The following is a 72,089-nucleotide window of genomic DNA, read 5'->3' on the forward strand; positions in this document are numbered from 1 at the left end:
TAAATGGGAGGTTGTTCCAAGTTTCGGATGTATAATAGGAGAAGAGTGATTCTCCAGCTGAATTATTGGGTTTTGTGGCATCTAGGAGAAGTTTGCAATTTGAGTGAGGGGCTCTAGAGGAGGTATATGGTCTTATCAGATTTTGGAGAGCTATGTAAATTAGAAAAGAATGCTGATTGGACACATATGTTTTACGACTGTAAGGAATTAAAATATTATTGGGAAAAAGTAAATAATCTTTTACAATCCATTTTTACAGACAACTTTACTATAACTAAATCTATAGTCCTCTTTAACACACCTATGCATAGTATTAGAAAAATCAGATTTCCTTTGTTATGTTGAGTTTTGGCAGTGGCCAGGAAAACTGTAACTAGAAACTGAATTTCAGATACTCCACCAACATTTTATGAATTTAGAAATAACATTACAGATGTATGCCAAATGGAACTTTGCACAATTAAGTCAAGAACATCAAGGAAAACATATTCATATAATATGTGGGTTAGTCTGCAAGAATTATTAAAAAAAGAAAATATTACAACATGAAACCTTGGTTGTAACATAGGTTTTTGAAATGCATATAAGTGGATGTCTTTTGTAAATAATTTAGTTAAGTTGTATTATTTATACTCTTATGTACTAAATCAAGGTTTAAAGTTATGTAAAAATTATATGTTTATTTTATGTATTTGTAAAATTCAATAAAACAGCTTTCAAAAAAAGATTTTGGAGAGCTGGGGTATTGTCAGGTTTCTGTAGTAGTTTGAAAGCAAATGTTAGTTGGTTGAAGTGAAGTAGCTGTGGAAGTTCTAATCAACTGAGCTGTTTAAGTGATATACAGTGGTAAGATTTGTATGGGGCATCTGTGGCAAATCTGGCTTTCTTATTGTAACAGGAATTCAATTTGGACAAGTCAGTTTTGCGGAGGTTGGTTAGTATAGGGGAGACATATAGGAGGGTTGAGAGAAGATGTGTATGGGCAATAGTAGCTTTTGTGTTAGCTGTTAAAAATGCCTTATTCCTGTATAATAGACCTATTTTTGTGTACCCTTTTATGACTTGAGTGATGTGGATATCAAATTTTAGGTTATTGTCGATTTCATCTCCCAACAGTTTGGTATGAGTGGTTGGGAGGATGGAAATTTGGTTTTTGGAATGGATCATGAAGGATTGGGGTGGAGAGGGATTTCTAGTTGGGTAGAAGAGAAAGGGTTTTGTTTTGTTGGTATTTAGTACAAGCTGGGAATCAATGAGCCAGTTTTAGCCAGTTTTAGCATTCCTTTAGAAGTTACTCTTTCATGTGGTACTGGTGAAAACTGCATGCATATATCACTAAATATATATTTATTGCAGTAAAGACTATTATTAACCTTATGACAAAATGTATCTGAAATATTTTATTAAACATCTATTATTTCTCTAGTGCCTCAGAACATTCTTCACAGTTAATAATCTGAACACATTGAATAAAACAAAGTGTTTATACATCACACTTAAAACACTAACCAAATAAATAAAAACTTCTGATTAATAAACAGCCTGTGCAAATCAAATAATAATTTATCAAACATTTCCAAGTAATTTCATTATTTAAACCTTTTGAATACAAAATATTGAATTTTAAAATATTATACCAGTAACATGAACTTTTCAAAGGTAAACTGAAGGCTCCACCCAGCTCCATGACCAGAGCTACCTATGCAGAATTATTCACAGAGTCACTATACAAACATGCGAATGGTTGCATAGAGGCTGCTGTACCTACCAGAATTAACCCCAAAACAAACACTAAAAACAAACCTCACTGGTGGAATCATCAACTAAACAGGGTATATAATAAAGGGAAAAAAAATCTCATGGTCAGAATCAAGAAAGGCAACTCCCTTAAAGACAAGTGCTGTCTTATACAACTAAAGAAAGAAGCTAAGAGCTCTAAGTCCAGTAAGGCTAATATGATGTCAGGATAGCCTTACAAAAGACAGTCATTAGGCCTTCTTCAGCTGTATCCAAAATCGTAGAGGTAATACAAAACAGTGGGCTGAACTTGTGATGAATGGTACCACCTATACTAATCAGGGTGACATAGCAAATCTACTGGCTGATAAATGCAGCTCAAACATTACTACCCTACTCCCCTCCAGCTACACCAGGTAAAATACCCTCCGACATATTTCTCTCAGCTATCAGCAGGGACCAGGTGCTGGTAGTACTCGCTAAAGGTAAGAACACCACCACCACTATTGCTGACAACATCTCCAGTTGCCTTCTGAACAGTCTAAAACATGACCTATCAGGGCCACTTGAGGAACTCTTCAACTACAACACTGAAACAGGCTACATTACAAGTGAATGGAGGACCAAAGCAGTCATACTCCTCAACAAGGGTGGACCAACAAATTACCCAAGGAACTATAAACCCATCAGTCTAACAAGCCTAATATGAAAACCATGGAATGAATTATCATGGAAATAATAAACAAGGACATAGGCAACTTAAAACATTGGACCCATCCAAATCTGTTTTTGTTAGGGGAAGGTCATGCTTATTTAACCTGGTAGACATCTTTGGGTAGGTCACCAAGGCAATAGACAAGAGTAAAACAGTGCATAGTGTATGTCTTGTCCTGGCTAAGGCATTTGGTAGAATACCTAAATCAGGCATTGTTGACAAGCTCTCTGAGCTAGGTATAAACCCTTACATAACTCAATGGAGTGCTAGATGGCTCACAGACAAGACCCAAGATGTCAGGATCAGTGAGGCCACCTTCACCAAGTGACTAGTCACCCCATGGCTCCATGCTCAGCTTGTTCCTGATTGGCGTCTATGTCTTGGAAGTCAAGGCTAACATTAAAGACCTCTGACTCACCAAGTTCACAGACAACTGTAAACTGGGAGCTATTATAGATTTTCCACAAGGCAAAAACATATTGCAAGTGGGTCTAACACAGACAAATGACTGGTGCCAAAGCCATGGCCTAAGACCTAATGCCAAAAATGCAATATGTTGTCTTTGGGAAACTGTTAATGCAAATTAATTACTCCATCAATAAAAATCCCCTAAGAGTCGACCTGGTTGTAAGGGATCTGGGAACAACACGTAGCTAAGATAATAAGAAAATCATTCCTTGTCATTAAACTTATAGGTAAGGGTATAGCATCCACATCCAAGGAAATTATATTACCACTCTCCTCAGTCCATATCAGACCAATCATTGAATACAATGCCCTCTTCTGCAGTTGGAGCAACCACAAAGGTTTCTCACAAGGGAAATTCAGGGCATGAATACTCTGTCCTACACTGATTGTCTAAAAGCTCTGTCTTTGTGTATTCAGTCTCATACAGGCTGTTGAGAGGGGAGCTTTGCCTGGCTTACAGGGTTTCCTCAGACTCAGCCCTGATGGATGTGTTGCACATGTTCAAAATAAACAAAACCAGAAACTCTAGATCAGGGATCTGAACTTTGTTTGTGACATAAGCAAAACATGTTGGAGAGACAGATGTGCATCCCAAAGGATCTCTGCACTATGGAATAGGTTCCCCATCCATGTAAAACAGAGTTCATCCTTGACCCTATTCAATAAAACCTTGACAGCTGGATGGGAAATTGTAAATTTACCCCTGGTCTGGCCCCAGTATCCCTTATGAACAGAGGTCGTCAATAAGAAAAGTAGTATCCTAAGACCTCCTACAAATCCTTAGCTACCTGCCTACTAACATGAACCCCTTGTATGATACTTGGGGCACAAATGGTATGGGGTACAAGGCTAGGCTAGTAAGGCCCAAGTGATCATTAGCCTAGTGACAACCTGTGAACCTATAAACCTATGTAATTTATTTTTGCAACAATGTATCACCATTACTTCCTCTTTATCTATCAGTTTACATAGGATTTTCAAAAACTGTAACATTAAAACTCTAAAAAAAAAAAACACAAAAAGAGTCATGTAGTGTCCTAAAAGTAGGGAAAATCCACCAATAGTCTGTGAAGTAACAAAACTGAGTAGGTAAAATAGAGAGTACACAACACCTTCAGGATAAAAAACACTGTTTTATTGATTAAGTAATTTCGTTCAAGGAACTTCTAAAGAGCCAGCATGCTTCTGACAAATGTTTAAAACTACATTATTTTCATGATGTTTACTTTTTACCTGTTTAACGTGTTCTTGCTGCCTGACCTTAAATTATTTCCTCTTAGTCTGTTCAATATACACCAGGATACAAAAATATTAGTCCATAAAGTACTCCCACAGTATTGTAACTAAATCTACACGTTGAAGGAAAAGATAATTCATACATCTTATTCAAACTTCTGAGTATAGCCACATACTGAAGAAAAATACAGGGGTAAGCACCCCATGAATATCTAAAGTTCTACTAACATTCAATTTAGGTCTTAAAAAGTGGATAAAAACTAGCATGTCATAAATGCTGCTAACTCTGTCATAAGAAATGTAAGGAGAATGTATAAAATTAACATAAAAATAAGTCTTCCCATCATATTTTCTAGCATTTCTTTAACACATTAAAATTATTTTTCAGGTAACATAATGCTGCCTAACATGATAAAATTATTATTGTTCAAAATTGCCTTCCTCTTAACTCTTTGCAGATATTTATTACCCAACTCTAAAATTCTTTCCATACTAACTACCTTCCAGTGTGTGGCCATTGTATTATCTTTACCATATCCCTGTTCACAAACATACTCATAGTTTCCTTAGTTTCACACAGAAGAATCTTCATATCTGCTACAGATCATTTAAATTCTTAGTAGTTCTCCATAATGTAAACATGTTATGAGATGTGAGGGATGAAAACTAATACCAAACAAAAAACTATAGTGGCAGTATATTTTTATGTACCTTGATATTAATATATTTTCCAGCTTTAACTTTCAAATGTATTTACAAATAATTTGCCTCTTTCTCACATATTTCATTTATAAATGGTAAAATATATATGGTTTTATAATCTGCTAACAAAATATAAAGCATTGTGGGTGCCCACAATGAAAGAAAGTTGAGGTCAACCCTTATTCTTAAAATATTGACCCTTATAGGTAATAACCAGGTGATCATTTAATTTCTTATTGTATATAGCTAGATTTGATTAATTTCTGATTTTAGCAGAGAAGCTATTCCAGTCATCTTGTGCAATGTGATACAATCTTCTTGATGGATTTCTTTATTTTAGGTAGATGGTACAAGGTTTGGAAATCCCTGTGAACAAATCTAAATTTAAGGACTTCAAGAGAGCAAATTTAGGGGGTGTGGCCAAGATGGGCTCTGAGTAGCAGCAGATTTCAACAGTTGCACTAAAGAAATATTATTCTGACAGGAATTCTGCCTTCAAACTAAAAACTGAAAATACCTTTATATATGATTTGAAAGAACTTAACAAAAAAGGCAGATTTTCTTGTCAAATTATTCCTGCATAATTTCTCCTCATCTGAAAGAATTCATCATGAGCTTCACTAAATCCAGCAACCAAGATTCCAGCCTCAAAAGAGAGATTCAGACTTTGATAACAAATATACAAGATCTTACTACAAAAATTGATAAGCTGGATATGAAAATAGATAATTTCAAGGAAAAAACTACCAAACAAATGGATTTACTTCACCAAGACTTGTTACAACAAAAATCACAGATAAGTACTGAAGAAGCTCTGACTGATATGGATGGGAGAATTATTGAAAATGAAAACAATGTGGAATTCCTACTCAAACAAAATACTTCTCTACAAAATAAGTTAGATGATCTAGAAAACAGATCCAGACGCAACAACCTAAGAATATTTGGACTACCAGAAGGCACAGAAGAGAACAACATGACTATCTTTCTGAATACTTGGTTACCTAAGACTCTTGATCTTACTGAAGTTATGTCCTTTGGTATTGAGAGGGCACATCGTTCCCTTGCCACAGTGAATACTGCTAACAAAAAGCAACCTAGATCTATCATTGTCAAATTCCTCTCATCCTCAGACAAGGAATTAGTGTTAAAAACTGCCTGGTCCAAGTCACCAATTAAATTAAATGAAGCTATGATACATTTTGACAATGATTATTCATCAGCAGTTATAGCAAAAAGAAAAATATTCTTACCTTTTATAAAAGAATTGAAGAAAGCACAGATGAAAACACACCTTTTGTTCCCTGCGAAACTGAAGATATTCTCATCGGAATGTCCCAAAATGTTTGAAGACTTAGAATCAGCTCTGAACTATGTAAACATCCATAAGATCTTGGAAAAAATAGAAGAGATGGAATGGGCTAATCCCACGCTTAAGAGAATGGCTTCTAATCCCACTTGGAAGACTTCGGAGAAACAAAAAAGACTAAGAAATAAGTGACTTAAATATGTATGTTTGCAGTTTGTTATGTTTCTGGAAACACTGTCACTGTGTTAATTATATGTTGATTTTTTTCACTTACAAGGTAAGCCTGCTTTTTCCTTTTTTCATGCCATTCACAGATGACCTTAAGTATACACATAATTTCATAATTTCATTTTTACTTATACTGAGGTAAAAGTGTATACTAATGGTAAATATATAGTTATGGGTATTGTTATAAAGATATCTTAAGAGTGAAGGGTAAACAAATGATGCCATTGTGACAGTAAAATAAGTACTTCCCATATGTAAACATCATAGATTCCCTTTATAATCTCTCTATTTTTTTTTAACTATTTACAGTCAGATCAATTAAATCTACATGTTGTTGTCTTGTTGTTGTCTTTTGGCTTTTCCCGGTTAGGGGTCACCACAGCGGAACTCCGGTCCGCTAATCATTGGCAGTAGATTTTGATGAACGCCGAGGTGCCAGCTCGATGTTCAACCTTTAACGAAGGCACGCCCATTTACGCATGTCTTTCGAATGCCCACCCAACCACAGGGAGGACATGCAGACTCCACACAGAAGGCACTCTCCGCACTCCAGCCGAGAATCGAACGGGAGAACCTCTTGCTGTGAGGCAACAACGCTATCGCTTCACCACCGTGGCATATCTATTAAACCTACATAGTTAGTAGTAAATAAGAGCTCACCACACATTCAATTATCATTCTCTGTAATTCATACTGAACACTGTTTTTTTTTTATAGTTTATGCCCTGGGGGTTAATTTATAACTTGTATATATGTTGAATTAATGTGGGGATAATATGATTTGACAGTCTCTTAACATTTTTATACAGTTCATAAGTGAACTCCTTTACAGTTTTAAATACACTTTTAAATACACCTTTTATTCTGTCTTATGAATATAAAATAGATTAATAAGGCTATGTGATTTATTTAAAATACTTTCTGCTACATTTGGAGTTCTGTGGTGCTGTTTATTTGTAAAGGACAGTTCAAACTAGCTGTGCATGTGTGAGCAGGCTATGGGAAGCATGCAGATGTTACTCATATGATCTTTCCCTATACATTTTAAATACAGGTACATAATTATTATTTTTGGTGTTTTTTCACGCAAAATGATGAAAAACATCTTCCAGAGATTTTGTGAAGCTCGAGCTTGATGTCCACGAGGTTATTTCTTCATGAACTACCTTATTTTCACTAAAAATCTTCTCTACATTCTCAAATTAACTCCACAACATCACCATGCATTTTGATGACGTCAGAGCTAGTCGACTTGCTCAACCAGGAAGTCAGTACATGTAATTTCTTTGTAAAAGCATCAGAAATGCTGGGAAAGGTTGTATTTACTTTAAAAATATATTTTAAACTAGCTGACTACACCATTTGGACTCAATTTGATTCTCAAGAAAGAAATCTTCAATTATCTTATTTTTATTTATATTTATGGTAAACTGAAGGGGAAGGAAAAAAAGGGAAATGTAAGTGTGCATTTTTTTTTCCTTTTAAATTAATGTATCCCATGTTATTTATATTGTTGTGCCTTACTTAACAGGATAAACTAATCTTATTACAAATTACAATTGATTTTCCATTCAGAGGCTGATAGCTAGATAGAAAATAATATGGGTTAAAATAAGCTCACTTAATGCATGATGGCATTTTCTATCACAAGTGCTTAAGGTGCCACCTGACCTTTCACTCTAATGATACTCATATTGATTTGTTTTAAATATTACACCAACATATAGCATATGTGTTAAATGGCTAGTAGTAACTTCAGTTGTCAGGCTTCTATATCAGAATGCTGCTTTCATAGATTTCAGACCAGTTTTAAGGTACATATAATCACATATGAAGTTATTATTTAATCTGTTTAATTTTTATATACAAAGAAGATATGTTCTGTTGCTGTTGTTTAAAGGTCAGCTCTGAATGATGAAATGGTTTAAGCAATACTTGATGAGTTACACTGTTTATAACTATGCTTTACCTGTGTTAATGAATATGCAATAATATATAGAGTTAATATTTTGTATGTTTGACATTCATATATAGTGAAGGTTATGTTTAGTTGCTACAGTTAGAGGTTTATTCCGAATGGCATTTTGTTACAAGTAATATCAGATGAGTTACACTGATTGCAGATCTGTTTGACTTGTTTTAATGCATATGTAAATCTATAGAGAGTTATTATTTTACCTGTTTCACATTTATATACAGTGGAGACTGTTTTTTGCTGCTGCTGGGTAGGGGGTTGATGCGAGTGACAGATGTCACTGGGACAAGGAGTTTATAACTCCAGACAGGTAGCTAGCCCATTTTTTATCACATTTACACTATATTCAATTTTCTTAATAAGTTCTTCCTGGCATCCATCTTAATTCAAATGTATATAATTATAAGCTGCAAGAATTGTATAACACATACAGTATATCATTTGGTAACAGACAAAGACTATAATTTACATAAATATTTTGGAGAGGATTATATAAAACATAATCAAGATAACACACAGATCACAAGAATTTCTTACTCATTTATAGAGATATTATGACTTCACTAAAAGGTTTATCAATCAACATAAATGGCCTGAATAACCCTATTAAAAGATGAAGTTTACTTAAATACTTAAATATACACAAACCAAACATAGTATTTCTACAAGAAACACATCTTTTAAAAGAAAATATCAACTTTTTAAATATTAATAAATATATAGTCATTGCCAGTTCTGAACATTCTAAAAAGAAAAGAGGAGTAACAATTCTCTGGAATAAAACTCTCCCGTTACCTAGAATTATTAAATCTTATCAAGATGATAAAGGGATGTTGTGCTTGTGTCAATTAAAATAAATACAACAATTTTCACTTTAGTAAACAATTATTGGTTACCAGGTATTGGAACCAGCACTATTAAACAACAACTGAACCAAATTGTATTTCATTCTGAGGGTAATATTATTATGGCAGGGGATTTTAACTGTGCTTTAAATGAAAAGGACTCTAGCACTTCAGGAATAAGGAAAATATCCTCACAAGCTAAACAACTAATACAATTCATGGATACATATCATCTAAAAGATATTCATGACTACACAGACCTGAGCTTACCTCAATTTACATTCTATTCTAATAGATTCAAATCATACTCTAGAATAGATGGGATAATCATATCCACACAAATAATAAATGATTTAAAAAACACCAAGATTGTGTCTTGCCCTATTTCAGATCATAATACAATTATATTTGAGCTTTATTTAAATGACACCCCAATGACTCATATAATAAGAATACCTGCATATATAACTCAATTAAAAGAATTTCAAACATTTTTTGAAGAAGAAACACAAAATTTTATAAAATTCAATCAAACATCCAACTCTCATGACATTTATGTATGGGATGCATTAAAAGCTTACTTATATGGACAAATAAATAAATGGTTTTATAACAAAAGGAAGTCCTGGGACGAAGACTTAAAAAAAATACAAGACAAATTAGATAGATTACATCTTAAAATTAATGACAAGTCCGTATCTAAGAATATTAGAGATGAAATAAATAAAACTAAGGAAGAATATAGTGCAGTCTTACATCATAAGACTATGATTTCCTTAGAGAAATTTAAATTCCTAGCCTATTCAATAAACCCGAAACATTTAACTAATCTTGCAAATAAAACAAAAAGAATCAACAAACATAATCATATTAAAGAAATATATTTGTCTAGAAAAAAGAAAAAGGTTTATAATATACATGCAATAATTGATGAATTTAGACATCATTTTCACACGATAAATCATATATCTCAGATAATTCAACCATTAGATAAGATAAAACAATACATTAAAAAAAAACTGTATGTTACACTCAACAAACAACAGTCAGAAATCATAGATAAACAGATATCTTTACTGGACATACAAACTCAAATTAACAAATTTAAACAGAACAAAGCACCAGGCAATGATGGTATCATACCTGAATTGTATAAAATCATGCCTAAAACAGCTATTTCTTTACTACATAATGAATTCCATAAAGCCCAGAATGACATTATTTTGCCCCCATCCTGGAAATATACTTTTATTTCGCCCATTCTTAAATCTAGTAAGGACACTAAATTATGTACGTCATATAGGCCCATAACTCTTTTAAATATTGATTACAAAATGTTTATGAACATCTATGTTGATAGACTAAAAAAATTCTTACCCCAGTTAATTAATGATGACCAAACAGGTTTTGTAACTAATTAGAAGTACACCTTGTTTGCTGTAGCATAGACTAGATCCAGGTCTGCTGAATCTAGCTTTGTTTGTATAACTTGAGCACTAATCCAGGCATTCTTTAAAGTATTCAATTGTATTTATTACTGCTTGGTAGTAACTTGATTAAAGTGTAGCTATCATTCTAAGTCTTTTGGATTAAGCACTTGGGCTTCAGACCAGTTATTTTACATTAGGAAGGTTTGTGGCCTGCACTGTGGTGGCATGACAGGTAGCTTACATCCTTCTAAGTTGGGAAATGCTGATTGAGGGCTCAGTGTCTGTTATTCTAAAAGTGTATTAATTCTGGTTTAAGCACTTGGGCTTTAAGCCAGTTGTTTTACATTAAGAAGGTTTGTGGTCTGCACTGTAGTGGCAGAACAGGTAGCTTACATCCTTCTAAGTTGGGAACTGTTGATTGAGGGCTCAGTGTCTGTTATTCTAAAAGTGTATTAATTCTGGTTTAAGCACTTGGGCTTCAGGCCAGTTATTTTACATTAAAAGGGTTTGTGGTCTGCACTCTTGTGGGAGGAGAGGCTGGAATTTCTGGTTAAAGGCTTATAGTGCCTGCATATTTGAACTGCTTCTTACTGAAATTGGTACACCTTGTTTGCTGTAGCATAGACTAGATCCAGGCCTGCTGAATCTAGCTTTGTTTGTATAACTTGAACACTAATCCAGGCATTCTTTAAAGTATTCAATTGTATCTATTACTGCTTGGTAGTAACTTGATTAAAGTGTAGCTATCATTCTAAGTCTTTTGGATTAAGCACTTGGGCTTCAGATCAGTTGTTTTACATTAGGAAGGTTTGTGGCCTGCACTGTGGTGGCAGGGCAGGTAGCTTACATCCTTCTAAGTTGTGAACTGCTGATTGAGGGCTCAGCGTCTGTTATTCTAAAAGTGTATTAGTTCTGGTTTAAGCACTTGGGCTTCAGGCCAGTTATTTTACAATAAGAAGGTTCGTGGTCTGCACTCTTGTGGGAGGAGAGGCTGGACTCTGCCCTTCTGAGCTGGGAATTTCTGGTTAAAGGCTTATAGTGCCTGCATATTTGAACTGTTTCTTACTGAAATTGGTACACCTTGTTTGCTGTAGCATAGACTAGATCCAGGCCTGCTGAATCTAGCTTTATTTGTATGCTTGTTGTTTGTTTGCTTGTTATTTCCCTGAAACGCTAATTCCACCTAAAACATGGCTTTTCAGTGCTTCTGTGGATCCCTAGTGATATCTGCATTGCTTACTGTACTTATTTCCTTGTTTCACTTGAAAGAAAGTTACTGTTTGTCTTTTTTGCATTTAAGTTACCTGTAACACATTGCATTTAAGTTACCTGACACTTGCTCACTAAAGCAATTATATAAGTCAGCACTAAAATATTAAAAGCACTACACCCTCACAAACTCCCCTTGAGTACCTTGTTCCCCATTGGCCCTTTTTTTCAATTATAAAGGAATTCCCAATACTATTCTAGCATGTCCAAAGGTCAGTTGTCAATCTCCTCTCCGGTCCAGCTGGTGAATCTGGGAATCTTGAGGCAATGTTACAACTGCCTCATGCACACAGACAACCTTCTTCTCCTCCCAACAAATTCCAACACATGTGAAAGATGCAACCATATAGCCATACTGGAGGCTAAACTCTCTCAACTCAGTACTGGCGAAACCAGTCAGGAGGAGAAGGAAACAACACTCACTACAATTCCAGTTTCACATAGACCTACCATGACAGCAAACCAAACACATAAACACACAAAAACATACTCAGAGGCTCTAAATAAAAATCTGCCTAAGCAGCAGAGACCTCCAAAGCAGACACCCAAGAAACCACTACCCCAAAACAAAACACGTGCAACACATAGCTCACAAAGCCAGTGTGCCGAACAGTCACAGCCCTTAAGGCTAAACAACACACCTGATACACTTGTAATATGTGACTCTATCATCAGACACACTGACGTCCTGCTCACCAGGCTGAACAAGGAGAAGGTCATGGTGAGCTGCCTGTCAGGCGCTAGGATCCATCACATAACACAAGCACTCAGGTCACTCCAAGGCAAGTACAAATATGACTCAGTCATTGTCCATGCTGGTGTGAATGACCTGAAACGTACCTCCCTGGACTACATGAAAAGAGACATAGAGGAGCTCTCTGAGCATGTAGCCCAGGCTGGTATGACCCTGACCTTGAGTAGCATCTTACCCTCACCAAGAATGATGCCACAATATGAAGACAAGATGATCAATTTCAACAATTGGCTTAAGTATTGGTGTCATTCAAAGGGGATCCAATGCCTGTCAGCCTGGGATGACATGCTCGACAAGCCACGATGCTTCGCTAGGGACGGCTTGCACCTGTCACCCCTGGGCTTTCGGATATTGGCAAAGGCTCTTGCTACCCCATAGTGCCTTTTTAAGGCAAGGCTCAAAAGACAAACCCACCTCCATAGGTATCACAAGGGATAAGAAACTAAGAGTAATGCTACTCAATGCCAGAAGTCTAAACCTCAAGATGCATGCATTCGAAACTCTCCTTAGCATGGAGAACATTGATATCTGTGCAGTAACAGAAACCTGGTTCAAGGCTCCCGAGAGCACCCCAGCACTACCAGGTTATACCTCATACCATGCTTTTCGGCCCCAAAACTTGGACCGAACCACAAAAGGAGGGGGAGTATCAATATTCGTCAAAGATACCCACACCTCCAGGTTGGTGGCACAGCACGAAGCTTCAGAGACTATCCATGTGCAACTAACAGTGGGTAAAACTGCCTTCCAGTTTATAGCCTGCCACCCTCCCAAACCCAGGAACCCCACTCGGCCTTCCTGAGAACACTGGAAAATATGAAGGTCTCTCCAAACACCATTATATTGGGCCACTTCAACTACCCAAACATAGACTGGGAGCATTACTCTAGCTCCAACACCCTAGCCAAAAGGTTCCTAGAATTTATAAACTCAAATGCTATGGAACAACTTGTTACCACTCCCACAAGAGGGAGAAACATTCTGGACCTGATCATCACCAACATGGGGACTCTATGCTCCAGACCAGAAGTGTATCCCTCACTGCCCTGAAAACCACAGTGAAAAACTTCTCTAAAGCAAATTTCACACTCCTCAAAACTGAGGTGGAATCCTTCAAAGCCCCCGGGTCTGTGGAAAATATGGCCCAGATCGCAGAATCCTTTATAAACGCATTCTATGAACACCTTCAGGAATGCATGGATCATGCAATCCCAAATAAAACCAAGACCCAGTCCTCCAAAGGCAGACGTCCTGTCTGGTGGACCCCAGCCATAAACAAACTATACAATAGAAGGAGGAAGCTACTACATGATATAGCAAAATCCCAAAAAGGGAAGGCATCTCTGATCAGTATTAGCAAAAAACAAGGGGCAATCATAAAATCGTCTAAGGCCAGCTTCGAGAGAAAGATTGCACAGGACACTAAGGATAATCACAAGGCTTTCTTTAGTTATGTTAGGAACCTGGGTGGGAATTCCCAGATATGCTCAGAATTAGTCCAAAATGACAAAAAATACATCGAACCCACAGACATTGCCAACATCCTAGCTGACAGGTTCAGTGCAAACCCCCCCTTCCCCACCAAAAGGGCAAATATCTATCCCAGCAGAGTGCTGCCCCCCCTGACATCTCAGATGCTCAGGTAAGAGATGCCCTCTCCAAAGCAAAAAACATAGCATCAATGGGACCAGACAGTGTCCCAGGCTGCGTCCTACATGAACTCCAAGAAGAGCTAAACCCAAACATAAAACTACTGTTCAATCTCAGCCTTACTACAGGATATGTACCCAAAGAGTGGCGTACAGCAACAGTGGTCCCTTTCCACAAAGGTGGTGCCTCAACGGATCCTGGAAACTATCGCCCTATAAGCCTGACTAGCTTGGTCTGCAAAGCTATGGAAAGGATCATCATGGACCTCATAAATAAAGATATTGGGGACCTACAGACACTGGATCCTACCCAGTTTGGCTTTGTTAAGGGCAGATCCTGCCTCTTAAACCTGGTTGATTTCTTTGAAACAGTCACCAAGGCCATTGACAAGGGGAAGGTAGTCCACACAGCCTACCTGGACCTTGCAAAAGCCTTCAATACAATACCCCACTCGGGCATTATAGATAAGCTCACCAGCTTAAATATAAACCCCTATGTCACTAGATGGGTTGCAAACTGGCTCAAGGACAGAACCCACATGGTTAGAATTGCTGGAGCCATGTCAGACTCCAAACCAGTTACAAGTGACGTCCCACAAGGCTCAGTCCTGGGACCTCTCTTGTTCGGTATACATTTCTCAGAGGTACAGGCAAACACGGAAGGACTGTGGCTGACCAAGTTCGCAGATGACTGCAAACTGGGCGCCATAATCGACTCTCCAGCCAACACAAGCATCCTCCAAAAGGGCCTCATAGAAACAGACAACTGGTGCCAGAGCCATGGCCTCAAGCTAAATGCCAAAAAGTGTATAGTCATCCCCTTTGGCAAAAACAAAGTGCCCACAAATTACCACATAGGTGGTAATCCATTAAGTACAGAAGAAGTAATTAGGGACCTGGGGACCCAAGTTGATAGCAATCTCTCATTTGACAACCACGTGGCCAAAGTGGTTAGAAAAACATTTTATATAGCCCACCGAATTGTGAAGGGATTCACATCTAGATCAGGGGAGGTCATCGTGCCTCTTTACTCATCCCTCATCAGGCCCATAATTGAGTACAATGCCCCTTTTGGGATGTACCTTACCAGACACCTGCAGCAACTGGAAAGACCCCAAAAGTACCTCACCAAGAGGATCAAAGGGCTCAAACAGATGCCATATGCTACCCGGTTAAAGAAACTCCAGCTCTACTCAGTGGCATACCGCCTGCTCAGAGGCGAACTGTACCACAGCTAGGAAGTTTATTATAAAACAGGTAAGTGCTTTCAGGGATGTGCCCCATCATCAGACATGTCTGAAAATGCTTAAAAACACACCAACAGTCAAGTTCCACTAATGTTCTTTATTCCATCAACGATCTGGTACCTCGGCTATTCGCCTTCAAAGGATCACATTACAGGTTTCAAAATGAACTCCTTTTATACTTCATAACTAATTGATTAATTGACAATTAAATTCAATTATTCATCAAAATTTAAAGTGATCTCTGTATGTAAGATATAGAAAAGTGGCATTTACTTATTTAATTTATTTTAAACATTTTAAACCAATTATATTATGAACCAATTATACTTATATAATATAACCCTTCAACACATACAAAATTCATTGGATATATAGATAAATAATTATATGTGGAAAAAACACTATTCCAAGACATAAAATAAATGTATATATAACAAAATTAATTTCATTATGTACAAATATTATTACAGCTAAATTCATATTACTAAATGTAAATAATTTACTGTCCTTATACTATTTTTGTATCATCCACTAAATTATGAACAAATTAAATAAATGAAAATTAAAAATTATGTATAATAAGTAATAAATAATATATGTGTGCAAAATTTAATCTGTGTACATTTTATAAGCCCAGCTCCTGATTTAAACCAAATGGTTTCAGTGTTTTATATTTAAGTATCATTCTTGTTTCCAATTCTAGCAGTACTATATCATCTCCCTTGCAGACAAAAGGTTTCCCCAATACACAATATCTCAAATTATCACTACAACCATCATGAGTATCCATGAAATGCTTAGCAACCGGACTAATGGAATTTAGATTTCTTATGTCCTTTAGATGTTCTAAAATTCTAATTTTTATCATTCTTTTCGTTTGTCCTATGTACCAAATGTCCTTACATGAGCAACCTAATATGTATACTACACTGGTAGACTTGCAATTAGAGGAATACTTTGAAATATGAGATATATTATTAATAACTTCAAAATTACTCACCCTATTGCATATGCTACATGAACCACATGCAAAAGTGCCCACTCTAGTTTTTGTAGGTTCAATATGCTGTAATAGATTGTTATTTAGAATTTCTCTCAAGTTTTTTCCCCTTTTAAAAGAGAAATTAACATAATTAGGGAATAGCTCACCAATATTATCATCTTTACAAATTATGTACCAAAATTTTCTGACTACTGAGACTAATATATCCGAAAAGGGAGAGAATTTGGTTATAAAAAATATTTGTTCAGCATTTTTCTTTACACCAATTTCCCTCTTATCATGGTAAGTTATGATATTATCCCTATTACTTTTTAATCTTATGTTATTTTTCACTCTATCCCTACATTCTAATAATTGATTATATTCATAGCCCCTTTCCAATAGTCTCATAAATGCTGTATGTAGTTCTTCATCTATATCTTCTTTAATACTTGTGTGAGCCCAAATTCTTTTAAATTCCCCATATGGTAGGGTATTTATAAGATGCAAGGGGTGCATACTTGTAGCATGTAGGAACAAATTAACTGAAGTCTCCTTCCTAAATGGCCTAAATTCAATTTTTCTATCCTTCTCAAATAAAGTCAAATCTAAGAAGTTGATCTTATTCCTATTAATCTCATATGAGAATTGTAAATTATGTTCATTGTTATTAAGAATTTCAAAAAAATCCAAAAAATCAGATATGTCCCCTTTACAGATAAAAATAAGATCATCTATAAAACGCTTATATAGAACTACTTTCTTCTTAAAAAAATCTGTTGAATAAATGAATTTTTTCTCAAAGTAGTCCATGTAGATAATAGCATATGATGGTGCATATGCTGCACCCATTGCAGTACCCTTAACCTGCAAGTAGTATGCATTACTAAACCAAAAGTAACTATGAGTTAAACAGAACTCCAATAGAGTAATAATATAGTTTGTTCTTGGTCCCTCACCCATCATATTTAGTATAGATTCCAAGCCCCACTTGGTACTAATATTGGTGTATAAGGACTTAACGTCGACAGTGACCCAATAATAGTCATAATTCCAGTTCACATTCAAAATATTATTGATTAAATCCTGTGTATTCCTAATGTGAGCTGTTACCTTATGTAAATACATCTTTAACTGAGAGTCCAAAAACAAGTTGACACTTTCCAAAAAGGAACCAATTCCCGAGATTATCGGTCTACCTGGAGGTTCTTCCAAATTTTTATGAATTTTAGGTAGTGCATATATAATAGGTGTTCTAGGTTTTTGGATATATAACTTCTTAACATCGGTGTGCATAAAAAAACCCAAGCGCTCACCTTTTTCCAATAAGAATAACAGTTCACTATTAAATGACAAAATAGGGTCACTGTCCAATTTCTTATACTCTTCAGAGTTCAATAACAATCCATTTACCATATTGTAATACTTATTTCTGTTCATTATAACCCAATTTCCACCTTTATCAGCAGGCTTGAAAATGCTTACCTGTTTTATAATAAACTTCCTAGCTGTGGTACAGTTGGTGTTTGTTTGCTACTTCAGCTATATTTATTTTACACCAGCTGTTTTATTAGTTGGTAGAGAATTTCTGTGTTTCGCATGCCCTTAAAAATGTTTGGAAGATGAGGGGCAGGCATTCAAGCATTAGAAGCTTCATATATTAATAAATGCATTTTCACATGAGTAGCTACAGTAGGTAAAGACTTTATTTTTCATTGCTATAAATACAGTTAAAGTACTCTGGCAAACTGGGGCACTTCTACTGTACCCATGATGAGAACGTGCTGAGACAGACAGTGTATCTAAGAATGACTACAATAGCACTGTTTTAGGGAGGGAAATACAGAGGGGGTAGGTGCAAAAAAGTTGATACCTCAGGTTTCATGCCCACTGAGTGGTGCACAACTACAGTTATCCCACTCCACAAGGGGAGATCCACCTTGGATCCCGGAAACTACTGCCCCATCAGTCTGACGAGCATGATCTGCAAGGCCATGGAACGTATTATCATGGAACTTATAAGCACAGACATTGGCAGTCTTCAAACACTTGGGTTGGGAACAGTTTGGGTTCGTGAAGGGCCGATCTTGTCTCCTGAACCTGATTGACTTCTTTGAATCAGTCTCCAGAGCCGTGGACAAGGGTAAGGCAGTCCACACAGCCTATCTGGACCTTGCCAAGTCTTTTGACACCATCCCCCACTCTGGAATCATAGATAAACTTACTAAGCTGGGCATTAATCCCTTACATCACTCGATGGGTTGCCAACTGGCTTACTGACAGAATCCACACTGCAAAAGTAGCTGACTCCAAATCCAGCTCCAGACAAGTGACAAGTGGAGTACCTCAGGGTTCAGTCCTGGGACCTCTCTTGTTTGGCATTTACTTCTCTGAAGTACAGGCCAACACTAAGGGACTCTGGCTTACAAAGTTCGAGAGATGACTGCAAACTAGGAACCATTATTGAATCCCCATATGATGTGGATAGTCTACAAAAGGACCTTACAGAGACAGATGCTTGGTGCCAGAGCCATGGGCTCAAGCTCAATGCCAAGAAATGTATAGTTATCCCCTTTGGGAAAAAACATGTACCCATGAATTACCACATAGGTGGCAGTACACTAAACACCAAAAATGTGTTAAGGGACTTAGGGACACAGGTGGACAGTGGTCTCACCTTCAATAACCACATCGCCACAACAGTCAGGAAATCCTTCTATGTGGCACACCTCATCAATAAGGGCTTTTCATCCAGAAAAAAGGAGGTCATTGTCCCACTGTACTCATCCCTCATTAGACCCATTGTAGAATACAACACCCCATTTGGTATGCACCTCTCAAGACATCTGCAACAACTGGAAAGGCTGCAGAAGTACCTCACTTAAAGAATCACAGGCCTAAAGCAGATGCCTTATGCTGTCCGCCTTAAAAAACTCCAGCTATATTCTGTTGCATATTGTCTACTCCGAGGTAATCTCTGCTTAACATACAAGGCCATGTCAAACCCATCGCTGTTGGACATGCTACACTTAAAGAAATCCCAAACCCTCAGAGCCACATGCTCCAGGGATCTAAACCTTGTTGTTGCAATAAACCAAACATGCTGGAGGGATAGGTTCCTGACCCAGAGACTCCCCAGACTCTGGAATAGACTGCCCATACCTGTCAAGCAGAGCACCTCTTTGGTCCTCTTCAAAAGGAACCTTGATGATTGGATGGGAGAAAGGAAATTCACCCCAGGGATCACGTCAGTCACCCTGCTAGACAGGGGTCCAGGAAAGTAAATAGCGTGGGAAGAAATAGCCAGGGAATTGTTATGGCTAGGCTTGTATAGGCCCTAGGGCCGATAGTCTAATACCAACCTATGAACCTATAGTTGGGTAACATTTGCTGTTTTTTCTCTTTCTCCATTTTTTTAAAACGTACATGGATCATTTCCAATACATTCATAGAGGAATGCAGCAAAAACATTCTGCAGCCAGTGAGCAACACCTATCAGTAACTGAAACAATCAATAATAACATTATTCCTTGAAGTTCCTTCATTTATAATTGACTATGTAATAATATACTGCCACAATTTTCAGCAACAAATCATATGTCTTTTTCTCCCTATTGTATAGCCAAAGCTTGTTTACATATGTACCGTGTGATTTAGAATGACACAAAGTCTCTTTATTTTTGGTTCTGTGACTGTTAACATTATTTTAAAACATACACTACAAATACTGTTGTAAGTATTAATAGCAATAAAGCAACATGTATCCCAATATTTTTGCCTCATATTTTGCTTGTGCGTAGACTGATTTTGGTGGCCCTGTTATGCAGCTCTTCTAGGGGGTTGATTATACAAAGCACAATTCCCAGTCAAACAATTAAAAATCTATCAAGTGATTATTTAATTACACTTGCATGTAAAGTAAAAAAAAAAGAAATAGTTAAATGGCTGAATTCATGCTAATTAATCACTGCAGGAAAACAGGCTGATTTTCCATCAGTTAAATTACTTAGAACTCAACAAAAATAATTTCAAGAATATTAATAACTCGTTGTAAAACAAATTTTATCATACTGACTGTTCATTAATTATATAGTACTGCTGTCTTATGCATTTTATTACTGAAGCTGGAAGACTGAAAAAGTAAAAATTCCATCATATAAACAAGCTGCACTTTCTGCATTAATACAAACCTGTTTCTTCTTCTTCTTCTTCTGACTAACAAGGCCAGCATTTTAAGGCCATGCAACAAGGACTAATTAGATATGAAACTTGTGCCTACAGAAAAACGAGCTGCTGGGTCACTTATATACATTTGAATCTATGATCTAGTATAGAATTTACCATAGATTCTGAAATGAGAAAAAATGAATGCAGGCAAGGCTTCAAGCTCCAGTATCTTAAAACTTTTATTGTAGTAAAAACCACACAAGTGCTTTCACCAAATGCTTCCTCAGGTGTTCATTATTTTCTCATTGATTGGGTTTGTTTTGTTGAATACAGGCACCTGGATATTTGTTGCTTGCATTATAGATTCTGAAATGTCACACCTCTAAACAGTTTATATCAATAATATTGCTATACTCACAAATTTGACATCAGTTTGATATATTTACTGTAGCTTTTCTCGCCAGAAATGTACTATTTACAGTCCCAGTCCTATCAGAGATCCCATTTATCAAAACATAAATGAATAAATAAATTACCAGCAGACATGTTTAAAGTATTTTGAATTTTATTAACTATATTTTATTCAGTTATACTTTGTTTCACAGGGTGGTGATAAGTTGTCCTAGTGACATCCAGGTAACCTCAGATGCTGAAATCAAATTCGATTATATTGAAATAGAACTATGCAAACTTGATCCAAACAAAGCACAGGGAGGAGACAGAATTTGTAATAACGACCTGGGAATACTTCAGCAAGAACTTACAGTGCCATTATGTCTGTTATTCACTAGATCATATAAATATGGGGAGATTCCTTAACATTGGAGACATGCGCATATTAAGCCTGACTTTAAGAAAAAATGAAGTTGAATAAATCCAGAGTCATTCAGACCCTTAAGTCTACTTTCATGTTGTGAAAAAATAATGGAGGAGGTAATATTAGTTAAGTTATTGCCAGAACTGGAAATGTTGGAACATGAAACCATACATCAGCATGTGCATGTTGAAAATAGATCTATTATCGCTTGTAACATGATGTTCTATAACAATATAACAGATATGAACAAAAAATGTGCTGTGACATAATTTATATACATTTAACTTCGGTATTTGACAGGGTCATACACAAAACACTGATCAATAAACAAGAACAACTAGGTACTGATGCACTTTTGATAAGCGGGATAGCTGCATGGCTTACAAATAGGACATGGCAAGTACCACACAGCAATCGGACAGGTGAAATTGTTGGTTACAGTTAACATGTCCCAAAGCACCCTTTCCTAGGTCCGTATGTGTTTAGATTGAATTTTTCAGACCTAACTTTTTCATATGAAGTGTGCAAATAACTTGAAACTGGGTAAACTGTTACAGGTGTTACAGATAGGGCATGTCTGCAAAAGAACTTGACTAAATTGTCCATTTGGGCACAGGAGAATAATATACTGATAAATACTTCAAAAACTAAGCATATGATATTTGGGAGATATAAATTGAATGTGAATATTTAATACAGCACACAGTGATTGAATGTGTAGATTCATTTATGACCTGGGTGTATGGGTAGATCAAGCTTTGAGCTTTTCTAATAATATCTATCAATTAGTTAATGAGTTATGTAACTATAAGTTGTATAAAAAGATTTATAAAGTCTAAGAGATCAGAAATGATGAAGTCATTGTTTGTTTATTACATTAGACCCACCTTGAGTATAGAATAAGAATATGGAAACCTTATAGGAAAACAAGCATGAGTAAACTGGAAAGAGTACAGTGGAAATATACCAAGGGCATCCATGGATGTGAAAATTTAAGCTAATATGAAAGACTGAAATATCTGAACTTCTACGGTGTCTCATATAGATATTTAAGAGGAGATCTTATTCAGTTATATAGAGCATTTAGAGAAAACTACCTCTGGGAATGTTTGGGGTTATCAAAAGGTAGTAGCGAACCATCAGACAATGTGTGTAGAAGATTCTATAGGAATGAGAAGTGTACTAATTGGTTCTTTGAGAGAGCAGCTGATGCATGGAATGGATTACCAAATTACATTACAACAAGCACTAATTTAGATATTTTTAAGAACAGCCTGAACACTTATTATAGTAACTAATGTTTTGGTTTATTGGCAGGCTGGAAGGGCATTAATTCCCATGCTTGATATATTTTATGTATGTATTGTATTGAATAGTATGAATAAACCATACTTTGCATTGATAGAAAGAATTGCATATGGCAGTCAGTGGTACAGTTTTGACATTTTTTTTCATTTCTTCTAAGGAAGGAGAAGTAATAAACTTGTCTGCTTTTTCACAGTACATTTAATGAGACTACACAGTTATATAATTAACTATTGTTACTACTTCCAGATAAGTTGCAAACATGTTTTGAATTAAACCTTTGTTAGCCATGATTGATATACATTATAATGCAAAACATGTAACTAACATTGTCAGTAAGAACTCTTTTTATATTATTTTGGTTTCAAATTAATTAAATGAGTATGCGTGTGTGTATATATATATATATATATATATATATATATATATATATATATATATAGTATATATACATATGAGGAATAATGCATATGTGTAACTCCCAACATCAGTGCTACATTGGTTTTCTTTGCAGCTGTTGGTTGAGAATTTTGTTACATGTGCCTCTACTTTCATACAAACTTTTGGCTTCTGTAGGATTTAACCCCATGAAAACTCAAACCGCATAGGGAACAAACTAAATAACCACAAACACCTCTGTACCCAGTGAAGGACTCCACACTCCAGCTGGCTTGAATTAACTTCAAATAAATCCAAGAAACACTTTATTGAAAATAAAACATGAGTTAAGCTCTTTTGTTCCTTACATTAAAACTAAACATCTTCAGAAGTAATGCAACCTTATAAATTAACTCCCTAAATAATAAAAAAAAACAAACATGTGACTCTAATTGACGCATTACTTTTTTAACCATTAAATTAAAATCCTTCTCAAGAATCTACTAAAATGTTAAATAACTCCTTTAGCTTTTACATGCTTTAAACATGCATGTAAAATAATAAATGCATAAGATATAATAAGTTTAGTATATATGAAATATATATAAAATATGCATGTTCATAGGTTAGTACTAGGCTAACTGCCTTTGCGGGCCATTTTAAGCCTAGCCAATTATCCCTTGTGAGACTCAAACCCTGCACCTTGTGTTTGTAAGGCAAACACCTTAGCCATTAGGCCACCCTCCCAACCCCATATAAAACTGGATAAGCATAAAAATGAGCTAAGTACAAAAATCAGCAAAAACAGTCAGTAAGAAAATTCTACTATATCAGTATCACCCAGAACAGCCCTAAATACTCTAACTACACTATTATTAAAAATAGTTAAAATATTACTAAACCATTATGCTATATATTCCTCTCATATGGATACAATTAAGCATAGTAATGTTTGAGTTTCAGCACTGAACTAATAGAACAAGATTAATTTAATCCTGGGGTACATGATGTATTCAAACGCAATTGCCACTTCAACTCACATTTTTCTAAATGCTTTTTCAATGACCTTCCCCTAGGGTCTTGATTAATCTCTTCAATTACCATGAACACAAATTTATGCCTGATGTTACTCTTCACATGTTTAATTAAAGCATTAGTTGATTTGTTTTTCCTAATATCTAGTAAGTGTTCATATATTCTTTCCCTCAATTTCCATAGAGTTTTCCTTATGTAAAATGCTGTACACAACTCACACCTAGCTAAATAAACCACTTGCTTTGAGTCACATGTAAAATGCCTCTTCATAGTGTGCATATATATATATATATATATATATATATATATATATATATGGATCTACTTCAGTAGATCGAACTTTTACTAGTTCAAACCACATATGGCCGAGACCATATGTTCGAACTCGTAAAAGTTGGAACACTGACATAAAACCACATAAAACCAAAAACCACAAAACTAAATGTTTATAGCACCTCCTACACCCCCTTACTTAAATATACCAACTCTGAGATCGCACTACATTGCGGAAATGGGAAATCTTCCCTTTCCGCTCTGTACGGAGATCTCCATTCAGTCAGATCGGACTTTTATAAGTTCAAACATGTGGTCTCGGCCATATGTGGTTCGAACTTATACACATTCGATCTACTGAAGGGGACCTATATATATATATATATATATATATATATATATATATATATATATATATATGTATATATATATACCTTCCAAATTATAGGTGGTGGTAAATGATTTATTTTTATTATTATTATCAACCTTACCATCCTTTACAAAATCTTTCCACCACCATAACTAGTCCACCACCTACTTCCAAAGGGGGGCATATTCACCCTTGTTCCTTTTATTCCATACTTCATCCTAAATTTTTAGTGTGAAGTCCTTTTGATAACTCCTTTGGTAAAACGTATCAACCATGATATTACATTTATTGGTAAAAGTGTCCATCTCTGAAACCAACCTGGCTAACCATACCAGCTGGCCTTTCATTACTGCTGTCTTCTAATGAACTGGGTACCAACTCAAAAAGTGCAAATAAGTATTTGAGAAGGTGGGTTTCCTATGAATGTTAGACACATTTTATTTCTGAAATCATCCTTTCTTAAGTCAATATCCAAATAGACTATTTTATCATGGGCAAAATGTGGGTAAACTTTAAAAATAATTCAGGATGCTTAATATAATGAATACATTCTATCAATCTATCCTCAGTGTCATTCCATACCAGAAATATGTCATCCATAAATCTGAGGTAATATACCCAATATTCTTTATAGCTACTGTTAAACACATACTTGGCCTTCCAATTGGCCATAACTAAAGACTGTGCATGCTGCGCTCATAGCATCTCCCATGTTTTGCTTAAAAAACTGTCCCTTGGGGGGTATATATATATATATATATATATATATATATATATATATATATATAAAATTATTTTTCAATACTATTTCCGTTAACATAACTATCATATTAATCTCAATCCAAATCACCAATAGCCGTTAACTGTTCTTCAAATCACAAAAGACCCAAATCATGAGGAATAACAGAATAAAGATTCTTCATATTAATAGTTACGGATATATAATTCTCCTTAAAAGGTAACGTACCAATATTCCTCAAAATTTGCCATGAATCTTTACAAACATGAGGAAGCTTACTTAAGCTACTTTTAAGTAACTTTTCTATAAAATTAGCAATGAAAAAGGTTTTTCCCCTTACTGGTGGCACCAACAATTGGTTTCATAGATGGATCATGCATACATTTATGCAATTTGGGGATACCGGATATATTTGCTATCACTGGCTGATCATTATACACATAATTAAATTCATTAACACATATGATTTTGCAATAACATATCATTTAAAAGATAATCAATTTTACTATAACTAATATTAACTTCATTTTTCAACATCTCCATATATGTTTCATCCATTAACAAAGCATTCATCCTATTGAAATAATCAGTGCTTCCAATAATAACCAAACCACCCCCCTTGTCAGGCTTCATTACACGTAAAGTACTGTCACCAACTAATTCATTAAGCAAGATCACATCATCTTAGACATATTTTAAGACCTTACTGTTACCTAAAGCATTTTGAAAATCAAGCTCACATTTTTTTCAAATGTTAAAACAAGCTGGTTCAATAGGGGGTTGAAAATATTAGGCCTTTACAATTCATTAGTTAAATCACATTCCTTACCTTTTAACTAGAAAGCCAAATTTATTTTAGGGGTAAACAACTTCAGAGCAATCAAACTATTAGTTAGGCAAGCTCCCCTAGCTGGAATAAAAGATAAACCTTTGGATAAAACATCTACATGCTCAGTTTGTAATAATATAGTTGAAAAACTGTACAATGTAAAATCCTTCTTAATATTGTAAAGAAGTCTCACAGTACCTTTGTCATCAGTCCTGTTGCAACTAAAATCATTACTTAATTCTTTCATCCTTTCCACTTGTAAAAGTGTTGCGTGGGCCTCACTCCCTGTTGCTGAAACCTCTGTTCTTTGGATTGGTCCCAGTAATCGATCTCCTTCTTTTGGTTTTGAAGACTCTGCTGTTGTTGGGACTGAGTCAAAACATCAAGAATTATCGACATCAAACTCATATCTATTGGTCTTCCAAATCTGAAACTTGAAGGTTGGTTCCTGAGTCCATAGCCTACTTGCCGGAGATGGCTGAGTTAATGGCAAGTCCAAACTTGAACCACTTGCTATCACATCTGCTCTAAAACCACATTGATCACCAGACACATTTAAACTGTCCAAAATTTGGTTCATTTGTTACAAAAGAAGTGTTAAATTGCCTATAGATTTTTAAAGTTCAATTTGTTGAACAGAGCAGCCCACTGTTTGGGCACAGAAAGATACAGACATCACCACTGTGAAAACTCAAACCATGAAGGGAACAAATTAGGTAACCACAAACACCTCTGTACCCAGTGAAGGACTCCACACTCCAATTGCCTTGAATTGCCCCCATATAACTTCAATAAACAGTTTATTGAAAATAAAACATGGGTTAAGCGCTTTCGTTCCTTACATTAAAATGGAACTTCTTCAGAACTAATGCAACCTTATAAACTAACTCATTAAATAATCAAAAAACAAACAGGTAACTGACTGACTCATTACTTTTTTAACCTTTAAATTAAAATCCTTTCTTCTAAGGAAGGAGAAGAGTAGACAGTTATATAATTAATTAATGTTACTACTCTCAGATAAGTTGCAAACATGTTTTAACTTAAACCTTTGTTAGCTATGATTGATACACAATATAATGCAATAAGAGCAACAAACATTGTCAGTAAGAACCCCCTTTATATTATTTTGGTTACAAATGAATTAAATGAGTATATATATATATATATATATATATATATATATATATATATATATATATATATAGGATCCGTGCATATGTTTGAAGTTTCATTTCTTCGAACCCACTTCACCGAGTCCACTTGTTCGAAGTAGTTGTAGTTTTAGTGTTTTTTTTTTTGGGGTCGCCTGGGGAACTAGACTTTAGTGAAAGTGCACTTTCGTTGAAGTAAACTTTCGCTAAAGTGTGGGTCTCTTGCTCTATTTTGAAGAAGGGTTCTTTCGATGTAGAGCAGTAGACCCATAAATATATATATATATATATATATATATATATATATATATATATATATATATGTGTGTGTATGTGTGTGGATATATAACATATATAGATGTGACAAATAATGCATATGTATAAGCCCCAGCATCAGTGCTACATTGGTTTTCTTTGTAACCATTGGTTGAGAATTTTGTTACATGTTACATGTTACACTTTCATACAAACATTTGGCTTCTATGGGATTCAGTCATTTTAGTGACAACCAAATGAAGTCCGCCAATTTATTTATTTATTAATAGTTTGATAACTGAACAGGTAAGTAGGGCAATAGACCTGTTTCAACCATGACCAGGTATAAAGGCAAATAAGATTCACAACAGAAAGTAATACATACAGGTTTCCCTTTTCATAAGAAACATAATAACATTTATTGTTTGTGTCTTTCGGCTTTTCCCGGTTAGGGGTCGCCACAGCGGAACGCCAGTCCGCTAATGATTGGTAGTGGATTTTTATGTACCAGGTTACCAGCCCTGACACACAACCTTCAACGAGGGCACCCCCCATTCACGTATGCTGCCACACAGAAGATGCTCTAGCTGAGAATTGAACGGGACAACATCTTGCTATGAGGCGACAACGCTACCGCAGCACCACCACCGCAGTAATGCTGCCATTCATAATGGCAAGTACAGACATAAAGAAAAGACTGCAGGAGAAGAGCAAAACACAAACATTGCTGTTCTCCTTTAAACTTGTTTTTTACAGGGGGGCATACCTGCACCCCCTGATGTGAGAAACAAGCTCTCCATACCACCAAACTTATATATACCAACTCCAAAATTGCCATAACTCAGAGAAAAAGAGAGTTTTCCAAGCAATGCCCATCTCAGACTTGGTATATACAAGTCTGTTTTTTGCCCATATGGTCTTTATAGGGCTTAAAACATTTTGTGTGAAGTGTTTCTGCAGACAATACAGATAATAAAGACTTTTGTACAAAATAGATTTGCACAGTTACATACAATAAGAATGAGGAATACAATTTAGTAGTCCTTGCCTAATACTATTCTAGTTTATGATAATTGGGGGGGAGGGGTGTAATTTCAAGAGAAGAAATATTAAGTAAAAATGCAATAAAGAACTGTATACAGAGGCACATTCAGTCGTCAATCCTATTCATATTGTTGCTGTTTAGTCAAGTTCAGCTCTTAATGACTTCAAAGACTTTGGCATACCAGCCCTGTATGTCAGCAACTGCTTTTTAACTTCTTGCAAATTCATATGCATTACTTCAGTAATGTTATCTTCCCATCTTAGCCTCTTCCATCTGTTTCTTTTGTCTTGAGTCTTTTTCAGCATCAGTGTAATCTCCAATGAATCTCATCGTCTTATATTGCCAAAGTTTTTGAGTTTCAGTTTTACTACTGACCTTGCAGAGAACAGTTTGGATATATTTCCTTAAGTACTGACTGATTTGATCTTCTTGAGGTACACAAAAGTCTCAAAAGATTTCTTCAACAATACAGTTCAAAATCACAGATTCTCTATACATAGTGTTAGCTATAGTCCAGCTCTGATAGCTTGTAGTTAATACAGGGAAAAACTTAGCTTTGAACATACAGACCTTTGCTGACAATGAGATGTCTTAGCCCATTAACATTTTATCCAGATTTGACATAGCTTTCCTTCTATGAAGCAAGTGTCTTTTAATGTCATGGCTTCAGTTGCCATCTGGAGAGATCTTTGAGCACGTTAAAGTAGAATCTGCCAGTGCCTTCTCTTCTGCCTGCAACAGTTTAATAGGGCAAGGTGACATCACTTTAATCTTTCTTGATGTTGAGTAGGAAGCCAGCTTTTACATTTTATACCTTCACCTTCATCAAGAGGCTGTTCAACTCTTTCTCACTTTCAGCCTTAAGAATGGTATCACCTGCTTATCTGTGATGTCATGTTTTTCTTGGCTATTTATATTCAAGGATCTGATTCACCTGACCCAGCATTTTACATTTTATATGTAGTGTTTACTTAAATAAGAAAGATGACAATGCACAGCCCCGTCACTCTCATTTCCCAATCGTGAAACAATCCATCATTCCACAGTCCATTCTCACTACCTGCCAGCTAACACAGTGAACACAAGCTACGAGCTGTTAAAGAGCTACCTAGACTTCATTTTCCTACTGTGTGACATTGATCAAGTCACTTAACCAGATGGAGCTTTGGGGAAATTAGGAATCTGGGCTAGATTCTTTAACAATGTTCTGGATTGTAGGCCTATTGACTATGTGTGAACCTATTGCATCTTACTCTGCATGCAGATTAGTTATGAAGCAAATAAGGTGATCTAGTATCCCCATTTATCTAAGAACTTGCCACAGCTTGCTAGGGTAAATGCAGTAAACTGCTTTAGAATCATCAGTAAACCAGAAATAAGTATGTTGATAATTTAATTTCTGGTGCCTGTGCTCCTTATAAAACCATGTTGCAGATCTGGCAGTTTTTGGCCATATATTGCTGGAGTCTAGCTTGCAGGATGTTGCTAATTACTTTACAAGAAATATGTGTAATTGTTCAATAATTTGAACATTTTTAAAAGCATTGTCCTTTTATGGGATTGGAATGTAAACTGACCTTCTCCAATACAATGGCTATTGCTGTGTGTTCCACTTTTGATGGCAAATTAGAAGTAACACTGTGACGTGCCAATCTGACAGGTGTGAAACAATTCACCTAAAATTCTGTCACTTTGTGCAGCCTAGGTGAGAGCAAGGCTTTCTATGGCTCATTTAACTTCACTCTCAAGGTTACCTAGCATCAATGATGTTACATTATGCCTGTTATAGTTCTTCTTTATCTATCTATATATATATATATATATATATATATATATATATATATATATATATATATATATAAATATAGATAGATATGAGTCTACTTCAGAAGACTGACAAACCAAAAGACCACATCCCAAAAGACTGAAAATTCAAAATACTGAACACATTTTTAATGCAAGACCAAGCCCCCCTGCACCCCTCATGTGGGGGACTGTACCCCTCACACCCCCCTGCTAAGTATATATACCAACTTCAAGATTGCACAACAGTGGAGAATGGGCAAATTCCATCATTCAGTATTTTGATTTTTCGGTCTTTTGGGATTCAGTCTTTTGGTTTTTCAGTCTTCTGAACTAGACACATATATCTTCCTGCCACCTGTTCTTAATGTCTTCTGCTTCTGTTAAGTCCCTCACTTCTATGTCTTTTATTGTGTCTTTAACATTGTCAGTATTCTTGATGAGATCTGCAGTCTGTTCTTTTCTTCTTTCACCTTTTTCAGTGCTCATTTAAATATGCCATCTTATCTCTTATTGTTATTCTCTGAAACTCTGCATTCAGTTTGATATATGTTTCCCTATCTCCATTAACTTTTACTCTGCTTCATTCCTTGGGCAGTTCTATCACCACCACAGATAACCCTTTTGCCTTCCTGATATTTTTTTCTATTTGGAATATTTTTGTTACCACCTGCAGGACAATATCAAACACTTTTCTCCAGTGCTCTTCAGAAGTTCTATCCACCAGGTCTAATCTCTTAAATCTGTTCTTCACCTCCTCTACATATTCATTTTGAATATTTTTGTTTTTTTATGTAGTTGTCCTGAAAGCTTCTCTTGTTTCCTTTAATTTCAGTCTAAACTTTGCAATAACAAGCTGCTGGACTAAACCACAGACTACTCAGGGTCTTGATATGCTGACTGAATATAAATCTTTCTTCTTGTATTCGGTCAGACAGATTTCAACATTGACCAAATGGTGATATCTATATATAAAGCAGTTTGTTATGTTGTAGAGAAAGAGTTCTTGTCAGGTTCAGGCAATAAGCTCCAGTTCTTGTGTAATGGTGTCAGGAGATAATTAAGGGAAAGAACTAGTATTAAATATAATACTGTGTAGAGGATTTCTCACAAAAATTTAGAACTATGGCCTGACGGTAAAATGTTGGTGAAAACAAGAAAAGTTTATTTGTAGAATTCTACTAGTCTGTATCCTACTTCATTTTGTACTACAAGGTCTAACTTGTCCTTTATTCCATTTGATCTTTTACTAACAACTTCAACATTCTGATCAGCTATTATGACTGAAATATGCTTTTTTGATGTTATTTCCATAACAATGCTACAGATCCTGATAAAATGGTTTGCCTTATTTTTCCTTGGCTAATGTCACAGAAATATTGACTGGCATGCCTTGGTATTTTATTGAGATCATTCGATAATTTTGGGGGTTATAGCCGAGTACTGCATTTGACACCCTTTTATTAACTGTGAGGGCTACTCTTATTTCTTCTGTAATAGTCTTGTCTAGAGTAGAATATCTGATTATATGATGTTTGTTTGTGTCTTTTGGCTTTTCCCAGTTAGGGGTCGCCACAGCGGAACTCCGGTCCGCTAATGATTGGCAGTAGATTTTTTACGTGCCGAGTTTGCCAGCCCTGACGCACAACCTTCAACGAAGGTACGCCCATTCACACATGTCTCCACACAGAAGATGCTCTAGCTGAGAATCGAACGTCACAACATCTTGCTGTGAGGCGACAATGCTACCGCAGCACCACCACCGAAGTACATCTGATTATATGATGTAAAATGACATATTCCAGTCTGTTTTAGTTCAGTAATTCCAAATATATCAATGTTTATTCTTATTAATCTCATGACAGGTTCATTTGTTCCAAGTTCCATTGGTGTATAGCTCTTTGCAGCATTGGACCTTCCTTAGTTCAGTAATTCCAAAGATATCAATGTTTATTCTTATTAATCTCATGACAGGTTCATTTGTTCCAAGTTCCATTGGTGTATAGCTCTTTGCAGCATTGGACCTTCCTTCCATCTCTGAGCACCTCACCAGGTGAATACCCTTTCAGCTTTAATCCACCTGCATCATAAATGCATGCACTACTTGGACTTGTCCTCTGCTGTTTCTGAGTAGTTGACTGGACACCTTCAAATGGAGGGTTTCATCTTTAAATGCCAATTTTATATGTCTGTGGTTGTGTTTGTCCACAGGAATCTCTTGACAGCCAATATGTAATAGTGTATCACTCTCCAGAGATTCATGCACATTTAAAATATCACAGCAATCTTGTAAAAATAAGTTTTTTTAAACAAACATGATTATTAAGGATTGTATAACAAGACTCAAACTGAATTTAAAAAAAAGCCTAATGGTCATATAACCTGATTATAAGTAATGATTGGTTTAATCATTACTTATAATCAGGTTATATGACCATTACCACTTACACTTTTCAGCATTTAAAAAAATACTTGTACATACCCATTTTTTATCATACAAAACTTATGAAAAATGCTTTTTCTTAGCATTCTATAGGATGTACACATTTTATTAAATTTAAGTTTATGGGGCTGAAAGAGGTAGAAAAAAAAGTATTAGAGAGGGACTATGGGAATACCTCCTAGAAAAAGCATGAACTCATTTAGTAAATAAGAATAGTGGCAGATAGATTTCTGGGTCTTAATGATAACATTTTATTTCCTCTTTACTGAATATGAAAGCAGCCAAATTATAGTTAATATTTTATTCTTGTCCATTGTAGGTGGGCTAATTACACCTTTTTAATACATTTTTAAGTTTTGTATGATGAGAAATGGTTATACACAAGTATTTTTTAAATGTTGAAAAATGTAAGTGGTAATGGTCATATGACCCTATTCTAAGTGATTTTAGGTTTACTTGGCTTTTTATAAATCAATTTTAAGTCTAGCTACACAACTCTGATGAAGACTGGTTAAGATGAAAGCATGTAATCATGTTTGTTTTCAATAAAAACATATTTTTACAAGATTGCTGTGATATTTTGAATTTATGTGCATGTCAGGAGAGTGCTACACTAAGTTTTGTTTTTTTGGTTTGAGTTTTGTGGAGGTGTTCATTAGGAGTACACTTCTTCATAGGAACTTCTTGGTAATAATGCTGGTATGGATTGCCATCATCTATCAGTATGAGTGGTACCATCTAGTACCAGTTCTGCACAAAGCTGGGCATTCCCTTTTAGGTTTTGGACATAATTAAAGAATGCCTTATGATTATCCTTAGCTAGGGATGCTATTTTAGCTTCATACTTAGCTTTAGAGGATTTCACACGATTTCTGATTTTCTTGTTCAAGTTAAGGAGGGAATTCTTCCTTTACTGAGTCAGTTCCCTCTTATTCCTAGACATCAGTTTCTTCCTCTTGTTATAAAACCTATTTATACTTGAGGTCCACTAGTTTGGTCTGTTTTTCCAGGAGGACTTGGTTTTGATCCAGTCAGGTACAGCCAAGTCTACAGAGCTGTTTAAATGTTTGCACAGGGCATCTGAGTACACCTCTGCATAGGAGTCATTGCTATCTGTGAGTGTGGGGTGTATAAAACTTTTTATACCATCACTTATTAGTCTGAAGATAGCTTTGGAAAAGTTCTTCGTTTTTTTTTGTTCCTGTGGGGTGTCAGGTCCAATAGTTACTTCAAACGAGACAGTTTTATGGTCCAACCTTATTAGGGAAGGCATCACACAGGAGGCAGTGCAGTGACTTCCCATGTTGGTGAGTACTATTTCTAGGACATTTGAACCCCTTGTGGGAGTGCAGATTATCTGTTCCAGAGTATTTGAATCAACAAAGTCCAGGAACCTCTGTGTGAGCGTGTTTGCACTCATATATGTCACACAGTTGATGGAAGGATAGTTAAAATCACTCATGACTAAGGTGTTGCACTGTATGGGGAGTGATTCCTGTGAATCCAGGTAGGCAGTGTGCTTTTCTTGGTTCATTGTGGGGGATCTATAGCTAACAATGATGTGGTACAGTATTTTGCATAGAGTTAATTGGACATGGAGTAGTACAAGAGAGTCATACTGTCTGACCAGTCTTGGGGTGTACTTAGCTTTAATGAAGCTGGATACCCATCCACCTTTGGTTCTTTCTTGCTCATTTTGAGGTCTGAATGCATGGAAGGCATTGTAGCCTTGCACGGCTGGGGTTCTCTCCATGGCCTTGAGCCATGTCACAGTGACTGCACAGACATCAACATCTTCAAGGTGAGGAGTACTTCCAGAGAGTACAGCTTCATGTTTAGACTTCTAGCATTAACTCATTAACCCTGAGTACTTTCTCATGGCGCCTCTGTGCTTACATCTGAGTGCACCATAAGAAGATAGGAATTGCAAGCTGTTACCCCTCGAGTGCTTTCCACAAGTGCGAGAAACTGTAGTGCAGAATTGCAGTTGAACTTAATTTAAAACACGCTGAAATCGTAACTGAACTTGTAATTTACCTTATATAGTTAAGATTCAGCATGTTTTTACATTAAGGTCACATTCAACTTTTAGTTGAAAATCTGGTTTTTGATAAAGCAAGTGGTGGCAGCCAATCAGATTCTTGCAATCAAAGCCACCACTTGTGTAACACCTCCACTCCAAACCTAATTTTCTATTGTTTTCCCCAAATAAATAGAGGGTCCAGCAGCAGGTATTTCCTTTCTTTTGGCTAATATTTGGAGATTTTATCTGCTACTGGATCCCTCTATTTTATTTGAGCACTCACAAATCGAGAAAGGACAGGCACACCAGTCTGGCAGTTGCTACCAGGAGTTTGCGGCTTAAATCAGCTTGGCCCAAGAACTGCTTTTTTTTTTTCGGGTAAGCTGTTATTTTTTTTTCCTTCTCAGGCTTGCATTGTAAGTAGTTACAGTAACTGCTGTGGAGGGTTATAGCTGCACACTGTCTAGTAGGGGCGTTATTCAGTAACTCGTTCTGGCTGATGTCCTTGAAACAGCCTGCATTGTAAGTAGTTACAGTAACTGCTGTGGAGGGTTGTAGCTGCATGGTGTCTAGTAGGGGCGTTATTCAGTAACTCGTTCTGGCTGATGTCCTTGAAACAGATGATACTAACAGAAAAAGAGATCAACCAAAGTCCACAAAACGCATTTGCAACTTAAATATTTATATTTGTGCCGGTACTTGAATATGCCGCAGGTGACCCACAGCTGCAGTACGAGGTCTTAACATGCTCCCTTATATGGTAGGCTATGTGATGTCACAACTGCAGCAGCCACCTCCCGGTCAGCTGAAGCAAACAGATGAGCAGAAAGTAAGGAGTCATCACATGCTCCCAACCACCAAAATGTAATGCTATTGCTTATGTGGATGCATAAACAAAACACCCTGACATTTCATCCTGTTTTGAGGTCTTTTTGCCTTGTAATTGTTTAACAAATGGTTGTGTTTTTGAGGGCAGGCTCCGAGGCTTCCGACACTGACAGAAAGCTTAGCTGCTTTCTGTGTGGCCAGCAAAATGCTTAATCAAAATGATTCGAACATCCCGAGAATGTGACGGCAGTCTTCCAGTCTGCTTTTTCAAAAAATTCCAGGTGTTTTTAATATTTGCATTTTATTTGAAACGGTGGAAGAAAGAGTTAATTTTGCAACAAATTAGTGATCAAAAGCACAAGGATGCAATCAGCAAAACAGTAAGTCTTCTGTTGGCATATTATCGCTCCTTGGAACTTGAGCTTTAAGTAAGCAGTGTGATATTTCAATCAGTTTGTTAGTGTTCACAAAAGGTGATGCATGCATTGCTTGAGTCACATGTTTATGTGTCCTGGAAAATAATATTGCTCTTCTTGGTATTGGTCACAACAGCAATATCATTATCATTCACTGGCGGCATTTAAGTGCACTTGGAAACAATAGTTTTTCCAATTCCTGTTCTGAGATGCTTATGTGAATGTGTTCACAGTTACAAAATTCATTCTGCACTTCACAGACTTCTACTATTTCTTCATTGGGTACACTTTCCTATTTTTTCTTAAATTTGACATAAATGAGAAGAAAGTTCTGGTTATTTCTGTGCATACATGATGCTATGCCTGTACCCACTGCCTGCTGTAAGCTGTCCTAGATGGAGAAGCTGTTGGTAGCCATTTTTTTATTGTAATTGAATAGCTCTGAAAGTAAGGAAAGAAATTTGTCTTGAGGGGTGAAGGAGGGTCTTTATTAAGGTTGTAGCTGCAAGGTTAGGGTTTTGAGTTAAGTCTGAGAGAGAATCTATGGTGGCTAAGTGAGATCTCAGATTACTAATGTTTATTGAGGACTTTGAATAAAATTGGTTGAAGTCGATATTTTTAGTGCTTAGTCATTTAGTGTGAAAGTAATGGGACAGTGATCATTAAATGAGGGAGGATGAGAAGCTATGAAACAAGTATTGTTTGCTTGACCTAGAAGAGCATGCCAGTATGAATGTAGGTTGTGACAAGTTGGTTCTGCAGTGAGATGTATACAACTTAGGTCAGGTAAAGTTTCAGCAATGTAGTTTGAGAAGGGGCCCTAAGTAGTTTATACTAAACTCTTCTACAATGATTACCTTTTTGTACTTGGCTGCTACAGAATAATGTTGTACATGAGTAACTGGATTTTTTAACAGAGGATGGGGATGACATGCAAATTACTGCAAGGTGGCTAGGCTGTTATTAGATGACAGCATTTTTTTAAGTAAACAGTTTGGATCAGAGTCCGAGGTACAATTTCTGTGATAGTAAAATTAGATTTATAAAGGAAAGGGTTCCATTTCTTGTTCTACCTGGTTTGTCACCACATCTGTAATTATAGCCTGTGAAGACGTGTTGGATGTTGGATCTGAAATTTTAATCCAGAATTCAGAGAGTTTGTTTTAATATTCTTAAAGTGACTAAATACTATTCATTCATACATTACTCTTGCAGTTGTGCATGCTTCATTTTATTGAACAGGTCACTTGGGGGAATGCTTCATTGAGGTGGCTGCACATACTAGCAAATGTTAATGAAGGGTCATTTGTTGAAATGTCTTATTTTGGTGATTGTGCATACCTCAATATGTTACTGAAGGGGGTGCTTGGGAGAATGTCTCATGCTGGTGCATGTGTATACCTGGACATACTAATGAAGAGGTTGCTTGGGGAAATACTTCATTGTGCATCAGGGAAGTGCTTGTGCATACATGATCAGGCTGCTGAAGTGAACACTGGGCAACATAGTTCTCATGCAAAAGTTAGCTCTGTCCTTCTTTATCCCTCCTAAAACTGATGACTTCTGGAGAACAGGTTATGATTTGCTCTAAAGGACAATAATTATAGTTATAGACTTATTTTACTTCAGAAAATGTTTAGTAAGGGATTGTTATCTTATTTCATCAATATCTCAAGTTAATAATACTAATATTTCAAAAGTGTACTTGATTATGCTAAAATGTTGGACTGGTGGATAACAGGAACAGTGCTGGTAAATATATTCAAACATTCTGAATGTATATTTTGATTTACTCTTTTGTTGTACTGAATAATGTCTGGGTGGTATGAGAGGCTTAGTATTTTATTGGTGATTGTTGGCATCACTCAACCAGATATTTGGGACCATATTTCTGCGTTTTATACTTGTGTGTCTCGTTGTAGCCAGAGGGATGGTTAGGTGAGATAACATGAATTACTACTTTTTGGACTACTACTTACACGGATCAACCAGATATGTTTGACTTTTCTGCTTGTATTATTCTATTTCTATTCTATTTCTGATTATACTCAGTAGTTTCCTGAGTGAGATAAAGGTTATTACTTGCAGACTACTACCAGCATGGAGCTACCATAACCCGCGGTAGTGGTGCTGCGGTAGCGTTGTCACCTCACAGCAAGACGTTGTCCCATTCGATTCTCAGCTAGAGCGTCTTCTGTGTGGAGGCATACGTGAATGGGCGTGCCTTCGTTGAAGGTTGTGCATCAGGGCTGGTAACTCGGCATGTAAAAATCCACTACCAAACATTAGCGGACCTGAGTTCCGCTGTGGCGACCCCTAACCGGGATAAGCCGAAAGACACAACAAAGTTTCCTGAGTGAGATAAAGGTTTTATTACTTGCAGACTACTACCAGCATGGAGCTACCATATATTTTGGGCATACTTCCTGGCTTTGTCAGTCATGTGTGGAATTTAAGTGGAAGGAAGGGCTCAGTAATAAATAAGTGTTATACTACTTTTACTGAATTACTCAGGTCTTCTCCTAAAAGATGATAATAAGTCTGTGTTACATAACAGCTGCACAAAGCAGTATAATGAATGCCTACTCAACAGGTTATATGCAGCAGTTATCACCTGTGTCTGAGCATGCATAATTTTGCAGTAATGAAATGCAGGTCATTATCACATTAACAATAAGTGCAGTTTAAATATAGCACTGAGTCATTATCACTTTTCAGGTATTACTCTCGGCAGATGTCACTGTTATTCACATAAGTAGAAGTTATCACATTGATGAATGCACATACCAGATTTGGGTTTTGGTCTACATGGAGTCATTTCAAGCTACCCCCTCCCATCACTTTCTTTCTGTCATTTTTACAATTTGTTTGATATACAGTAAAGTCCCATTAGTGGTTATATGCTTCATATTTTTGTGAACTACTGCAATTGAACATGGTATCATGTAGTAATTTCCTGTATCACACAGTCACTATATTAGATTACTTCCGTCCTTGATCCCTTATGTCCATTGCTGAATGGACACATGTAAAGAGAAAAGGTAGAGGTAAGGCAGACTGCTGACACTGAAGGAGGTCATGAGACAGTAATGGTATCAACAGTTTGAATGGGTAGCCGGCACAGGTATTGGACACATCAGATTCCCTCAAGTTCCACTGAAGTCCCATGACTGTCCTAGGTTCATTAGTGGAGTGGCGGTCCTTACTCTGCTTTTTCTTTTTACATGTGCCCTGTCTATAGCCCCTTGTCAGTTTCCACTCATGCAGTATTTCGGCTAAGGCAAGAATGAATCTGTTTACAGTCATTTCTGCCTACTGCCAATCTGATGGTGTGTGCATCAGTGGGCATCATACCTAGACACCAAGAATCTTAGGATCATCCTAGATGGCAACAGGGAACTTGGAAACTGTTCAACTCAGTCCTGTTGGACTGCTTTTCTGTATATGTGTGGTTTCAAGGGGGCCACTTTGATGCCTTTAGCCCCTCCCCAAAAGGCCACCTGCAAAAACAGAGTCTTGCTACGCCTTTGTCTTTTGTGATGTGCCTTGTCAGTCTCCCTCCACTCTGGTACAGTAAATGTATGTAAGTCAGGGCAGGAAATATTCCATCCTTGACCTCTTATGTCCATTGGTGAATGGACACATGTCAGGGCAGGAAATATTGCACTACTTAGGTTATGGAAATTATGATCCTTTTCATATTTTGGTAAATAACTTTGTTAGGGAGCATGTAATTGTGTTAAGTAATACCTCATTTTGAAGACAGTATGAGTACATACAACATGATAAAAGAACTGTGTCTGTATGCTGTCCATGTGTACAGATATTTTTTTTAGTAATAGGGTTATGGAAATTATGATATTTTTTCATGTTGTACTGAATGACCTTGGTAAGGAAAGAAGTCAATGTGCTAAGTAATAGCTCATTTTGAAGACAGTATCAGTACATACAACATGGTAAAACAACTGGGTCTGTATGCTGTACACATGTACAGATATCACAGTTTGTTTAGGACTCAGGTTATGGAACTTATGATTTTTTTTCATATTTTGGTAAATAACTTTGTTAGGGAGCGTGTAATTGTACCACGTCATACCTCATTTGAAGACAGTGTTAGTCATTACAACATGATAAAAGAATGGTGTCCATATGCTGTACACATGTACAGATATCAGTTTTTTAGGACTAAGGTTATGAAAATTATGATATTTGTTCATATTTTAGCAAATGACTTAGCTAAGGAAAGATGTCAACATGCTAAGTAATACCTCAATTTGAAGGCAGTATTAGTCCTTACAATGTGGTAAAAGAAATGTGGCCTTGCACTGTACACATGTACATATACAACAGTTTGTTTAGGGCTTATGTTATGGAAATTATGAATTTTTTGTCATAATTTGGTAAATAACTTTGCAAAAAAGCATGTCAATTTGGTAAGTAATACCTAATTTTCAAGACAATATTAATAGTTCCAATATGGTAAAATAACTGTGTCTGTATGTTGTACACATGTTCAGATATCAAAGTTTGTTTAGGCCTTAGGTTTTAGAAATTATGATTTTTTTCATATATTGGTAAATAACTTTGCAAGGGAACATGTCAGTGTGCAAAGTAATACCTAATTTTGAAGACAGTATTACTCATTGCAACATGGTAAAATAACTGTGTCTGTGTGCTGTACACATGTACAGATATCACAGTTTGTTTAGTCTTGTAGGATTATGAAAAGTATACATTTCCAATACTTCTCATTATTATGGCCATATCTTTGCAAGGGAGCATGGTGATGACACAAATGATGCATCATTTTGAGGCTGACATTGAGCCACACAACTTGTACACTGATATGTAGCCTCTGTCTGTTACAGGTGATGAGATATTATGCTTTGTTGATTTATCAGTTATGAGAATTATAACATTAATTATATTTCTGTGAATATCTCCGTAAAGGATCATCACACAGCAATGGTTAACATATCCGTTTAAAGCTGATATTCATACAAACAAATTAAATACAAATTGTGTGGATCTACGTGGTACATTAACCAAGATATTGTGCTTTGTTTTTCCAAAAAGGTAAAAAATATGCACAATATCAACATTCCTTGGCAAATATTTAATAGTGACTTAGATACTCACTATCAACATTTATAATGATGGAAAGGTCAGTGTCTGTTGAACAACATTCACATTTACATTTTTAGTCTAGCTCTTATAGGTAAAGAGTTATGAACATTTGTTTTCTGTATGGTATTACAAATGAATTTTCTGAAAATGAGTTCAGGCTGCATTGCTGTTCCTATGGTGGAAGTAAGCAGCCAGCATTTTCTGAGCTGCTCTGGAGTGAATGAGTTAAGCAGCAGAACCTTGAGGTTGCCTCAGGAGGATTTTGTTACATTGGAAATGTTGTTGTTTTGACATTGCCCAAAAAGGCACTATCAGGGAGGCAAGCAACTTTGCCAGTATCGGAAAGCCTAGAGATGACAGGTGGAGACCATCTCTAGGAAAGCAGCATAGCCTGTCAACCATGTCATCCAGGATGAAAGATACTGGATCCCCCTGGACTGACACCAGAAGCTGAGCCAATTGTTGAAGTCAGTACTTTTTTGTTTACACTGTGGTATCATCCTGGGAGATGGTAGAATGCTGCTTTATGCTAGGGTCATACCTGCCTGGGACACATAGTCTGAGAGTTCAGTCATGTTTCTCTTCATGTAGTCCAGAGAGTTACATCTTAAATCATTCACCCCAACATGAACTATGACTGAGTCATAATGGTACTTGTTCTTGAGTGACTTGAGTGCATGCATGATATGACAGATCCTGGCACCTGCTAGGTAGCTGACTGTGAACTTTTCCTTGTCCAGCCTGGTGAGAGAAACATCTTTGTGTCTCCTATGACTAGGACATTTGGTTTAGAAGTGTTTTGCCTTAGGGGGTTAATTGTTGAGACACATTTGTACGTGTTATTATGTGTAGTGGTTTCTATTTCAATAGTGTGTGCACTTTGTTTACGTTTGGGAGGTCTCTGAACTTTTGGTAGATTTCTAGTGAGCACCTCCACATATTTTGGTCTATGTGTTCTGTCTTTAGTTTGTGTGAGGGGGTGAAGAGTGTGTACAGACAACCTGTTTGGTATCCAGTTTGTTGTTACATGAGAGAAGTGATTCCAATTTCAGGGTGTACTTAACATCTCTCACATAGGGTATTTGTTGCTGAAGGAGCAAATGATTGTCAGTACACATGAGGCAATTACTACAATTCCTCAGTATTCCCATGTCAAGCAGGCTGGCCAGAGAAATGATGGGAACCTGTCTGTCCATTATAGCAAGTTTTTACCTTATGAGCTATTATGGAAAGGAGTGCAAGGAGTATCAAGCTATTAGGGAAAGGAGTGGGCTAAATTGACCAGTTTTTGTGCTAGGACTATCAAGGGATTTTAAAGTGAGGGCTGTGCATGATAGTTGTGACATCACTGCTCAGTGCACTAGTAATTTGCCTTTAGTGCAACAGAGAAGCTTGTGACGGGTCCACTGACAGTTGTCTAGGGAAAGATTTCCAAGGTGTTTGCTATTAATACAGGACCCCATTGTGAATTGCACAGCAACGAGCAAAAGTGAGGTTTTAATGCAGGTGAAATTAAACAGTTTTAAGCTAATCTACCAACAGGAAAGTACACAATGAACCTTCCTCCAGTAATCTCCAGCTCAGACAAGGCTGAAGCCACACGTTGTGCTACAAGAGTACAGGGCAGCTTTCTTAATGTGAGATGACTGTATGTAACAAAAACAGACTAGGTTCAGCAGGTCTGAATCTAACCTATGCTAGTTAGGCTGAAAATACAGTTGAAAACCAGCACAGAAAATGTTCAGTCACAACAGAAAATGCAGTGATCAGATACAATGGAATTTAAAAAGTGCAACAGAGATGCAAAATCTAATTATTTTCTTGATGCAGAAATCTCAAGTGTTTCCCCAACCTAAACAGACCAGAATAAATCCCAGTGCACTAGATGGAAATTCCACTGACCTTTTGATGTAAAAACAAGTGCTTGTTACAGTATAAGACTACGTTATTTTATCCAACAGCTAGTGAGAAAATGAATTCAGATCAAGTAAATCAATAGACTAGGAAATGAGAGGCAAAATGCACTTTTTCAATACAAGCACAAGGAAAGGCAAATAAATCATTCAATATTATCTGTAGCAGTGTACAAAGGGAGGCGCTTATTAAGCTCAATTTACAGTAGGTTGGGCAGCTTAAAAATCACCAGGTTTAAAAAACACATCAACAAAGTGGAGAGTAGGTGGGAAACACCAGCATGAAATCACCAGCAGTGCTTTAGTTTACGCAGGCTTGAAATCTTTTCAGCAAAAGACAAGGGGCCATAAATTCACTGTATATTTAAGTATCACTCAAGAGACAATTAACCAATGAAAAAACACGTGAAATATTCAGTCTAGATAATATAAGTGTCTATCTCTCACATAGAACAAGAACACCAGACCAAGCAGATTTCTTAAAACAGAAAACAAATTGGAGTAGATAAAACAGAAAGCAGCTCTTTCAGTCATAGACAACAAAATATGGGCTTATTTTCCTCACCCAGTAGGGAGTCACCAGTAGTGCTTTAGTTTATGCAAAATTGTCACTATACTGATTGTTGAATGCACACATAAACCAGTTGACTACAGTGAGAGCAGAACCCCTACCTGACTATCTAAAGAGCACAGTACTTAACACAATCACCACAGCATAAGTGCATACTATATAGTAGTATGTGTAGGATCTTTTGCACAAATCTGAAACTATGGCCTGAAAGTAAAATGTGGGTGAAAATAGGCTGGATTGGAAAAGTGCAGGCACTGTTGGCTGAGATGTTTTGCTCTGAGGCAGGTTAATTTGGAACATGTCACTGGAAGCTGTAATAAAGCAGTACTTGCTGAAGCAACAGTACAGGCATACATACATACATACACATAAAAAACACAGAAATAAGAACCTTTATTTGCTTAAGTTGTTATCATTGTAAGTCTTTACTATAGGTAATGTATGATCTTAATGTGAGTAGCTGAGTGAGAGCAGTCTGGAGTGTGGCTCAGTGATTGATAAACCTAATACAAAATGATGCTTCTGTCATTGCCAGTGCCTTGTAGTACTATCTGGTGTGCTGTCACTGCCAGTCGATTGTTGTACTGTTTGTTATGCTGTCACTGCCAGTGTATTGTAATACTGTTTGCTGTGCTGTTGCTGCCAGTCTATTGTAATACTATTTGCTGTGCTATTGCATTCAGTGCATTATAGTACTCATTGTTGTGCTGTCACTGCCAGCTGATTGTTGTACTGCTTGTTGTGATGTTACTGCCGGTGTATTGTAATACTGTTTGCTGTACTGTTGCTGCTAGTGTATTGTAATACTGTTTGTTGTGCTATTGCATTCAGTGCATTGTAGTACTCATTGTTGTGCTGTCACTGCCAATTGATTGTTGTACTGTTTGTTGTGCTGTTACTGCCAGTGTATTGTAATACTGTTTGCTGTGCTATTGCATTCAGTGCATTGTAGTACTCATTGTTGTGCTGTCACTGCCAGTCGATTGTTGCACTGTTTGTTGTGCTGTCACTGTCAGTGTATTGTAATACTATTTGCCGTGCTGTTGCTGCCAGTGCATTGCAGTACTGTTTGTTCTGCTGTCTCTGCCAGTGCATTTCAGTACAGTTTGTTGTGCTGTCACTGCCAGTGCATTGTTCTACTGTTTGCTGTGCTGTCACTGCCAGTGCATTGCAGTACTGTTTGTTGTGCTGTGACTGCCAGTGCCTTGTAGTACTGTTTGTTGTGATGTTACTGCCAGTGCATTGTAGTACTGTTTGCTGTGCTGTCATTTTGCTGTACTTGACTATCCTGGGAGAAACTGGGCATATTGCATTTGAGGTTGATGTGTGTACATGCAGTTTATTGACATTGTTTTTGTTCTTACTGAGATGCAGTCCAAGAACAGTGGTGTGGCCACCTGTCATTTTTTACTGACTTCTTTCTGTCACTTCATACCCTATGATTATCCCCACTGAATTGTTGCAGCAAATTCAGTTTTTGTCAAGTACATGCAAATAGGATTTACAGATATACATATTTCATTTGTAATATTACTTCTGTGGTATCTGATTTGTTCCCCTCAAGTTTCAATTTGTCGACTATGTGACTCTGAGCAAGTCACTTATCCAGAAAGTGCTGATTGATAGAGAATTTGATAATAGTTGTTTACAGACTGATTACTTATGTTGAATTTATTGAATGAATGCATGCTCTTTATCTGTTTATGACTATGCATTTTTTCTGATAGACTAGAAAGCTGTAAAAAAACTTTATCCTTTTTTTCCTTTTTTCTTACAGCAATATATACATGAAGACATATACAGAGTGACTGGCAAGATAGTACTAATAATAAAAAAGTGTTATGAATGTTCTGTTGTAGTATAAAAAAGACAGATTATGTCTTCTTAGATCTGCAAAAGATGGCATAGCTGGCAAAACAGAAAGACAGATTTGGCACATTAGCCCCCATAAGAAGGCATACCTGGCAAAGTACAAAGTTTGCTCCCCCCCAATACACACAAAAGAAGGTATAGCTGACAAAGTAAAAGACAAAGTCTGATTTCCCAATCCTTCCTCTCATGAGAAGGCATGGCTGGCAAAGTACAAAGCCAGAAGAAAGAAAGAGAGAATGAATGTTTTGTTTATTTAGTCAATGTTCTAATACTTAGGATAAATCAAAATGGCTGTTTGTAGGGAACATTATCTGCTATAGTCAATGAGCCATTAGGTGGCAGCCTTTAACAGCCATAAACATCTGCCTAACTTTACCACTGCTGCCAGTGATACTGATGAAGTACAGGGCAAAGGAAAGAGGAGAAAAGTGAAAGTATGCCAATATTTGGGCACTTTCTTGGACTATGGATTCAAGTTCATTGATAAAAGGCATTTATCATCCATGCTATGACACACTACCAAAGTGATGCTGCCAAGAAAACTTCAGCATTATTTGCAAACTATGCATCCAACTTTCTCTGGTAAGAATCAACTCTATTTCAAATGTTTACTTGACATTCAGCAGATACAAGCGCAATTCTTTTTAAAAGCTGTAACTTTTGCAATCAAGGCTCAGCTGGCCAGCTTTCAGGTAGCAGAATGTTGCCAAACTGATGAAACCAAACAATATTGTCAAGAATTTAATAATGCTTGCTTGTAGATTTATGTAAAAAAATGCTTGGGGAAGATACTGAAAAGGTTATTGCAAAATGCTGTTATTAAATAATACTGTTTCACACAGCAAATTGAAATTATGTTGAAAGATATTAATCATAATGTTTGCTGTCTAGTAAAGACCTGCAGATGATTTGCCCTGCCAGTTCATGAACTGACTGACATTAGTGGATAAGTGTTGTTGATTACTTTCATGAAGTTTACTTTTGGTGTAATACTAATAGAAGATTTTACGTTTTGCATGCACCTTATTTGGACTGCAGGCAATCTTATGTTTCATTGTTTTTCATCTCTAATGAGCACAAAACACAACTTCTTTGCTTAAGAATTTTGGACAAAGCCAAAAATAATAGGGCTGGGGGGCAAAGGCCCAATATCCGGGACACTATTTTACTCATTCATGCTAATGGAGCGATAGAGGTTTGTATTTTTACTGCTAATGATTACTTCCTGATCTCTTTGACAAAATAGAAGTATGTCCTCTCATTTCAAACAAATGTTCATGTCTCTGCAGCTATGAAGTTTTTACTCAACAACAGTAAAATGTGTTAATCTGTTGAGCCAAAGATTGCTTAGCCAGTGGGATATACGGTTCAAGGTATCTATTTAAAATAATAATTATATTGGAAGTTTTAATCTTTAGAGTACACTGGGTAAACAGACAGTTGGTGTAGTGAAGCAAGTTGGATCTCATTGTGTTAAACATGTACAACTTAGCTAAGAAGATAACTCATTACAGTTTTCACTCACAGTACACAAATGGAGTTAATATGCTAATTAATTTTGGGAGGACATATTTTTCTCCGAGGTTGACTGCCAGCTTAATGCTAGTTATATTTCTGTACCACTCATTGATGCCCATATTGCCACTTAATACCATCAAGGGGTAAATGTATTTATAGGCAGGGATGGCAGCATTATAGTGTGTGGGCAAGGGTTATGCAATATATCACATCTTGATCATATTCGTCCTCAGACCTGCAGATGTACAACGGCCTGAATGCAGGCCAGGCAGGTATGAGTTACCAAGTAGTGCAATTTATTTATTTGCATAACCCTAGCCCACACACTATAATGCTGCCATCCCTGCCTATGAATACATTTTACCCCCACAAACACTGGCTAATCTACAATGTATGTACTGTATCTGTGTACTATGTATGTATTCTACCTATGTTCCAAATTTCAGCTGTACACCACAAATATATTAATTACCTTTACTTTAAAATTAATATTTTTTGTTTGTTCTCTCCATTGTAACTGTTGATGTGCTGCATACCACTGCAAAAACATGTATTTTTGTAATTTGTGTGTATACTGATCATGTCTAAATAACTAAATGTATCTGTAATTTTTCTATGTAGAGCTTTTCTCCCCGGGCCTCTGCTGAAAAAGGGCCTTTTCGGCTCAGTCATACACCCCTGGTTAACAAATGTAAAATAAAAATAGATAAATAAATTTGTGTATCATTATAAGAGTAAGGCCACAGGTACCAGATTGATTATTTTTCTCCAGTGGTGCATGTTCAGTGTCAGGTGTATATCACGTGGTCAAACTCTTAAAAGTTCGAACATCATATAGTCGACACCATATGATTGAACTTTTAAAAGTTTGAATGTTTCAACGGAGTTCTCCATACAGTGCAGAATGGGAAGATTTCCCTTTTCTGCACTGTAGTGCGATCTCGGAGTTGGTATATTTAAAGAGCGGGGGATGTGGGGGTGCAGGGGGGCTTGTCCCCTGCTTAAACCATTCAGGTAGGTTTTTTTCTATGTTTCATTTTTTTTATTACATTTTCAAACTTTTAAAAGTTCGATCATACGGTGTCAACCATATGACGTTCGAACTTTTAAAAGTTTGATTGTGTAATGTAGATGCTCCAGTGTCTTATTCCTTCCTCTCTCTCTATGAGAAGGGCAAGACAACAATCTACTCCTCACTCCCACCTCTCTCTGGATACCCCTTTAACACTTGTGCCACTATTCTGTGCTGGAAAACTGTATTACAGGGATACAGGTTGCACCCATGTCATTGTCTTGACCTCATAACTAGGTTAGGCAAAGTAGATGTGTTGCACGATCCATAATTCAGGCAATAAGAAGGAAAGGAAAAGGTAACTCAGCAACTCACACACAGCTTAAAGATTAGACTGATGCAGTTATATCATAAAGGTTTGATAACCTTTCTCTCCTATCCATTCCACTATGAATTCTTCAAATGTTATCTGGAGGATTCTAACTATTCAGAGTATAAAGGGATAGTTACAGGCATAAATAAGGAATACAAGAAAAGAAAGTAAGCAAAAGAATGAGGAATAGCATGATAAGAGGACTAAAATGCATTGCAGAAAGTAATGATAATAGAGTGAAGGCAGGAGAGATGAGTTGTTAGCTCTGACACTGACTGGGGAAGCAAAGCATGAGTGCAGAGAAGTTCTAACAGGTATATTGAGTGAAAAATATACAAAATATCCTGATGATGGGCTGTGGAATAAGATTAGTAAATGGGGAACGAGCGTGACAACCATAATCATGAAGACTTAAATCTTTTGCAGGGAAGTGGCAGGCACCACATTTAGGGTATGGAGGAAGAGAAAACGTGAAGAAGTATTTGTGGAAGAGAGGCTTCAGTAGGTAGTGATTGCCCACCACTCAAAAGCTGATACAATTGTCATTAGTGTGGGTATGGTTAAAGGGGTAAAAGTGAGACTGGTGCTGATTAGCACTGTCCATATGACAGTGTGGTTCACCATCCCTGCAGTATTGCTTTGAAACAACACAAGTACAGAGGGCTGAGATCATAAGAGAGAAGGTATCAGTCAGAAAACACATTGAGGGATAATAAGGAGTAGCAGAGCTCAGGCAGAGAGATAGAGAGGCGTATCAAGAAGGAGTGGCAAGGAGAATGAAGTTCTGAATCAGGAGGAGGAATAGAAGGACAAAGATATATGGTAAAAGACAGCCAGCCTTTTTTAATGAGACTGACCAAGAGGGTGGATCAGTGAGAGCAGGAATGTATAAACAATATGGGTAGTGAGTGACTGGATAAATCAAATGTCTGTGAGGATGCCCCAGAAGAGTCACAAATGCATCTCTGGTAGGGAAGGGTTGATTTAGGTTGGAAAATGTGTGGGCAGTGATTAGTATCAAGGAGAAGGAAAATGCAGATGCACTGAGAAATGCAGACGGCTGTTCCACAAGAATGGGACATCGTGGTCATAACAAACTGTTCAAATGGCAATGATAGTCAAACTGTGATAGAAAATAAATGCGTTATGTCTGTAGGGGAACAAAGCCCACAGCATTCTAGGTATAAAATACCACACTTTCTTTAACCATTCTTAACATAATCAAGTATGAGTTTGGTGCACCTGGGGAAAGTGAGTCTCACCTAAGTGACCTCTGTTGAAGAATGTGCTGTTTCAATCAGCTGTGCATTATCACACATTTAGTCAGTACACAAGCTGGGTGATAGCTCAATGCCTGGTACACTACTAGGAATAAAAAGGAAGTGTAAGAATGCCGCAGAATGTTAAATTAGTGTAGCTTTGTACATGAATGATGAGTCAGGGTAATGAAATGGGAGGGTATAACAGTTATAAACATGTACAAATGGGCAGTGGAAGGAAATGGAAAGATTTGAAAAGTATTAAGGTAAACCACAAGGTGTGGTTGAACTGGATTCTGAATAATTAAATATATTGAAATGGTACTTGGTGATCTTAGTAGAAGTTTGCTGTCTTTCCTTAGAGGTGCAACATGATAGCAAGATAACCACAGTGCCTCCACAGCAGAAAAGTGGGTCTAGAAAGGAGACAAGCACAAACAAATGTAGGCCTTCTAGTAAAGTGTTCATTCCAGTGAAGACTAAGAAAAAGAAACTGCAGAGCAAGCTGGTGGATGACCTGAATGTTATTTCTCCTGCAGAAGACCCAAAATGCATATGTCTCACATGTGTGTAAGGCCATGGAATAAGTTAGTGTTTCTTTAAGGAAGTTAAGGGGTGACATACCTTATTGTGACTGCTGCCACAAATAAAATTAAAACCTCATATCTAATGGTTTCCTATGCAGAATCAGTATAAACCTAACTAAATCTTATTATTCATTTTAAATAAAATGCTAGCATATAGACATATATATGGGGACAGACTACATTGCTACTAATTCAGAAATCAGACCCAAACAATTGTAGAACCATCTGCCTGTCCAGTTTTTTTATGTAAAATCATTAGCAGAGTCATAACAGAGCTTATCCAAAATGACAAAGGAGACCTATTTCAATTAATGGGATTGTTTAGGGCACCCATTCTGCCTTTTGAGTGTTATTGTATATGCTGAAGAGGTAACAGCAGCAGCACTTTATGAAAGAGCGACAGTCTGTATTACTTATCATGTTCTTGCTAAAGCATCATACACTATCCCTTATAAGGGAATATTTGTAAATTAATCATATTAAATGTCAGTTCATACATAAACACTGAGTAAAACACTGGTTAAGCAATGGGACACCTACAGGTCATGGAGTGATGTTACTTGTCTATTCTGACAAGGCTCCCAGTGGTGTTCCAGATGCCTTTGTCATAGACCACTTCTGATTGGACTAGTCTTCTCAGATATAAAAGTGGACAATGGGATCTTACTAAGCTAATAAGCTGATTGTACACTGAATAGCACAATTACTTCTATAAAAGATTTGAAGTTCTTCAAGATGGTCTGCTAATATACACCTGGATGATTGCAAACACACACACACACACGCACACACGCACACACATGCACACACACACACACACACACACACACACACACACACACACACACACACACACACACACACACACACACACAAAAACACATGTATTTGAAAAAGAAAATACCACTTTAAAGGAAACATATCGGGATCAACTGGGAATGGAAATCAAATCAGAAGTAGATAAAAATCAGGCAGCAACTGAATGTGCCAAAAAAGCTAAAGAAAGAATGTAAGGCGAAGGATCAGATGACAAGGTAAGAAATGTGGAAAATGTGTAAATATAGTTGCAAGTATAGAAAACCTTTGGAACAACTTCATGTTGATCAGGACTGAACACAGGAATGGTTAAGGGGAGGTGGATTTTAACCAAAAGATGAAAGGTTAATATTGGCAGTCCAAGTGGACTACATACACTTTGGTTTACAAAGTCCATTGAACATATTGGAAAAACAGACAAATGTAGGTTTTGTAAAACAGAATTGGAAACAGTCATACTTCTTGTTGCTGGTTGTGATATACTAATGGCAGAAGGACTGTATACTGAAAGGTATAATAATGTGGCAAGACTGTTGCTCTGGGGATTGTGCAAACATTATAATATTGAAGTAGCTGAAAAACATTGGAAACATGAGCCACAAAGCATTATAGAAAATGATGAACTTTATATCACGTAGGATCACCCATTACCAACAGTTCAAAAAATAGATGTGAGAAAAACAGATGTAGTAGTCCATGAAAAGAAGACAAAAGCAGCATTAATAATTGAAATTGCTACACTTAGTGACTACAGTGTCTTACGTGCAGACAGACACAAAACCATAAAATACCAGGATTTGCAGGCAGAAATGAGGGCAATGTAGAAGAAAGATACCAAGGCAGTTCCAATATTAGTAGGAGCAATGGGTCTTATAAAAAAGAATTTACAATCATACTAACATATGTTACCAATACATGTAACTGTACGAATTGCAGAAGGAGTCATTGCTGGGCACATTGTGGGTGCTGCGAAAAGTACTTCTGGCTAACATTAATGATTGAAGCAATACTAATTTCATGAACTTTAATCATAAGTTGACTTAGGAAAAGGGTCTGTTTCCATCACGGTATTAGAAACCCAAAAGACTTGGGGAAATTAAAAAAGTGAGGTGTCCAAGCAACAACCCCAAAACATATCATTACAGCCTGGTGAGAAAACTTAGACACTTATTATTACTCTATATCTCCTTAAATGAGAGTCATTAAAGACTTTCCCCAGTGATGATACTACCTCTGAGGTTAAAAAAAATAGACAACTAAGAAACCTAGAGAAACAACCTATCAGCAAAGGTAAGAAAACTTACTTTTCAGCCAACCAAAACATGAACAATAATAATCCCAGAATGTCCTGAGTCTCAGTCAATAAACTATTACATCAAAAACAAGCTACACAACCAACACCAAACACACAGAAACAAAATAATACCATAGCTAACCAATTCAATACCGAGTTTATACAGACTGTACAAACATTAACCTATCAAGCAGCTAAACAAGCTCTTGATGTCCCTACTCAGTCAAATAACCTCCTTCAACCTTTTTCCTTCTAAGCAGTTCTCACAGATACCATCAACAATACCTCAAAAAATTAAAGCCTACTACAAATATCTTGACAATTTACCTGGCAAATATCTTAAAATAGCAGCCAAGGCTATTGCATATTCAGTTTCACTTCTGATAAAAATCAATCCATATCTGAACATAAAGTCCCCTCACTATGGAAAAAAATCATTCATTATTTCAATGCACAAGAGTGGAATTAATATAAATCTTTCAAACTATAGACCACTTGCTATTTTATCTTCTCTACCAAAATATTAGAAAAAATGTTTTCATAAGCAACTTATCAACTATCTAACAGATAACCATTTTTTTAAAACCCAGCATAACTTCCATCCTCATCCCCGTGCAACTACTGCTTTGCTGAATTGTGTTTAATACTGTCAATACCAGCAGAAATATCAGAAGCCTAGTCTCCACCATCTTCCTAGACTTATCAAGGGGACTGATACTTCAATGATTGCTTTGAGGTGGACATTGAACTCATCACAAACATGATAGTGTATAAGATGAGGTCATCAAAATGAGGAGGCTGCTTAAATTCCATCAAGTCATCTGTTAGCTAGAGCTAGGCTGCTTTAGAGTAGTCTCTACACACAGAAGGACTTTGTGGTAAATCAGGTTTTGCCTTCATTGTTAGTGTTATTGAGCAGTGTCTAGATTTGACCAGCGATATGGTAACTGTAAGTGTTGATGGAGGGGGTGTCTTATTGGTGAGAACCAAGAAAACATTTTGGAAACTCTTGTTGATACTTGAAGGTAGTTAATCATTGAGAATAACACCAAGCTCAGAAACTGCTGACACAAACTCAGGATTATTGATGAAATATAAATGCAGAAAATCAGAAGAACCTGTTAAACTGGCATGAACAGGCAAGACATCAATTATAGCTGGATTATGCTTCAAACAGTTTTAGTGAGCTAAATATGAATCACCATCAAATCAGTTGTAAGAGAATACATACAAATCATATGTTCCTCAGAAATTATAAGCCACCCCTGTCATTCTAATAAGATCTCTTAAGTGCAGGATATAAACAATAAAAAGTAACTTAGCAATGGTTAAACCTTATGGGACCCCACATTATAGAGAGTAACTCAGAAATATATTTAATTGTGAAGCTTCCATATGAGTATGGTCAGAAAGGTAGGAAGCAAAGGAGCCCAAAACCAGTTAGGAAAGACCAGTACAGTTGCTTGAGCAAGCTATAATGAATTATAGATTCATATGCTGCACTGCGATTAAAGAGGAACAGGTGGGCAAAACATAAACACCAATTTATATCTATTGGAAGATAATTTACTACACAATAAGGTCAGTCTCAGTACTATGGTGAGAGAGTGAAAACTGGACTGATAATGCTCCATGAACCCAGTGACTCCACTGATAAGTATCCATAAACCCACTGAAGTTAAGATGAGTTTTGTGTTGCTCATAAGGACATTATCTATATTTTTACTAAGAAATGGAAGATTCAAGAACAGAGAGATCCTGAGTTGGTTTCATGATGACCAGTTTAAACAGCACATCGTTCAGTAAGGATAGAAAAGGCCCAGATCTTAGCAAGGACTTTAAAGTCTAACAGAAACTGGTCATAACATTGAGGCAGACTGTAACTAGTCCAGATGGACAGAGGTGATCCAAAAATGGCAAGGTGTACAAATGAAGTCATAGCTATGGACTCACCATATTCAAGGACAATAAACACCACCCAATAAATTCAATGAATAACTCTCTCTCTCTCTCACTCTGTTAGCCTTTAGTAAAAAAACAGTTCATGAACTCTGAAAGAGGAAACTGAAACAGGAAAAGTAGATCTTATGGTGACAAATTTGTCAGCTGAAATCTAACTAGACATCTCACTGTGAGGTGATGTAAAGGCTTTCTCGATGGTAAGACTGATTAAGATGCACAGTCTATCCTCCACGCAAAAGTGAATTGCTAATAACTTAGTCTTTGTTGAAATTTCTCTAGGCAAAAACTCTGCCTTTTATGAGAGACCTCAGTCTGTTATCAAGAATAATGTTTATCCAGATTAAGCTTGCCACTCCAAAGAGGGTTTCCTATCAGACATTCCACACTTGATAATGCAACTCTTGAAATGTTGAAAATTTAAGTGCGGTTTAATACAAGCAACAATAAACTTTGAAGGTTTCAGTTAAATGCTTAAAGTTTTTCTTACGGGGGGGTCACATTTCACCCTTCCATTACTTAAATATACTATCTCCAAGAGTGAAGTACTTTGGAGAAGAGAAAATATTCTAAGATACAGAAATTTTGGAGTTAGTATATATTTCCCTACCATTGCATTTAATTCTCACAATTCTGAAGATTGCAGTTACAGACCTAGAACATTGAATGGGAACCCGGGTGACAAGTATGCCTTTAATGACAATACAAAACCATGGCTTGAGTGGGACTGGACTAGGATGAGCCAGCTGTGGACAGTCAACAGTGACAAGATCAACACATTGGGGCTGTTGATACTGTCTTCCCAAAAGAGCAGAAGGAGGTCAAAAGAAAACAAAATGTAATATTAGAAAGATTACAGCATTCCTTAACTCTAGGTCAGTGATAATAAAATAGGGCGGCTCAGGAGTCAAGTTATCCAAGACATGATCAGACCATGACTGTGACCCTACTACTAGGTCTGAGGTCCTTACATCCAGAAGAAATTGAAGTGGATGTCTGAGTATCTGTGTAGCAGATATCTTCTTCTTCTTTCGGCTGCTCCTGGTAGGGGTAGTCACAGTGGATCATCTGTTTCCATTTCTTCCTCTCCTCTGCATCTTGCTCTGTCACACCAACCACCTGAATGTCCTCTCTCACCACATCCATAAACCTTATCTTAGGCCTTCCTCTTTTCCTGTTACCTGGCAGCTTCATCCTTAACATCTTTTTCCCAATATACTCTGCATCCCACCTCAGCACATGTCCAAACCAACATAATCTTGCCTCTCTGGCTTTGTCTCCAAACCTTCCAACCTGGGCTGACCCTCTAATATATTTATTCCTAATCCTGTCCACCCTTGTCACACCCAGTGCAAATCTTAACATCTTTAACTCTGCCACATCCAGCTCTGACTCCTGCCTTTTTGTCAGTGCCACTGTCTCCAACCGATATAACATAGCTGGACTCACTACCCTCTTGTAGACCTTCCCTTTCACTCTTACTGGTACTCGTCTGTCACAAATCACTCCTGACACTCTTCTCCACCCACTCCATCCTGCCTGTATGCTCTTCTTCATCTCTCTTCCACACTCACCATTACTCTGAACTGTTGATCCCAAGTATTTAAACTCATCCACCTTTGGCACCTCTACTCCCTGCATCCTCACCATTCCTGTATCCTCCTTCTCATTCACACACATATATTCTGTCTTAGTCCTGTTGACCTTTATTCCTCTTCTCTCTAGAGCATATCTCCACCTCTCCAGGGTCTTCTCCACCTGTTCCCCACTCTCACTACAGATCACAATGTCATCTGCAAACATCATTGTCCACGGGGACTCCTGTCTGATCTCGTCTGTCAACCTGTCCATCACCATTGCAAATAAGAAAGGGCTCAGAGCTAATCCTTAATGTAATCCCACCTCCACCTTAAACGCATCCATCACTCCCACCGCAGACCTCACAGCTGTCACACTACCCTAGTACATATCCTGTACCACTCTTACATACTTCTATGACACTCCCAACTTCCTCATACAATACCACAACTCCTCTCTAGGCACCCTGTCATATGCTTTCTCTAAGTCCACAAAGACACAATGCAACTCCTTCTGACCTTCTCTGTACTTCTCCATCAACACTCTCAGAGCAAACATCATATCTGTAGTGCTCTTTCCTGGCATGAAACCATACTGCTGATCACTAATCATCACCTCCCTTCTTAACCTAGCTTCCATTACTCTTTCCCATAACTTCATGCTGTGACTGATCAATTTAATCCCTCTGTAGTTACTACAGCTCTGCACATCACCCTTATTCTTAAAAATTGGTGCCAAAACACTTTTTCTCCATTTCTCAGGCGTCCTCTCACTTTCCAAGATTTCATTAAACAATCCAAAACTCCATTGCCATTTCACCTAAACACCTCCATGCTTCCAGAAGTATGTCATGTGGACCAACAGCCTTTCCATTCTTCATCTTCTTCATAGCTATCCTTACTTCCTCTTTGCTAATCCACTGCACTTCCTGATTTACTATCTGCACATCATCCAACCTTCTCTCCCTCTTCATTCAGCAGACCCTCAAAGCACTCTTTCCATCTGCTCAACACACTCTCCTCACTTGTGAGTATGTTTCCCCCATTATCCTTTATCACCCTTACCTGCTGCACATCTTTACTAGCTTGGTCCCTCTGTCTAGCCAATCTGTACAGGTCCTTTTCTCCCTCCTTAGTGTCCAATCTTTCATACAACTCTCCATATACCTTATCCTTAGCCTTCGCCACCTCTCTCTTTGCCATGCATCTCATCTCCTTATACTCCTGTCTACTTTCTTCATCTCTTTGACAATCTCACTTCTTATTCACCAAACTCTTTCTCTGTATACTCTCCTGTACTTCCTCATTCCACCACCAGGTCTCCTTGTTCTCCTTCCTCTTTCCAGATGTCACACCAAGCACCTTTCTAGCCATCTCCCTTATTAGCTCTGCTTTAGTTACCCAGCTATTCGGTAACTCTTCACTGCCACCCAGTGCCTGTCTTAACGCTTCCCTGAACTCCACCTCACAATTACCCTTTTCCAATTTCCACCATTTGATCCTTGGTGCTGCCCTCACACTCCTCCTCCTCTTCTTGATCATCAGTGTCATCCTACAAACCACCATCCTATGCTGCCTAACTACACTTTCCCCTGCCACCACTTTACAGTTTACAATCTCCTTCAGACTGGCCCTTCTACATAAGATATAATCCACCTGTGTGCATCTTCCTCCACTCTTGTATGTCACCCTATGCTCCTCCCTCTTGTTAAAATATGTATTTACCACAGCCATGTCCATTCTTTTCGCAAAATCCACTACCATCTGACCCCCTGCATTCCTTTGCTTAACACCATACCTACCCATCACTTCCTCATCCCCTCTGTTCCCTTCACCAACATGCCCATTGAAATCTGCTCCAAACACCACTCTCTCACCCTTGGGTACAGTCACCACCACTTCATCCAACTCACTCCAAAATATTTCTTTCTCATCCATCGCACACCCAACTTGTGGAGCATATGCACTAACAACATTCATCATTACACCATCAATTTCCAGCTTCATAAACATCACTCTATCCAATACACTTTTCACCTCCAAAACACTCTTAGCATACTGTTTCTTCAAGATAGCCCCTATACCATTTCTCCTCCCATCCACACCATGATAACACAATTTGAACCCACTTCCGATACACATAGCCTTGCTCCCCTTCCATCTGGTCTATTGCACACACAATATACCAACCTTTCTTCTGTCCATCATAACAGCTAGCTCTCTCCCTATACCAGTCGTACTGCCAACATTCAAAGTTCCGACCCTCACTATCACAGTCCTAGCCTTTACCTGCCTTCGGGCATGCCTTCTCCCTCTTCCCCTCCTTCGGCCAACAGTAGCCCAATTTCCACCAGCACCCTGTTGGCCAACAGTACTGGTGGCGGTCATTGTTAACCCGGGCCTCGACCGATCTGGTATGTATAGCTGTACTGTTGTCTGAATGTATGATTTGGCAAAATTTTATGCTGGATGCCCTTCCTGATGCAACCCTCTCCATTTATCCGGGCTTGGGACTGGCACAAAGAAATGCACTGGCTTGTGCATCCCCAGTGATCTGTGTAGCAGATGTAATTACCTACAAATTCTCCTATCCCCGCTGGCACAATACAAGGTTGATCAGGAAATTGATAACTTCTTGTTGAAAAGTCCTCAGATAACTGGGTTAACGGTAAATGAGGAGAAATCTATTTTTTCCTATCCAGGGCATAATCAAATGAGTTGGTAGTCCGGCAATCCAGGACATTTGAGGCTTAGATTTAAAGCTTAAAAAAACAAGCAGCAGGCTTGGTGGCTTGACAGGAAAAAAATCATTCATGGATGTTGCAATGGTCTGAATGTGATTCACAGTTGTGCTGTTCTTGCATAGCAGGACTATATTGAACAGATATGTCATGGATGTAATTCCCAAAATCTTGGTGGCTACAAACAAGTTCCATCACATCCACAAAAGTGACACACAGTTTTGCTATATATTTTCTCATATCATGTTGAGATTGTTGATTGTAGCATATATTGTGGGAAGATAAAGCTGGTGGTATAACATTTCACAGAGAACTCTGCTTTACTCAGCTACAGTTATGTCTAGCACAGGAGCTATGGATGAGAGTTAGGCCATAAAATTAAAATCCCCCCTCATACACATGGTATGTATGATACACAATAGCAGGAGCCCTAGCCTGGATCTGAGTCTATCCCCTGACCACTAGTATTTATTTCTGATTCGCTTACTTTTGTTTACTGTGTTAGTTATTCCATTTTTTTCTTAGGTTATTGCACTTCCTGTAAATGACTATATACTGAGGTAATATATGTGAAATTATGTTTAAAGTGCATATCTACATTTTCAGCATTCTGAAATAATATCTCATTTGTGCCAGGTCATCCCCGTGAAAGCAAAACATCCACAGTTACCATAAAAACAAACAGACAAAAAAATCTATATAGTTAAAGTAAGCACAGACAAGATAAAAAGAAGTCAAGAAGACACTTGGATCTTGTATATTCGAAAGTTTGCAGCATGCTATATTAATCAATTTTTGTAAAGCTTGAGCACATTAAGTTATTTAAATTCTTCTCCTAAAAAAAGCTGTATGTCTTTATAGAATATCTCTAACCTGGCTGGAAAGACAAATCTGAAAGGAATACCTTATTGCCATAATATCTTTATAAGATGTTGTGCCCATTCAGGAATGCTGCCTGCCTCTTCTTCCTGAAATCCCTCCATCCCTTCTCATGAATTGCATTGAACTTCTATAGTGACACCATGAATAGCTACTGTCATTCACAGAGTTTAATAGATATGCTTGGAACACATTCAGTTTACTTGTACAGCTTTAAATTGTGAAAAATGCTTACCTTTTTGTTATTGAGGCCAACCATTCTCTCTCTTATCAAAGCTGCATTTTCTGATAGCCATCTGTTCAGCTACTTGCCAGGCGAATGACTTGGTTTGAAATTAATCCCATCCATGGCATGCAGATTCTCCCCATACTTTCCTTTCAGAGGAGCAATCTTCAACATCATCCTGTAATATTTTGCTGTGAAACAAATTGTTTATTGACTGCTGTTTAAAAGATGGAGAATTTGGGCCCATAGGACACCAGTGTTTGATAGTAGAAGAAGCTGTTTTTAACTATTGTACTTTTACTTACAGTTTCATCAGTGCTAGACTCCTTGGCTAAGTTTTGGCACTTGGCAGACTTGGCTTTCATTTCATTCAAGGCATCAGGGTTACTTGGCTTTCTTGTATGCCTCTTCTTCATAGTTTATTATGCAGAATTTCCAAAGGAAGGCCATTAACTGCCAAAAAAGGACACAGACTTCTTGAGTCAGTTTAAAGTTCTGGCATTTGACAGACCTCAGTTTATATTTATTGCCAAATTTCAGTGTGGTGTGACTTTATTGTGAGTTTCTCTTTTTTATTTTAAATGCAGGACATGTGCTCATTCAGGAGAGGGGAGATACCTAAACAAATAAACAAGCAAATAGTGATGGGCTACTTTGAAGACAAAAAGACACAGAGAATGAGAAGACTACAGAGCCATTTTACATCTGGGTTAATGTTGATTCATCACAATACAAGGACTTCAATGCCTTCCTATGACCAGGCCTGCAGCTTTCCACCCTTTGGTGAGAACAAAGGCTTCCACAGGACAGCTACCTGAGCTTGGGTTCTGGTGAGGGATTGGAGTGCTTGATTTTAATTGGTTAATTTCTGAAGGGGTGACAGCTGCAATTTAATTGGCAGACCTCTGCAGGGGCAGAGCCTTCCAGACTTTAAATACCAGAAGGCTTACTGAGTTAAGCACACTTCTGTGAAAGTGTAGCAGCATGAGCCAGTCTTCATCCTATTACATATCAAACAAAACAGCCTTGTTTACAACAGGTAGATAAACCTCTCAGCTTTGTTCTATATGATATCCTTTCATTGACTACTTTTTCACAATCTTGTTGTACTAGTATGAATGATTTTTATACTGCCTTATTTCAAACAGGGAAACCATTGTCTCTTTTTAGACTATTAACTTATTAACTTCACTTCTCGTGGACACTGCTGAAGTTAACACTTTTGTTCTGCTGTTATGTTATTGGGTTTAAATACCTTGTTGGCATCGTATTGTTATTTACCTCTGATTTGCTGACTGTAGTTGTATTATGTTTAAATAACATTGCACTAATACCTTGTTGCTTTGTTATTGTTACTACAGGCATTATTTAATAACTACTGCAGTGTTGTCTTTTATTCATACTACGTATATGAAAATAAATGTACTTATCTCAGTTACTGACTGCACATTTTGAGCACTGGTATTGTTGCAATGCTGCTTGCTCTAATTACTGTAGTCTTACAGTATTTAAAGCTATTGTTCTATAGTATCACAGTACAGAGTACAAAGTTATCTTTATGACATACCTTTATTACTTGTCTGACTGCTATACTATTTCTGCACTTGAAACTACTCATTTAGATTATCTGTACCTATTACAGTTACTGCATCTATTTCTATTGAGTTAGTCTATCCATTGTTCATCATGTTTATTGCCTAGGTAGAAACCACATTAGATTACTGGATAAAGCTATTTGCTATCAATTCTGTTACTGGTCCTCACATTTGCAATTCTTTTTTGCACTTGCGACTACAACAGTAGTCACATCTCATTCTTTTATCCATTAACTACGTCCTGGTTTATCACCTTTTTATAATTCGGTCAGAAATCTTCTTCTGCCTCATACCAAAAGAAAGTTATTAACCCATGCTATACCCCTTCATTTGCACTGGTGATATGGAATCTCAGCCAGCTGTTTCCCCTTTTGTAGCCAGCCTGATACCGCTCGGTATTTTGAGGCAGTGTTTAACTGCCTCAAGCTTATTGAAAATTCTTTATTGCTATCTCTCAGTGATTTAGTATGTAAGAGCTGTAAATTTTTTGCTTAACTTGCACAGCACACACACACACACACACACACACACACACATATATATATATATATATATATATATATATATATATATATATATATATACACACACACACACACACACACACACACACACACACACACACACAGACACACACACACACCACAAAGCACTTCCACTAAAGTAACTTACACTCAGATTGTTAAAAGAACTCTGTCAAAGCCTCTCACGCTAAAGACTAAGAAACTTCAGACATTAACTGACACAGCAACACACCTACCTTAACCCTTCACACTCATCACAAAGGTGCAGACTCCAATCTCTTATGGCCCACTGACCCTGCATTAAACCGTGGCAATGTTTTAGTAATAGACAACACCCTCACCAGTCTGGATAAGAATAGGGTGAAAGTTAGTTGTCTTTCTGGAGCTAGGATCTGGGACATAACCAAAGCTCTTAGATCCCTCCATCCTGACAAATATGATTATGACCTGATAGCTATCCACATGAGGACATGCAGAAGGATACAATTGCACTTGCTATGCATGTGTCTGAGGCAGGTCTTGAGTGGTATTTTTGCCATCACACAGAATGATATAGAACTTCAAATATAAAATAATTGGCTTTAATAATTAATTGGCTATGCACTTGGTGTCATTCTAGTCGTATTCATTATATATCAGCTTGGTTTGAGAAGGCTGACAAGCCTTTCTGCTTTTCCAGGGATGGTCTGCACCTTTCTTTTCAAAGTTTCACCTTCTAACAGAAGCCTTTGCTGTCTCCATAGTGCCCATTTTAGGAAAGGTCCATCTGATGGACATTCCGAACTAGAAAATTCTAATTTAGACTGTGTTAATGTGGCTCTACTCAATGCCAGGAGTCTCGACATAACAATACCCAAACTTGAGGCTGTCATGCAACTTGAAGACATTCATGTATGTGTAGTCACAGAAACATGATTTCAGAGCAATAAAAGTACTCTCTTTATTCTGGACTATAATGCCTATCATGTCTGCAGACCTACTGGCAATTGTGGGGGAGCATTGGTATTTGTCAAGGATATCATCACCTCATGACAGATTCCTTGAGACACCACAATTGAACACATAGAAGTCCAAATCACCATAAACAAGGTTAATTACCACTTCATAGCTAGCTACAGAGCATGCTTTATTTTCCCTTCTGAGAAGGATTGCTATTCTTAACACATTAGCTGAAATTCTCATCTACTGGGGAACTTGATGTCTCCATCAGTAAACTGGCTGACCCTAAACTGCAAATGGCTGACATGCCCAGCACTTCATTGACACTATAGATGCTGTCTCTCTCTTTCACAAATAGTTAACCATCTTCCTAGGGGCCCCATTATCCTTGATATACACCTCATAAATATGGCAACTGCTTGCCCATTTCCATATATATCATCATGCCTTGTTAAATCAGACCATAATCTAGTTACTTTTTCCTTTAAAGCTGGTGGCACTTCCTCTGTAAATAGCTCTGTGTTTAGGAACTTCTCAAAAGAAAACCTTCTTCATTTACTTGATGAATTAAATAAAGTCTGCTGTAATCCTCTGAATGATCCCATTGCTAAAGCTGCTACCTATGCCTCTGACTTCTACTCCCAATTAAACTGCAACAGAAATTAATTTTATTTTTTTAAATGAAGCATTGGACATAAAGAATGATTTACAAGAGGCAGGTTCTTCATTTTATAATACAATAGTTTGCAAAATATGATAAAATAGGTTAATTACAGTAAAAGAACTGAAAATCAGATATCTGTTTTCTTTTCAAATGGTGGAAGACAATATTTTAAAAGATTTTGGGATTGGCTATTTGTAGATTTTTATGAGTCTTAGATAACGTGGTGGGTGGCACTGAAAGAAAAAAAATGAGAAAAGGGTATAAATGTCTGGTACAAAATATGGAGGATAAAATATGAAGAGTGTGGTAAAAGGCAGTCTGATTCATGAACAGCTACAGAAGGAGATCAGCTGAGCTTAACAATGAAAAGTAGACACTTATTTTTAGCAAGGGGCAGACACTGTATGGATACTTTGGATGGCAAATAGGTTATAGTCTTTTTAAGTAAAAAAGCAAATAATACACAATTTATGGAAGTTTAGTTAGTGAGAAAAGAGAATACGTCAAAGATAAGAAAGAACTCATAGAAACAATGGAATGTTTTTATAAAGTTTGGAGGAAGTAAAAGTAGAATGTAATTTTCAACCCAGTTTCTTTTTTTTAAGTAAAAAATGACTACTGAAGAGAAGTTAAAAATAGTGTTCATTAAAATAAAAAGTGAGAACAGCTTTGTCAAATGACATAAACTATTGCATAACTTAAATGCAAGAAACTGTAGCCTCTAATGCCTACTAGAATTTCAATTTTTTTTTCTAAACTACATCAAAGTACATGTGTGTGTGTGTGTGTGTGTGTGTATGTGTGTGTGTGTGTGTGTGTGTGTGTGTGTTTGTGTGTGTGTGTCTGTGTGTGTGCATGTGTGTGTGGGGGGGGGTATGGAATGGTACATAATAATGACCATGACAGGGCTAGCCATCCAGCAGTGTAAAAATTAACACTAGGTGATTTAACACTCTAACTGCTTGTACAAAATGGGAAAGAAAGAGTTAATGCTGATGCCAATAACAATAGAGGAAAACAGATGCAGGTATTAGAGTAAGTAAAGAGTGGCTAAGATGGAGAGGGACAGAGAGACAGGAAAATAACATGAAGGCTACATAAAGTTCTTAAAAAGAAAGGGGAGATGAAGAAGTTTGGGGACTGTGACCCTATAGTTTTTAATAGGAGCAGATTTTAAGTTCTCATTGAATACAGTACAGGAGTATATTAAACATTTTTTGTATTGAAATTTAAGGAAGAAATATGACGGATGAACATGATGGTGGATTAAAAATAGACTACAGAGGTTTTAAGAACTAGGAAGGGTTCATTAGTAATTGCTGATTTAGATAAAATATTTGATTATATTCATCACAAGGAGATGAAGAAAGTAATACAAGAAATGATTAAGAAGATCTGCACATACAATTTTTAGTAGAAGTACATATTATTTTGTTACTGTTACCTTTGGTGAATGAGTGGGTGGAGAAAAGTGTAAAGTAAAGGAAGACATCAAACAAGTGTGACTCTTAAGTGTCTTGTTATTCATGTGTTGTGTAAATAATATCTGTAGGCAAACAAAAAAGGTAGGAGAGCTAAGTGCAGGTTCATGAAAGGGTAAACAAAATCCCGTGAGTTTTGACATATGTGGATGATATGATAATAACTGGAAAAGAAAGGAATGAAGTGGAAGAAGCTACTCGAGTGATATAGATAGACAATAGAAAGAAGAAAACTAAATGCTGACAAGAGTAAAGGATTAGGGGAAGTAGAAAGATATGATGAATATAGATTAGACTTGATAAGTAAAGTACTCCAAAAACAGCAGGATACAGTACACATCAAAAAGAATAAATAAAAATGTATCTCAAAAGACAGGCAATTGTTGGCTAGGAAATAATAAAATGTTTATTCAAACAGGTTGAGTGTTTTCTTCTGCAAAATCACAGAGACTTTATCAGAACCTGATTATTGCTACCTAAAATTCATCAGTTTAAAGCTGAAATAAATTAACCATGTGATTGTAACATTTGTAAATTTAAAGGAATGTGACATATAAAATATTTAATCCAAATATCTATAAATAAAAATGCATTTATGTGTAAATAACAATACTAATAATAATCATATATCATTACGTTCATTTAACAAACTGATAAATATGAAATTGTAATTTGTTTAAAATAACTGTAACAATGCCTAAAATCAAAATCCATTAAATGTCTGGCTCCTCTTAGTTTCAGTACACAGGCAATACATTCTTGTTCAAACCAGAAAAATTTATGGCATTTAATCTCATTTGCCATCATGGTTCCTTATATTCAATTAATTTTTTCCAGGGACCACTCCTAATGCTCCATGGAACATTTTCCAACACGGTGAATCGAAACATATTAAATTTCTGACGCTTAAGTGAATGACTGTACAGTGTATTGTTTTCATTGCTCTTACTAATCTCATATATATATATATATATATATATATATATATATATATATATATATATATATATATATATATATATATATATATGGGCTCCGTTCAGAAGCTCGAAATGCTGAAATCTCAAATTTCAGTATTTTGAGCCCAAGAAGCCGAATCCACATAATAGTGAAAGTTTAGAAGTGCAAAATTTAAAACCTCGAATACCGGAGGTTTTGAATTTCACGCTTCTAAAGTTCCGCTATGGTCATGCATTCAGGTAAGTGTGTGTGTGTATTAAGGGGTTTGGGTAGGGGCTGTGGTGTGTATCAATGGGTTTTGTTGCTGTGATGTGTGTGTGTGAAGAGAAAGTAGGTTGTGTGGTGGTGTTTTGTGTGTGTTTATATGTAGTGCGACCTCAGAGTGAGAATATTTAAGTTGGGGGGTGTGGACATGGGGGGTGCAGGGGGGCTTGCCCCCCTTCTTTCATGTAGTAGAGTGATTGTGTGTGTTTGTGTGGTGGATGGTGTGTGTGTGTGTGTGTGTGTGTGTGTGTGTGTGTGTGTGTGTGTGTAGTAAAACTGTGAAATTCAAAACTTCCGGTATTCAAGGTTTTGAATTTCACAGTTTTTAGTTTTCGTTGCTTTGTGGATTCCACTTCTTGGGCTCGAGATACTGAAATTCGAGATTTCAGTATTTCAAGCTTCTGAAGTGAATATATATATATATATATATATAGGTCTACTACTTCAGAAGACTGACAAACCAATAGACTGAATCCCAAAAGACTGAAAGTTCAAAATACTGAACACATTTTTAATGCACGGGGCAAGCCCGCCTGCACCCCTTATGTGGGGGGGGCTCTGCCCCCACACCCCCTGCTAACTATATATTCCAACTCCAAGATCACACAACAGTGGAGAAGGGGAAAATTACATCATTCAGTATTTTTAATTTTCAGTCTTTTGGTTTGTCAGTCTTTGGATACAGATCTGTTAAATATATAGTATGTGTATATACATATACATATATATATATATATATATATATATATATATATATATATATTCATGTATTATTTTATTTTGACACTTTCTGTCTTACCCACATAAATGCCTGACAAAAGATGCAAATAGCTAAATAAACCACACCAGCTGTTCCACAATTATAGCCATCAATGAGTTTGACCTGTTATTCATACTTACTGATCTCTGCTATGCTACCCTCAAAAATGTAACATTGATTACAGCAACCACATTTTCTTGTTCCTTTAATCTTATCTGTATTATTCCCTAAAGTTTTCATATTGGTTTCTAAGTAATTCTTAATATTGCTATCCTTTTTGTGTATTAATCTGGGCTGCGAACCAACAACCTGTGACAAAACATTATCTGTTTGTAAAATGTCCCAATTCAAGGTCACAGTACTCTTCACTTGACATATGAAGGTTTGATATTTTAAAGCTAATGCTCTAGCAAACCTTCACAGGGGTATTCCTTGTGAACTTGGGTTCTAACTATGCCTTTCCTAGTATTGACTTACATTTAATATTCCTGTCACCTAATACTTCAAACATAATATCATACACAATTTTTTTGGAGAATCTCTAACCAGAAACATCTGTTGAAGTTTGTGACACTCTGACCAGACAGTTTCATCACTGGACACAATTCTAGCCAACCTAGCAAACCTGCCTTTAAAGATTTTTTTTCTGTACAGTTCAGTGGCAACTTTTATAGTGTAGGTAAGAATTAGAGAAGATAGATTTTCTGTAAATTATTAGACTGAAAATGTCCTTTATTTTTATATATTGTAACATCTAAATAATCCAGCCTCTTGGGTGGATAATTACATGTACATTTCAAAAATAAGTAGTATCACTAATATATTTCAAACATTCATTCATTTTATCAATGGTGTCATTCCATAAAATATAGTATCAGATATCAGATGTATAGAGTCCAGCAAGAAGTAAAACCTGATCAAAAAATAAACTTCAGCTCCCATGATAACATAACCAAACTGGAAAAAACTGGGGCACATTTAAGGCATTTTATGTGGGTAAGACAGAAATATGTCTAAATAAAAGACTATATGAAGATATATATATAATATCAGGACAGGCAATGAAAACAATGCTATGTAGGGGTATTCACTTAAGTTTCAGAAATTTAATAAGTTTCAATTTGCTGTGTTAGAAAAGGTTCTGAGGAGCCCTAGGGGTGGGTCCTTAGAAACTATGATTGAATATAAGGAACTACAATATCAGTTGATGTTAAATGCCATAAATCCTCCCAGTTTGAATGATAATATGTTTTAATTGCCAGTGTACTGAAATTAAGGGCAGCCAAATTTTAAATGGATTTTGATTTTAGGTATTGTTTCGGTTATTTTAAGCAAATTACAGTTTCATATTTATAATTTTGTTAAATGAATTTAATGATATATTATTATTAGTGTTATTTAAATATATATATATATATTTGTATTTGTAGATATTTGGATTAAATATTTCATATGTCACGTGCCTCTAAATTTTCAAATTTTATGATCACATGGTTAATTTATTTCTGTTTTAAACTGATGAGTTTTGGGTAGCAATAATCAGGTTCTGATCAAGTCTTGGTGATTTAGAAGACATATCTACTCAGCCGGTTGGAATAAACAATTTATTATTTCCTAGCCAACATTTGGATTTGGACAAAATGAAAATGTAGAAGAATACTGATGAAAAAATAAGATGTACTGTGGAACATTGGAGACCATATAAGTATAAGATGATGTTAAAGAAAAGTTAATTAAGATGTGCTTATTAGGACTGACTAGCCAAACTGCTGGATTACATATTTTTCAGAGACTTTTGATAAAGATATGTTTGATGTTTGTGTATGAGCAAAATGGGGCTTATGGCTGAATCCAGTGATTCAGGGGGCATACTATTTAAATTAAGAAAAAATGAAAGCTGTGACACTATACAGTTAGTAACTTTGTTCTTGTGTGAACTTTTGAGAAAGACCATAACAGTAGAAAATATGGCTTTGAAAAGTTATGGTATAATTATGAAGAAATTTGGCACATATCAAGGCAGGGTAAATGATGGTGGTGGTGGGGTAAAGGAGAAATAAACAGAATATGAAAAAGGAAATTAAAATGTAACAAACAAGGTGAGAAGAGTAAAGAATAGTATGAGGGTATTGTGCAAACATTATTTGTAGAGGTAGGGTGTGATAATTTAGGAGAAGACGTGAAAAAGTCATAAGGAGAAGGATGGAGAGAATTAAATACAAAACCATAGTAAAAATTTTTTTGAGAATTATTTACAAAAATGTCCCAATAAATGATAATATAAAATATGAAGCTTTAGAAGAGAAGAAATATGAAGTTAAATATTGCAAAGAAAAATAGGAATCTGTAGAATATTTTTAGCATGTGAATTAAACAAGAACTTTTGCTTGGCATTAGAAAATAAAATATAGAGTTTAACTTTAGTAAGCTGAATATGTATGTAATTTGTTTTGGATTACATAGCTACAGGGAATTTAATGGAAACTGATCTTAGTTGAATGTGTTGTGTGACTGGACAAAGTTATACACGTGCTCTTTTTTAATAAGATACTTAAATGTACGTTTTTCTCAATTATTACGGTTCTGATGAAGTCCAATATTTAAAGGATGAAAGTGCTTAACCTGTGTATTGGATTGGGTTCATTAAAATTTCTGTTTATCATTACTGTCTAAGGCTGTTCCTGTTGGAGAATTAATCTAGTGGGACAGAGCTGTATGTGTTTTTTGGGGATACTACATGAGCCTAACTTGGCATTTCTTTAGTTTTTATATTTGTACCTTTTAATATTGGCTGTTACTTAAAGAGTTAATGTACTTGGCTTTTAAAATGACTTTCTTGTTTGTTTTTTAAAGTAATTGGTTGATCAGGGAGGTGGAGTTCTCTTCCTGCTATATTTAATTGAGAAACTTCCTTTATTTGTGGTTCTGTTGATGTCTATTTTTTGGTGAAAGCACTAAATTACGTTTCTATTAAAAGTATTTACATTTTTATATCTTTGCGGATATTTGTTGTGGAGTGTGAAGTATAACTCTTGGACTACTGGTTTACTGGAGTGTTTTATGTTTTATTTATTATTTATTTTTTATGCTTTCCGGGGTTGTCCGTGCATTTTTTACTTTTTATATTTGTTAATCTGAGCATAACTAATAGCTATACTTTTACTGTAAACCGATTGTTCTCTGAGTACATAGTCAGTCAGCTCCTGATGTCCCTTCTTATATGAATTTGACTATCTTTGAATTCAAATTTTATATATTGATTAAATATATTATAAGTTTTACAGGACAAGATAGGTGGATAATCGACTATCTATAAAGTGTAGCATAAATTAACTAAAATTAATGTGATGGCAGCATCTCATATATGTGGCTGCTACTCTGAATATATCAAAACTGTTTTCTACTGTAATATTTAAAACAACAGATATATACGTTTTTTCTAAGAGGTATTTGTAGTTATGATTTCACAAAAGCACACTAATTCTATGATGTTCATATAAACTCCATTTGTCAGCCTGAACAAATGACAAATGTATATTTTTGTGAAGTGAGTGGCAAAAATTAGGCCATCCAAAAAGCCATATGTGCCTGCTGTGGTTACCTAGAAATACAGGTCTGTATGTCTAAAACCATAGAAATTTTCTAGCAAATTTTTTTAGAAAAGTATGTCATAATACATATGTAATGCATGCACAAAGCTGCTGATTTTAGATATAAATAGACACATGCAGCTATTTCTTCATAAAATATTTGCCACTACATGAGTCTAAAGTGTGGGGCTCAAGCACAATTCCATTGACCCCATACGTCTCTATTAATACACATGAACTTTAGATCTAGTGCAATGGAAAATTAGCCTACATATATTCCTGAAGGCAGTTTCACTTGGAAAGTGATGACAAGTTATATAACTCCCTGCCCCATTGAAAACAAGGTATAATGCAACATTTCAGACCTGGCCAATATATATGATGAATTTATAAGGTATATATTTGCTAGAGTAAGAAAAAGGAAATGTGCATCTCTTTTGGTAAATTAATCTAAAGACATTTTTAGTAAAGATTGCATTTGGAAAAGTAAGGAAAAGAAAATATGCATCTCTGCCGGGAAATGAATCTAAAGATGTTTTCAGTAAAGACAGTGTGATTTCCCATTAACTATATTATTTGCTCACCTACAAACTTCTTTTTGGCATATTTTACCACATGATTTAGTGCAGCTTGCAGTCTGGTTTTAGAAGTTGAGTATAATGCATATTCCTGACAGTTCTTTCTCTATTTTTATATTATATTTTCTTTTTAATTCTAGTTCTGAAGCATATAATTACATTTTGTAAATGCCACTGCTGTGAGTGATTTTGTCTTTTTGATATATGACCTGGGTTATGGCTGAAAAAACAGTCTTCAGGCCAATAAAATACCACCTGGAAAGTCAAACATTGTGGTTGTCTTTGGTATGTTTGTAAAATACCACAGGTTGTAGTTTCTGGCTTTTGTACAAGGTACCCATTCTAATAAGTCATACCCACTTTGCTATGAAAAGGTGACACAAAATGCTCATAAACAAAAATGTGTTCACATAAATAAATCTGCCTGCCACAAATATATAAACGATGGCACTGCTCTTGCAAACCAGAAGAATGACTGTTTAACTGTATTTAAATGACAGCAGAGTTCAGCCACTTTCAGCTTATGTACCCACCAATGATAAATATTTTATTGGGTGTGTAAACCTCAGATGTCATAGGTTCAT

The sequence above is a fragment of the Protopterus annectens genome, chromosome 1.part1 (genome assembly GCF_019279795.1).
Source record: "Protopterus annectens isolate FY-2018-M chromosome 1.part1, PAN1.0, whole genome shotgun sequence".
Lineage (NCBI taxonomy): Eukaryota > Metazoa > Chordata > Ceratodontiformes > Protopteridae > Protopterus > Protopterus annectens.